This window comes from Ambystoma mexicanum, chromosome 12, assembly GCF_040938575.1.
Source record: "Ambystoma mexicanum isolate Mex_15411 chromosome 12, UKY_AmexF1_1, whole genome shotgun sequence".
Taxonomy (NCBI): Eukaryota; Metazoa; Chordata; class Amphibia; order Caudata; family Ambystomatidae; genus Ambystoma; species Ambystoma mexicanum.
In genome coordinates, this window is record NC_090936.1 from 287,450,324 (window position 1) to 287,522,412 (window position 72,089).

Below are 72,089 nucleotides of genomic sequence, written 5' to 3' on the forward strand. Positions count from 1 at the left end.
AGGCCTTCTGGTTCGATCCAAGGAGGAAAGGGTTTCACAGGACGACAGCAGTGCAAAGGAGGATTCCTTCAGCGGGTCATCAGCGATTCCTCGGTCCAGCCTCTTGGTTGCAGGATACTTGGCTCCTGTATTCCTTCGTTCGTGAGAACTCAGGAGATCGACCTGGCAGTGGTGTTTCCAGCTCCCTCTTATCCACGGTTCCCTTCGCGCCAAAACGGAGGGGAGCCAATGGGAGATCCGCTCATCAACACACATACCATACGTGGACCAATCACGGACCACGGTGGTCCCAGGCATTCACACCACCCCAGACTCTCTGGCACCCAGGATGTGTATTGGGACCAGACATCCCAGCCCACACCCTGGAGGCACACAAACGACATGTAGAAGCCCGCGAAAGCAACTAAGTTTCGCGGGAAAGTACATGCCCAAATAAGGAAGGCCCCGGGTCGCCCGACCTGGGGAAGGTGAAGGGAGCAAGACGGTCAGTGGACAAGACAAAGGAGCCTCGTGGTCTGGCCATTTTGGAGAGCCAGGCCACCATTTTGGGTTCAGGGCAAAAACGTGCTCAGAACGCCAAAAGGAGCTCAAAATAAACAAAGCGATCGCTGCCACCATTCGAGTCCCTGAATGACTTGCACCGATCAAATACCATCCTAAAAGAGTATCTAGGGTCTGTAGAAGGCTAGAGACCCAAGAGAGCTGTAACTTAGCTTACAGTGCCCTCTTGTGTCGTGTTGCACTAAAATGGCGACACGATTAAAGAAACTACGGGAAACCACGTTCCCCGGTACTGACTGTCTTAAGGGCATGTCAGTTTCCCCATAAGAAAAGGAGCGAAAGCCCAGAGAAGTGCGGCAGAAGGCTGTACTTCTCTGGCAAAGTCAAGAACAAGGTTAAAAACAATAGCAAAAAGTTTAGGGGTTGCCACATGGAAGGAAAATTCCCTACAATTACGAAATCTTTCCTAACACTCGCCCCTCCCAGACTATGGACAGGGGGAACTAATCCACCCCTGGATGAGTCTCTTGTTCAGGTCGGTAAAACATTCTGGACAACCCATCAGCATTGCTATGTTGGACACCTGGCCTATGCTCAATAGTGAAGTCGAAGCCTTGTAGACTTATGGACCACCTAAGCAACTTTGGATTCTCCCCCTTCATGTTCATTAGCCACTTTAACGGCTTATGGTCAGTCTGCACAGTGAAGTGGGTCCCATAGAGGTAGGGCCTCAGCTTCCTTAGGGCCCACACAACAGAGAAACATTCTTTCTCTACCGTGGACCATCTGAGCTCTCTGTCCTTAAGCTGGCGACTAATAAAACCGATAGGGTGTTCCTTACCCTTCTCATCTACTTGTGATAGTACAGCTCCTATCCCAGTGTCAGAGGCATCCGTCTGCACGATAAAAGGTCTTTGATAATCAGGGGCCCTGAGCACAGGGGCCTGGCACAAGGAGTCTTTTAAGCCATTGAAGGCCTTCTCACACTCGTCGGTCCAAGTTACCTTCTTGGGTTTCTTCGGAGTTGTGAGGGCAGTCAGAGGAGCAGCTATGGTGCCATAGTCTGCCACAAAATTGCGATAATACCCCGTGAGTCCTAAGAAGGCTCTCACTTGGGTTTGCGTAGTGGGGGTAGGCCAGTCTTGTACTGCTTGTACTTTACTGGGTAGAGGCTGTATCCTCCCTCCACCTACTTCATGTCCAAGGTAAACCACTGAGCCTTGACCAATCTGGCATTTACTAGCCTTTATGGTCAAGTGGGCTTTCTGAAGAGCCTGGAGCACAATCCTGAGGTGTTTCACATGGTCTTCCCAGGTGGCACTGAAAACTGCTATATCGTCCAGATATGCAAGACAGAATTCGTCCAACCCATTCAACACATGATTCACAAGCCTCTGGAAAGTGGCAGGTGCATTCTTCAACCCGAACGGCATTACCCGGAATTGGTAAAGGCCGTCTGGAGTAGAAAATGCTGTCTTCTCCTTGGCATGTTCTGCTAAAGCTATTTGCCAATAGCCAGCAGTGAGGTCAAATGTGCTGAGGTACTTGGAGGCACCCAAAGTATCCACCAGCTCATCTGTTCGAGGCAAGGGGTGTGCATCTGTCTTGGTGACAGCATTCAGAGCCCTGTAATCCACGCAGAACCTCAATTCAGAAGTGCCTGCCTTTGGAACCAACACCACAGGACTGGACCAAGGACTACTAGAGGGTTCAATCACCCCAAGGTCTAACATCTTGTTGACCTCGGTCTTAATATAAGACCGTACTTTATCTGACATCCTGTATCCCCTACTTTTGGTAGGTACACTGTCTCCTGTGTCAATGTTATGTTTGCACCAAGGTGTCAAACCAGGGGACTGTGAAAACAGGGGGGAAAACTGCCTAAGCAAACTTTTCACCTCAGCCTGCTGATCAGAAGTCAGGTGAGGGGCCACTCGGACACCCTCAACGGAGCTATCTGAAGGACCGCTTTGGAACAGGTCGGGGAGAGGTTCTGACTCCTCTTCCTCAACATCTGAAGCCAGTAGCAGTGCTGCGATTTCGACTCTTGGGACGAAAGCCTTCAGCCTATTCACGTGGAACACTTTTGGAGCCTGTCCAGGCCTTCCAAGGTCCACTAAATAGTTCACCTCACCCAGGGGCTCCACCACTGTGTAAGGGCCTGACCATTTGTCCTGTAAAGCTCGAGGCCTTATTGGATTCATGATCAGGACTTGCTGACCAGGTGTAAAGTTGATGAGGGAAGCTTTCTGGTCGTACCAATGTTTCACCAGCGCTTGCCCTGCCTTCAATTTATCACTAGCCAAGCCCATCAGAAGTACCATCCGTTTTCTGAGCCCTAGCACATAGTCAACTACATTGGTAGTAACAGGGGGAGTGGGCATCTCCCATCCCTCTTTGACGATGGCTAAGGGTCCCCGTACGGGATGACCGAACAGAAGTTCGAAGGGGCTGAAGCCAACACCCTCCTGTGGTACCTCTCGGTAGGCAAACAGTAGGCATGGTAAAAGAAGATCCCATTTTCTTCTCTGAGGCTCCTCCAGAGCCCCAATCATGCTCTTTAACGTTCTGTTGAAACGTTCCACCAGACCATTGGTCTGGGGGTGATATGCAGAAGAGAACTTGTAGGTGACCCCACATTCTTTCCACATAGCCTGCATATACTTCGACATAAAGTTGCTGCCACGATCTGACACAACTTCTTTAGGGAAGCCAACCCTAGTAAATATGCCGAGTAAAGCTTTTGCAACTGACTTGGCAGTTACAGTTTTCAATGGGATGGCCTCAGGGTACCTGGTTGCATGGTCGACCAGCACCAGGATAAACCTATTGCCCGAGGATGTTTGCGGGTCAAGGGGACCAACGATGTCGATCCCTACCCTTTCAAATGGTACCCCCACAACTGGGAGCGGTACCAACGGAGCTTGGATTGTCGCGCCAACCTTACCAGACAACTGGCAGGAGGCACAACTCCTGCAGTGACTTTCTACTTGCACCCCCATCTTGGGCCAGTAGAAGTGCATGGATAACCTTTGCTTGGTCCTCTTAATACCAAGGTGACCAGCAAGGGGAACTTCATGTGCCAACTGCAGGAGGAAGGGCCTAACAGCAAGGGGAACCACCAACCTCCTATGGTCTCCTTCTGTAGACTCTGTGGGCTCACTATACAGGAGTCCACCTTCCCAATAAATCCTATGCTTCCCAGGAGGCTCACCCTCAAGCTGGGAGCAGGCCTGTCTCCTTAGGCCTTCCAGAGATGGGCACTCACGTTGGCCTTTACTGAATTCGTCCCTATCAGGACCTCCTTCAACTAACAAGTCTTTTAGTTCAGGATGATCGTTGGGGTCGAATACTTCAGGCATCGCCACCTCCTCGTCAGGCCCGGGCGATTGACCAACTTCCTCCACCGCAGTGGTAGGCGAGCTCGGGGGAATATTCTCTTTCCCTCGTCTTGACTTGTAGACTCCTTTCGCCTTGGGTTTCCCCTTCGGCTGGGGCGGCGTATTGGACTTGGCCAATGCTGCCCGTGCTTGAGACCGTGTGTAGGGTCTTTCGGCAGTGTCTCCTACGAGCCCTAAAGCTCTGAGATCATTGCCCAACAAGACCTTTCCCGGGACGTTTCTCTGAATGCTCACTGGAATCCTGACTGCTGTACCATTTAAAGTAAGATTTACAGGGATCACGGGAAACATACGGAGGGGGCCGTCAGCCAACTTAGTGGGCATCAGAGTAGCTCTGGCAACTTCCTCTGAGTCTACCAAGGTAGAATCCACTACAGTTCGACTGCACCCACTATCCCTAAGAGCTGGAGTATCCACTCCATTGATCAGCACACTGTCTTTAAAGTAGTGCTTGGTATTATCCGGAATCCTAGCATAAGCCTCTGCGACTTTAGGCTCCCAGGAACCCAGGGACACTAAAACTACCTCAGCCTCTATTCCGCTGGGAAATGAGTCTGAGGAGAAGGATGCTCCTGTAATCTCTTCTTCCTCGTAGGAGGAGAAGGCCAGATTAGCGGAGTGGACCCCCAAAGGTCTAACCTTACAACGGGGATCCCCCTTCACATGGTCAGTTGCTCCACAAGAAAAACAAGCCCCATTGGGTCTGTTTATGTAGGGAGGCTTATTGTAACCAGAGTTCTGTTTTGGAGGCTGACCTCCACTACCCTGTGAGTTCTCTTGTGTCTTACCCTTGTTTTTCTTTTTGTGGCCCTTATGGGAAGAAGATTTAGCAGATTCCCCACCCTCCATATCTTTGGACTTTTTCCCTTCCTCCTGCTTACCAGGATGAGTTTTGTCCTTATGGGACACTCGATGTGACACCCATAAGTCTGCTGCAATGGCCAGCTTCTTAGGATCTATCTCCTTCGAATCGGCCAAATGCTGCTTAAGCTCCGGGGAAGAAGAAGCAAAAATGTGTTCCAGCATGACCAGATTGATCATGCCTTCGAAGGTAGAAACCTTATAACCTTCAACCCAGCCAGTTAAGTTTTTCAAAGATTCAGCGACATAAGATACCCAAGTACCACCTTCCTTTTTCTTATACTCTCGAAAACGCTTTAAATATTGGGCCGGAGTCTTCCCAAACTTTAAAATGAGAGTTTGCTTTAACATTGCGAAATCAGCCCGCTCAGCCTTCGACATTTCCATAATGGCACTGCAGCCAGAATGGGGCAGTCTACTGAGCAACCACGCAATCTTATCAGCATTGTCAACTTCCTGGACCTCGCATGCATACTCAAACGCATTCAACCAGTCCATAATGTCATTCCTTTCTTCATACACACTGAGCAGATCTTTTGGAAACCGTGGATGAGAGGAAGCCCCAGACCCATGTCTAGGACCCTTGGATCCATTTGCAACCTGAAGCTTGGCCAGTTCCAACTGGTGATCCCTGTCTTTCTGTTTTTCTGCCTGTTCGATTTTTAGTTTGGCTATGCTGAATTCAAGCTCCTGCTGCCTAAACCGCAGCTCTTGCTTCTTGAATTCAAGCATAGCCTCCCCATCAACACTGGCAGAGGAAACATTAGACATTACATCCTCCCTGTCCTCGTGGTCGCGATGGATCAGTGCAGCGGCAGAACCGTCGGTTCTACCAGTGAGAGCAGCCCCACCACCTTCTGCACTGTCCTCGGAAGTTATAGCGTCAAGCTGCGCTTCTTGCCACGCCACGATTCTCTGGATCATTTCCAATTTTGTGCCTTGAGAGGAAACACCTCTCTCCGCACACATCTTTTTCAGCGTTTCTGATTTGGAAGCATTTAAAGTTAACAAGGTATTTGCTTCCATACTGTTTGATAGGACTATGGCCTTTTTAAAGTTATATTACAACAATTCACTACGTGCACTGTTTGGAATAACCTGAAATGCCTTAGTTCGAGCGCAACACTGGATACCTTCAGTCGTATCCCACCGCTGTACACCAATTTGTTAAGACGGATTTCTGAACTCTGTCCTGGTGGCGCAGAAGTTCAGAAGGCCAACCTAATTACTTGGAACAGGGTAACCTCTGGACAAGCCAGACCAATCAAGGTAGCGATCGCGGCGGTCAAGACTAGGTCTCAAGAGGGGTGAGGGTGACTGGAAGCCCGCAGTGAGCACACAAAGCAAGAGCGCTTACAAACTACTCCAAACAGGTGTTATATCAAAAACATAAACACATTTATTTTAAGGCCTTTAAAACAACGACCGTAGCGAGAAAATCACAATATCACAATATTAAACCAACACATACCATATCAACACAATATATATACAAATACACAGTCGCAAGCGTTTAAAGCACGAAATATGTAGTCCACCTGAAAGGAAAGGAAAACAGGCAGTGCGATAACGCTTTAGACTCAGTTCGCCTTCAGAGGCACCTAACTAGATGGAAGTCCGAGCCCTGCGAAGAGTGGAGCCTTGTGCTCAAAGTACCTGCCACGCCGGTGCCAATGGGCAAAAGGGGAAGCTCTTCGGAGGAAGTCAGGCAGTTCGGGTTAGTGCACAGCAGAAGGAGAACAGGTTCCGCAACTCAAGCGCAGCCTCCACAGCGAGCAGAAGCAGAGCGCGAGTACGGCCAAAAGGGTGCTGTTTTTACACAGCAGGGAAAAGCAATGGGATACTGCAGGAGGGCGACCAGATCCTAGCTAAACTACTCACCGGTCCCCGAAGCAAGCAGGCCCAGGCTTCTCCACGTTAGTTTCAGCAGCTGGCAGGTTCAGAAGTGCAGGGAACGCCTCGTAGTCGTGTAGAGCAAAAAGACGTCCCAATCGACGAAACCAGCACAGTTTTGTTGCCGCAGCAGGACAACAGAGCGGCCGTGTGTATTCAAGCCAAATGTACACTCCTCCCTTCAGACTTGGGAACGCCAAGTGTACGAAGCGTGGGAGAGTGACAAGGACTCGAAATACAACACAACCTGGCGGCAGTTACAGAGCAGGACTCCCTTGTAAGCTGGTCAGTCAACTGGATGGCCCAGAGACACTTCCGAAGGTTTACTTGGCAGGAGATGATGAAGTCGCCGGGAATAGCTGTTCCTGCTATTCCAAAGGTCGAAGCACCAGTACAGGCCTTCTGGTTCGATCCAAGGAGGAAAGGGTTTCACAGGACGACAGCAGTGCAAAGGAGGATTCCTTCAGCGGGTCATCAGCGATTCCTCGGTCCAGCCTCTTGGTTGCAGGATACTTGGCTCCTGTATTCCTTCGTTCGTGAGAACTCAGGAGATCGACCTGGCAGTGGTGTTTCCAGCTCCCTCTTATCCACGGTTCCCTTCGCGCCAAAACGGAGGGGAGCCAATGGGAGATCCGCTCATCAACACACATACCATACGTGGACCAATCACGGACCACGGTGGTCCCAGGCATTCACACCACCCCAGACTCTCTGGCACCCAGGATGTGTATTGGGACCAGACATCCCAGCCCACACCCTGGAGGCACACAAACGACATGTAGAAGCCCGCGAAAGCAACTAAGTTTCGCGGGAAAGTACATGCCCAAATAAGGAAGGCCCCGGGTCGCCCGACCTGGGGAAGGTGAAGGGAGCAAGACGGTCAGTGGACAAGACAAAGGAGCCTCGTGGTCTGGCCATTTTGGAGAGCCAGGCCACCATTTTGGGTTCAGGGCAAAAACGTGCTCAGAACGCCAAAAGGAGCTCAAAATAAACAAAGCGATCGCTGCCACCATTCGAGTCCCTGAATGACTTGCACCGATCAAATACCATCCTAAAAGAGTATCTAGGGTCTGTAGAAGGCTAGAGACCCAAGAGAGCTGTAACTTAGCTTACAGTGCCCTCTTGTGTCGTGTTGCACTAAAATGGCGACACGATTAAAGAAACTACGGGAAACCACGTTCCCCGGTACTGACTGTCTTAAGGGCATGTCAGTTTCCCCATAAGAAAAGGAGCGAAAGCCCAGAGAAGTGCGGCAGAAGGCTGTACTTCTCTGGCAAAGTCAAGAACAAGGTTAAAAACAATAGCAAAAAGTTTAGGGGTTGCCACATGGAAGGAAAATTCCCTACAATTACGAAATCTTTCCTAACACTCGCCCCTCCCAGACTATGGACAGGGGGAACTAATCCACCCCTGGATGAGTCTCTTGTTCAGGTCGGTAAAACATTCTGGACAACCCATCAGCATTGCTATGTTGGACACCTGGCCTATGCTCAATAGTGAAGTCGAAGCCTTGTAGACTTATGGACCACCTAAGCAACTTTGGATTCTCCCCCTTCATGTTCATTAGCCACTTTAACGGCTTATGGTCAGTCTGCACAGTGAAGTGGGTCCCATAGAGGTAGGGCCTCAGCTTCCTTAGGGCCCACACAACAGAGAAACATTCTTTCTCTACCGTGGACCATCTGAGCTCTCTGTCCTTAAGCTGGCGACTAATAAAACCGATAGGGTGTTCCTTACCCTTCTCATCTACTTGTGATAGTACAGCTCCTATCCCAGTGTCAGAGGCATCCGTCTGCACGATAAAAGGTCTTTGATAATCAGGGGCCCTGAGCACAGGGGCCTGGCACAAGGAGTCTTTTAAGCCATTGAAGGCCTTCTCACACTCGTCGGTCCAAGTTACCTTCTTGGGTTTCTTCGGAGTTGTGAGGGCAGTCAGAGGAGCAGCTATGGTGCCATAGTCTGCCACAAAATTGCGATAATACCCCGTGAGTCCTAAGAAGGCTCTCACTTGGGTTTGCGTAGTGGGGGTAGGCCAGTCTTGTACTGCTTGTACTTTACTGGGTAGAGGCTGTATCCTCCCTCCACCTACTTCATGTCCAAGGTAAACCACTGAGCCTTGACCAATCTGGCATTTACTAGCCTTTATGGTCAAGTGGGCTTTCTGAAGAGCCTGGAGCACAATCCTGAGGTGTTTCACATGGTCTTCCCAGGTGGCACTGAAAACTGCTATATCGTCCAGATATGCAAGACAGAATTCGTCCAACCCATTCAACACATGATTCACAAGCCTCTGGAAAGTGGCAGGTGCATTCTTCAACCCGAACGGCATTACCCGGAATTGGTAAAGGCCGTCTGGAGTAGAAAATGCTGTCTTCTCCTTGGCATGTTCTGCTAAAGCTATTTGCCAATAGCCAGCAGTGAGGTCAAATGTGCTGAGGTACTTGGAGGCACCCAAAGTATCCACCAGCTCATCTGTTCGAGGCAAGGGGTGTGCATCTGTCTTGGTGACAGCATTCAGAGCCCTGTAATCCACGCAGAACCTCAATTCAGAAGTGCCTGCCTTTGGAACCAACACCACAGGACTGGACCAAGGACTACTAGAGGGTTCAATCACCCCAAGGTCTAACATCTTGTTGACCTCGGTCTTAATATAAGACCGTACTTTATCTGACATCCTGTATCCCCTACTTTTGGTAGGTACACTGTCTCCTGTGTCAATGTTATGTTTGCACCAAGGTGTCAAACCAGGGGACTGTGAAAACAGGGGGGAAAACTGCCTAAGCAAACTTTTCACCTCAGCCTGCTGATCAGAAGTCAGGTGAGGGGCCACTCGGACACCCTCAACGGAGCTATCTGAAGGACCGCTTTGGAACAGGTCGGGGAGAGGTTCTGACTCCTCTTCCTCAACATCTGAAGCCAGTAGCAGTGCTGCGATTTCGACTCTTGGGACGAAAGCCTTCAGCCTATTCACGTGGAACACTTTTGGAGCCTGTCCAGGCCTTCCAAGGTCCACTAAATAGTTCACCTCACCCAGGGGCTCCACCACTGTGTAAGGGCCTGACCATTTGTCCTGTAAAGCTCGAGGCCTTATTGGATTCATGATCAGGACTTGCTGACCAGGTGTAAAGTTGATGAGGGAAGCTTTCTGGTCGTACCAATGTTTCACCAGCGCTTGCCCTGCCTTCAATTTATCACTAGCCAAGCCCATCAGAAGTACCATCCGTTTTCTGAGCCCTAGCACATAGTCAACTACATTGGTAGTAACAGGGGGAGTGGGCATCTCCCATCCCTCTTTGACGATGGCTAAGGGTCCCCGTACGGGATGACCGAACAGAAGTTCGAAGGGGCTGAAGCCAACACCCTCCTGTGGTACCTCTCGGTAGGCAAACAGTAGGCATGGTAAAAGAAGATCCCATTTTCTTCTCTGAGGCTCCTCCAGAGCCCCAATCATGCTCTTTAACGTTCTGTTGAAACGTTCCACCAGACCATTGGTCTGGGGGTGATATGCAGAAGAGAACTTGTAGGTGACCCCACATTCTTTCCACATAGCCTGCATATACTTCGACATAAAGTTGCTGCCACGATCTGACACAACTTCTTTAGGGAAGCCAACCCTAGTAAATATGCCGAGTAAAGCTTTTGCAACTGACTTGGCAGTTACAGTTTTCAATGGGATGGCCTCAGGGTACCTGGTTGCATGGTCGACCAGCACCAGGATAAACCTATTGCCCGAGGATGTTTGCGGGTCAAGGGGACCAACGATGTCGATCCCTACCCTTTCAAATGGTACCCCCACAACTGGGAGCGGTACCAACGGAGCTTGGATTGTCGCGCCAACCTTACCAGACAACTGGCAGGAGGCACAACTCCTGCAGTGACTTTCTACTTGCACCCCCATCTTGGGCCAGTAGAAGTGCATGGATAACCTTTGCTTGGTCCTCTTAATACCAAGGTGACCAGCAAGGGGAACTTCATGTGCCAACTGCAGGAGGAAGGGCCTAACAGCAAGGGGAACCACCAACCTCCTATGGTCTCCTTCTGTAGACTCTGTGGGCTCACTATACAGGAGTCCACCTTCCCAATAAATCCTATGCTTCCCAGGAGGCTCACCCTCAAGCTGGGAGCAGGCCTGTCTCCTTAGGCCTTCCAGAGATGGGCACTCACGTTGGCCTTTACTGAATTCGTCCCTATCAGGACCTCCTTCAACTAACAAGTCTTTTAGTTCAGGATGATCGTTGGGGTCGAATACTTCAGGCATCGCCACCTCCTCGTCAGGCCCGGGCGATTGACCAACTTCCTCCACCGCAGTGGTAGGCGAGCTCGGGGGAATATTCTCTTTCCCTCGTCTTGACTTGTAGACTCCTTTCGCCTTGGGTTTCCCCTTCGGCTGGGGCGGCGTATTGGACTTGGCCAATGCTGCCCGTGCTTGAGACCGTGTGTAGGGTCTTTCGGCAGTGTCTCCTACGAGCCCTAAAGCTCTGAGATCATTGCCCAACAAGACCTTTCCCGGGACGTTTCTCTGAATGCTCACTGGAATCCTGACTGCTGTACCATTTAAAGTAAGATTTACAGGGATCACGGGAAACATACGGAGGGGGCCGTCAGCCAACTTAGTGGGCATCAGAGTAGCTCTGGCAACTTCCTCTGAGTCTACCAAGGTAGAATCCACTACAGTTCGACTGCACCCACTATCCCTAAGAGCTGGAGTATCCACTCCATTGATCAGCACACTGTCTTTAAAGTAGTGCTTGGTATTATCCGGAATCCTAGCATAAGCCTCTGCGACTTTAGGCTCCCAGGAACCCAGGGACACTAAAACTACCTCAGCCTCTATTCCGCTGGGAAATGAGTCTGAGGAGAAGGATGCTCCTGTAATCTCTTCTTCCTCGTAGGAGGAGAAGGCCAGATTAGCGGAGTGGACCCCCAAAGGTCTAACCTTACAACGGGGATCCCCCTTCACATGGTCAGTTGCTCCACAAGAAAAACAAGCCCCATTGGGTCTGTTTATGTAGGGAGGCTTATTGTAACCAGAGTTCTGTTTTGGAGGCTGACCTCCACTACCCTGTGAGTTCTCTTGTGTCTTACCCTTGTTTTTCTTTTTGTGGCCCTTATGGGAAGAAGATTTAGCAGATTCCCCACCCTCCATATCTTTGGACTTTTTCCCTTCCTCCTGCTTACCAGGATGAGTTTTGTCCTTATGGGACACTCGATGTGACACCCATAAGTCTGCTGCAATGGCCAGCTTCTTAGGATCTATCTCCTTCGAATCGGCCAAATGCTGCTTAAGCTCCGGGGAAGAAGAAGCAAAAATGTGTTCCAGCATGACCAGATTGATCATGCCTTCGAAGGTAGAAACCTTATAACCTTCAACCCAGCCAGTTAAGTTTTTCAAAGATTCAGCGACATAAGATACCCAAGTACCACCTTCCTTTTTCTTATACTCTCGAAAACGCTTTAAATATTGGGCCGGAGTCTTCCCAAACTTTAAAATGAGAGTTTGCTTTAACATTGCGAAATCAGCCCGCTCAGCCTTCGACATTTCCATAATGGCACTGCAGCCAGAATGGGGCAGTCTACTGAGCAACCACGCAATCTTATCAGCATTGTCAACTTCCTGGACCTCGCATGCATACTCAAACGCATTCAACCAGTCCATAATGTCATTCCTTTCTTCATACACACTGAGCAGATCTTTTGGAAACCGTGGATGAGAGGAAGCCCCAGACCCATGTCTAGGACCCTTGGATCCATTTGCAACCTGAAGCTTGGCCAGTTCCAACTGGTGATCCCTGTCTTTCTGTTTTTCTGCCTGTTCGATTTTTAGTTTGGCTATGCTGAATTCAAGCTCCTGCTGCCTAAACCGCAGCTCTTGCTTCTTGAATTCAAGCATAGCCTCCCCATCAACACTGGCAGAGGAAACATTAGACATTACATCCTCCCTGTCCTCGTGGTCGCGATGGATCAGTGCAGCGGCAGAACCGTCGGTTCTACCAGTGAGAGCAGCCCCACCACCTTCTGCACTGTCCTCGGAAGTTATAGCGTCAAGCTGCGCTTCTTGCCACGCCACGATTCTCTGGATCATTTCCAATTTTGTGCCTTGAGAGGAAACACCTCTCTCCGCACACATCTTTTTCAGCGTTTCTGATTTGGAAGCATTTAAAGTTAACAAGGTATTTGCTTCCATACTGTTTGATAGGACTATGGCCTTTTTAAAGTTATATTACAACAATTCACTACGTGCACTGTTTGGAATAACCTGAAATGCCTTAGTTCGAGCGCAACACTGGATACCTTCAGTCGTATCCCACCGCTGTACACCAATTTGTTAAGACGGATTTCTGAACTCTGTCCTGGTGGCGCAGAAGTTCAGAAGGCCAACCTAATTACTTGGAACAGGGTAACCTCTGGACAAGCCAGACCAATCAAGGTAGCGATCGCGGCGGTCAAGACTAGGTCTCAAGAGGGGTGAGGGTGACTGGAAGCCCGCAGTGAGCACACAAAGCAAGAGCGCTTACAAACTACTCCAAACAGGTGTTATATCAAAAACATAAACACATTTATTTTAAGGCCTTTAAAACAACGACCGTAGCGAGAAAATCACAATATCACAATATTAAACCAACACATACCATATCAACACAATATATATACAAATACACAGTCGCAAGCGTTTAAAGCACGAAATATGTAGTCCACCTGAAAGGAAAGGAAAACAGGCAGTGCGATAACGCTTTAGACTCAGTTCGCCTTCAGAGGCACCTAACTAGATGGAAGTCCGAGCCCTGCGAAGAGTGGAGCCTTGTGCTCAAAGTACCTGCCACGCCGGTGCCAATGGGCAAAAGGGGAAGCTCTTCGGAGGAAGTCAGGCAGTTCGGGTTAGTGCACAGCAGAAGGAGAACAGGTTCCGCAACTCAAGCGCAGCCTCCACAGCGAGCAGAAGCGAGTACGGCCAAAAGGGTGCTGTTTTTACACAGCAGGGAAAAGCAATGGGATACTGCAGGAGGGCGACCAGATCCTAGCTAAACTACTCACCGGTCCCCGAAGCAAGCAGGCCCAGGCTTCTCCACGTTAGTTTCAGCAGCTGGCAGGTTCAGAAGTGCAGGGAACGCCTCGTAGTCGTGTAGAGCAAAAAGACGTCCCAATCGACGAAACCAGCACAGTTTTGTTGCCGCAGCAGGACAGCAGGACAACAGAGCGGCCGTGTGTATTCAAGCCAAATGTACACTCCTCCCTTCAGACTTGGGAACGCCAAGTGTACGAAGCGTGGGAGAGTGACAAGGACTCGAAATACAACACAACCTGGCGGCAGTTACAGAGCAGGACTCCCTTGTAAGCTGGTCAGTCAACTGGATGGCCCAGAGACACTTCCGAAGGCTTACTTGGCAGGAGATGATGAAGTCGCCGGGAATAGCTGTTCCTGCTATTCCAAAGGTCGAAGCACCAGTACAGGCCTTCTGGTTCGATCCAAGGAGGAAAGGGTTTCACAGGACGACAGCAGTGCAAAGGAGGATTCCTTCAGCGGGTCACCAGCGATTCCTCGGTCCAGCCTCTTGGTTGCAGGATACTTGGCTCCTGTATTCCTTCGTTCGTGAGAACTCAGGAGATCGACCTGGCAGTGGTGTTTCCAGCTCCCTCTTATCCACGGTTCCCTTCACGCCAAAACGGAGGGGAGCCAATGGGAGATCCGCTCATCAACACACATACCATACGTGGACCAATCACGGACCACGGTGGTCCCAGGCATTCACACCACCCCAGACTCTCTGGCACCCAGGATGTGTATTGGGACCAGACATCCCAGCCCACACCCTGGAGGCACACAAACGACATGTAGAAGCCCGCGAAAGCAACTAAGTTTCGCGGGAAAGTACATGCCCAAATAAGGAAGGCCCCGGGTCGCCCGACCTGGGGAAGGTGAAGGGAGCAAGACGGTCAGTGGACAAGACAAAGGAGCCTCGTGGTCTGGCCATTTTGGAGAGCCAGGCCACCATTTTGGGTTCAGGGCAAAAACGTGCTCAGAACGCCAAAAGGAGCTCAAAATAAACAAAGCGATCGCTGCCACCATTCGAGTCCCTGAATGACTTGCACCGATCAAATACCATCCTAAAAGAGTATCTAGGGTCTGTAGAAGGCTAGAGACCCAAGAGAGCTGTAACTTAGCTTACAGTGCCCTCTTGTGTCGTGTTGCACTAAAATGGCGACACGATTAAAGAAACTACGGGAAACCACGTTCCCCGGTACTGACTGTCTTAAGGGCATGTCAGTTTCCCCATAAGAAAAGGAGTGAAAGCCCAGAGAAGTGCGGCAGAAGGCTGTACTTCTCTGGCAAAGTCAAGAACAAGGTTAAAAACAATAGCAAAAAGTTTAGGGGTTGCCACATGGAAGGAAAATTCCCTACAATTACGAAATCTTTCCTAACAGTGCTGTCCTGATGCCTACCCCCGGGGACCCAACCAAGTCCAGCAACCCCGGAAGCAGGCATCAAGTTATTCCAAACAAGCCCAACAACCCCTGCTAGGGGCTATTTGGGTGCAGTCCTGGCGTCTATGGTGCCAGGCTCATATGGAGAGGCAGTCCTGACGCCATAGGCGCCAGGCTCATGGATTAAAACTTACCTGATGCAGACCATGCTGCAAACTTACCGGATGCAGACCATGCTGCAAGAGCTCCAAGCCAAAAGAGGCTTGGAAGGGACTACTTTACCTAGGGACTATTTTTTACTCGAGTGGGGCTGGGGAGGAATACTTACCTGGGACTACTTTGGAGGCTATTTAAACCACGCCCGAAAAGCAGCACACGCTTCGCGTTATTCTGCATCCAGCAGCGTAACGCTCACCGTGCCTGCAAGTCTGCATCCAGTCTTCTGCCACGCCCGCCTCGAGTCTGGAGCTCCTAGAAAAAGGGAGAAAGAAGGAGAAAAGGTTAGAACAAGAGCAATACCTTTGATCCTTACCTGAATTCCTGATCCACCACGCCTTCGAGCTGGAAGAAAGAAGTTATTTTATGCGCATCGCCTCGCCTGCTGCAGCGCCGCGCTGAACTCACCGGCCTTCACATTCCACCGCATCCTTCTGCATGTTCCCGCCGCACTCCGGCACCTAAGGGGAACACAAGAACAGCAAGGTGAGCCAAGGGAATAAACAGAGGCAATATTAGTTACCCCTCATAGACTTACCTGATTTTACCACCAGGGGTACTATTCCTCTTCACGGGTCGGCGCAGCTTCCACAGCATCGCATCCTCGCCGAACCCCGGCCCCTAAGGGGAAGCAAAAGGACAGCAAGGTGAAACAAAGGGACAAACAAGGGGAAACCTCCTCACTACAATAGACTTACCTGATTTTACCAGCGGAGGCATTATTCCCCGAGATTTCATACTTTCTCTCAGCACCTGAATAAGGCAGAAAGCAACAGGTTACATACTGACATTATTTTATCGAACTGTGTTGGATAATACAAATCCTTACCTGAATATTACCGGTTGCCACGAGGAACTCTTCGCTAGGGTCAAGCCGGACAAGAGTGAAAGTCAGACATTTGAACTCTTACGAACTACATACTTATCGCGTTTTACCGGAAATCTCAGAGTCAATATTGTTCTGGAACTCACCAATTCCTTCGAGCCAGTGACGCAACTGGTTATCTACGCGCCCCTGCACTCAATGCAGGATGGAGAGCTCATCTTTCCAAACCATCAGGTGAGACTATAAGAAGGGACATCAAAGGTGATCAGTGGGGAGAACAGCGGGAGTGGGTGAGGGTTAACGCTCAATTCCACAGGTGGTTAATTCCCTTTCTCCATTTGCAGAAGAATATTTCTACGGGCCAAGCAAACGAAGCTAGGTGGGCCAGTCCACTCCGTCAACTCAGCACTACGCATCTATTAGGCAGAAACCTGTGCAGTTCCCTTAGGGACCACTGCAAAATGTTTAGGACTACAGGAGTTAGCAGTAAACCCAATTGGTAGCAGTCTGCACCACCCAGATTTACCTGGTAGCTGTGGCTGAGCAGTCAGACTTCTCTCAAGAAGAGTTAGGCAGTATACATAGCATACACAATAGGGCAGGTAAACACAGTAGAAAAAGCAAACACTGGCCAGAGCTTTGGTGTAAAAGATATATAATTATTTATTTAAAAACAAATCTATGAAAACACACTGGCACTAATATCAAGCAAGTTCAAAAACACAGTCACTAAAGTATATACACTCCCTTAAAAGAATATTAGACAAGTCTTACGTAAAGCACCACTTATTTTCAGACAGCGGTAAGCGCTTAACGCAGATGGCACTCTAATAATTTGGTTTAAAAGGGAGAGAAAGGCAGAGCATAACTAGAAACAGTTCCCAACACTTTCGAAAGAACACAGCAAGAGAGAAAGGCAGAATAAAACCGTGAAGTTAGAATTCAGAAAGCCGGATCCACTTTAAGAAGATCAGAACGAAATGTGTCCAAGGTCACACGGTTGAAAAGTGCACAAAAGTCTCGAAAAGGTTCAGAAAGAAGTTGGACCAAAGGAAAGGGACCAGTTAGATGGTCAAGAGGCCAGCCCAGTGTAGAAGGTTAAGGATTTACTGTCACCTTGTAGCAATCTATAGAAAGGGAGGCCAGGTGGACACAGTACCTTGAAATGGTGAGAGCACTCCAGCGGGGGCGGTTGTTCCTGGCAGCCATTGCGAGTCGGTGCTTCGTCCGGCAGAAGAGAAGGTCTCGTCGGGGAGGAAAGCAGGAGGTCATTGTGCTGCCAGGGAAGAAACCAGCCACGGAGTTTCTCGATTCAAAGGAGCGGTCCTTTCTTTCGTGGTTCAGTGGTAAGTGGCTATCCGGTTGCCGGAGTGCTTGGCACGGGCAATTCGACCACTAGACGTCCAGGTAGGCGAAAAGGAAAGCGAACTGGTTGTCCCCACCAGCAAAGGGGAAGAGACTCTCCGGCAAGATCTCCTCTGTCGTCGGGAAGTGGTGAGACGGTTCAGCAGGGCTCCACCGGTGGTCGGCTCAGCTTCTCCCTCTTTGGATTCTCAGGTCCTGTGGCGACTTCTGAAGTTCCAGTCCCAAAAGCCCTACTTTTATGCAAGAAACCCCCATTCATTCAGCCTAGCTGTCAATCAAACATGGGCCAATCACACAAGAGTGCAACTTGAGTTGCCACGGCAACTCAGTCCAGGGTGCCTAAACCCCCTCCAACACCCCCTGTGGTACCCAGACAGAGTGGCACCACTTTTGGAGGCTTCTGTGGAGAAGCCTGCCAAAAAGTGGAACAAAGGGCTCGACTTGGGTTGGAGTCACAGAAGTGAACACAAACGCCATTTTAGAATCGAGTTCTGGCAAAAAATACCAACCAGTGAATTAATATTAAATAAATAACCAGCGGTATGTTCGAGGCTATAGGAATTAATGAATTAAAGTTGGTAGCCTCGAACAATGGGAAAATCCCATAGAGATATATTTGCGGTCGAATATAAAAAGTAGTATCCACTTTCACCAGCCAAAACTCGATCAGGGGGGACGGAGACGTGCCCCCTCGAATAACAGACCCCGGGGCAATCGAATTGCCCCGACCAGTACGTCCACAATATGATGGTTTGTACGGGTTTCTGTTCATAATTTGGGACTAGTAAAGCCAATGGTGACTTTATAGGCCCTGGGAGACAGTAGTCAGTCCCAGGGTATGGAGTCTATGATGGGGTGTCACTATGACACCCCTGTGTCACTGCACTGAGGGTGCTGTGTAACACACATAGGAAAAAACGCATGAGACCCTATGGAGTAAAAGACCCCATAGCCCATAAAACACATCAACAGTCAAAGGAACCCCTCAAATCATGTCCAAGAGTGTGAGGAAAAGTCTCACTCTTGGCAGGAGAAAAAAACAAACTCCAGAAATCCAGCAAAGCTGCTGGGGGACTCACGAGGTTAGGAAATTCAGCCTAAATAGAGAATTCTCCCTAACAGCGTCACCTTGGTGGAGGCCGCAGCTGTCCAGTTCAGATCGACGCCCCTGTGGGAGCCAGCTGAGCGTAACAAAAGGAGCGCTCTCCAACCCCTCCTTAATCAGGGCCAATGGACCTCTGACTGGATGGTCATAAAGAAGTTTGAAGGGACTGTAACCTACTCCCTCCTGAGGGACTTCTCTATATGCAAAGAGAAGGCATGGCAGTAGACGGTCCCACTTTCTTTTAAGGGGTTCTTCTAAGCACCTATCATGCTCTTCATAGTTCTGTTAAACCTCTCCACCAACCTATTGGTTTGGGGATGGTAGGCAGTTGAGAACTTGTAGGTGACTCCACAGGTTTTCCACATGGCTTGCGTGTAGTGGGACATAAAATTTGATCCCCTGTCAGATATCACCTCCTTAGGAAAACCTACTCTGGTAAATATACCAAGTAGGGCCTTAGCCGTAACAGTCTTCATAGGTATGGCTTCAGGATATCTAGTTGCACGATCCACTACAACCAGGATAAACCTGTTGCCTGAAGATGTGGGAGGGTCAAGAGGACCAACAATGTCAATCCAGACCCTCTCAAAAGGAACTCCCACCACTGGGAGAGGCACCAAGGGTGCCACATTCTTGGATCCACTCTTGCCAGAGGTTTGCCAAGTGTTGCAGCTCCTGCAGAATTTGTCTACTTCTGAACCCATTTTAGGCCAGTAGAAGTAAAGAGAGAGCCCTTCCTTGGTCTTCTTAAAACTTAGGTGACCAACCAAAGGTATCTCGTGGGCTAACTGCAGACACTGGAGTCAGTTCACTAGAGGTACTACAAGTCTTTTGTAGTCTCCAGGGGTTGACTCAGTCAGTTCACTGTAGAAGAGGCCATCTTCCCAGTGCAACCTATACTTCCCAGGCTCAGTCCCATTGAGCTTAGATGTTGTCTGTAGGCAAAGACCTTCAAGGGTAGGACACTCTCTTTGTCCTTTGCTGAAATCTGCCCTGTTGGGTCCACCTTCTGCCAGGAAAGACTACAGCACAGGATGGTCAACAGGGTCAAGATCTCCTATCAGAGTAAGATCTTCTTCTAGATCTGATTCCTCAGTATCTAGCCGAACCATACAGGGTTGAACCTCACACTCAGTCTCAGCTGGTGGAGGAGTCACAGATGTGACTTTGGACAGTCTTGGAGATGTCCTTCTGGGCACAGGAGTGCTTGCTGGCTACTTGCTTGCAGACTTGGGTTTTCCCTTTGTCTCTTTCTGACCTGCAATAGCAGTAAGTAAGTCCTGTGGACTTGGGGTGATAGTTTTCTCTATCATGTCCCCAGGAGAGCCTCTCAAGGTTCTCAACCTTGCAGACCTTGTGAGCTTCTACTTCCTTCTGATGGGGGACTGGGGGTACTAGACACAACTCCAAGAGTTTTAAGGTCATTACCCAGCAGGACCCTCCCAGGTACGTTATTTTGCACACTAACAGGTATTCTGACAGTCATGTCATTACACTGGATGAGAGCTGGTAACTGAGGAACCATTTGCACAGGGCCTCCAGCTAACTTGGTTAGGTGTTTGGGTGCCTTAGCAACATCCTTCACCTTGAGAAAACATTAATCAACCCAGGTTATGCTGGCTCCAGTGTCTCTGATGGCAGGGGTTTCATGACCATTCACAAGAACACTATCTTTGTAATACTCTTTAGTATTATCTGGGATTGAGTTATAGACATCTAAGTTCTGTTGTTCCCAAAGACCCAAGGACACTAAAGAAACACTAGCTGAGACTCTCATGGGCTCATCAGCTAGTAACTGAAAGTTTCCACTGGCTATAGGTACTTCATCCACCTGGGAGAAGGCTAAGGAGACAGTGTGGACCCCTGAAGGTTTACCCTTACATCTGGGATCCCCTTTCACATGGTCAGTTAACCCACAAAGCATTTTCCAAATGCTCTCTGAAATGGGGGCTTGTTCTGACCTCCATCTGCTTTGGGACCAGATGGTACACTAACCTGATTCGGTTTCCCTTGTGGCTTACCCTGGTTATGTTTGGGGCTCTCCTTTGGATTGGAATCATTGGAATTCTCTTTGTTGTTTTTCTTTGGCTGCTTTCCCTCATCCTTTTTCTGAGTTACCCCAGAAACCTTGTGAGTAGCCATGTTGGCAACCCACAAGTCAGCAGCCTTAGCTAACTTCTTAAGATATATCTCCTTTGAATCAGTGTAACGCTCACCTGAATCCCTCGGAGGCGCAGGTCCGGGCTGGGAGATTTCACTGTCTTCTAGGGTCACGCGCAGGCCTCTGATAACACCCTGGATGGGCCCTCTCCTCACCGTAATTTTGACCCGGAGGGTGAGGTGTCTGCAAGTAGGAGAACAAAGGGTTAATGTACGTCTGGTTGGCCAATCCGACTTTCCCCTTTCTGGCCTCCCCACGTTTCTCGTAGGCTGAATGTGCTCACCTTAGATAGGTGAAAGCGGAGCTCTCCATCCTGCGTCTGTGCAGGGGCGCTAATGCCAGTTGCTTCACTGGTTCATAACCCAGCCTCTTGATTGCAGAGGATGGAATCGGGGAGCAAGGCCGTCGTTAACCGCACGAACGGTAAATGCTTGAATATGGAGTCTTATTTATATGTCCCCTTAAATGTCTCTTGCCTTTGCAGGTCCAGTATGCAGATACGGTAAGCGAGAAGAATGCCGGAGCTCGTGGAGGCACGTAAGTAAAAGAATGTTATTCAAAGTTAAATGCACTTCTTAATGTCTCTTTTCCCTTTTTCAGGTAACCGTAGCAGCCGGCGTTGGAGATGGACGCCGAGGTACGTGCCGGAATAGAAGACACGTGAGTAGTGATGGCATACTGTGCCCCTAATGATGTCCTTCTTGTTTTTGCAGGTGCGGTTGAACAGCGCTTGGCGGAGATTGAGGCGTAAGTAGCACAGGTAAGCAAAATATCACGGAGGTTCACTAACCAATGTCCTTTGTTTCCGCAGGGTTGTCGGAGTATGAAGAGTGCGGCACGCGGCCACGGGATGCACCGATGGACGAGGTAAGTGCAGCGCTGGTTTTGGCTTGTCCTAACCTGGTGTCCTTGTTCTCTTTCAGACGCTGCTGAAGACTGAAGACTGGTTTTCCGGGAGGTAAGATAAAGAATTCTTGTTCACAGATGCTGATGCTGAAGATTCTCTGGAGCTGACACGGTGAGCGTCCTGCTGCTAGTGCAGAGTAACGCGAAGCACGTTGCACTGATCGGGTGTGGTTTAAATAAGCCACTGGAGTGCTTAGGTGTCTCCTTCCACAGCCTTGCCCAGGCAAGAAAGAAGTTCCAGCTCTCAGGATAGTTCCAGTATCCAGTCCCAGGGAGTGGTGCTGGCCACACCCAGAAGGTAAAGTAGTTCCAGCCAGGAATGGATGAGGATCTCATCCTACAGGTAAGTTAGCAGCATGGTCTGCAGCAGGTAGGTCCACCCAAGCACCATTCCTCTCAATATGAGCCCGGCGCTTCCTGTGCCGGGACTGGGTTCCCTTATGAGCCTGGCGCCACTGGCGCCAGGACAAGGTCCAAAAGGCCCCTGTGGGGACCGGCTGGTGCCTGGAATGGAAGTTGTGACCCTGCTTCCCAGGATGTTGGGCTGGATCTGACTCCTTGGAGGCAGCGGTCATGACAGCACCCCCCCTCAAGGCCCCTCCCAAGCTTGTCTTCTCTGGAGGCTTTGGCTTATTGGGAAAAGTTCGATGAAACTTCCTGACTAGACGAGGTGCATGGACATATTCTGAAGGCTCCCAAGATCTCTCCTGGGGGCCGAATCCCTTCCAATCAATCAGGTAGTATAGTTTCGATTTGGAAATTTTGGAATCCAAGATGTTTCGAATTTCAAATTCGAGTTCTCCATCAACCTGGATTGGCTCTGGAGGTTTAGTCAAACGGGTTCCGGGTTGCATAGGTTTTAGGAGAGAAAACGGGATGCATCTTCATCCGAGTAGGTAACTCCAATTTCACAGCCACCAGATTTATCACAGCCGTGATCGTGTAGGGTCCTAAATACCTTGGGTTGAAGGTGCGTGGTCCTTTTAGGGATAAATGTTTAGTGGACAGCCAGACTTGATCTCCTACTTGATATTGAGGGGCCTCTTTTCGATGTCGATGCACTCCTTTCTTATACATTTCCTTGGCTCGTTGAAGGTGGGCTGTGGCTTCCTTAAATGCTTGAGTTATTGTCGCATGCAGATGGTCTACAGCGGGCGTTCCGAGAGCTTGAGGTGGATCCAAATTAGAGGTTCGAGGATGAATTCCATACAGCAGAAAAAAAGGGGTTTTTCCAGTTCCTGAATGGATTGAATTGTTGTAGGCGTATTCAGCAATCCAAAGGACATCCTTCCAAGTGCCCTCCGATTGTTGCAACATGCAGCGTAGATATTGTTCCAGAGTTTGGTTAGTCCTCTCAGTCTGCCTGTCAGTTTGGGGGTGATGGCTGGTGGAAAGTCGTACATCAATTTGCGCTAAACGACAACAATTTCGCCAAAAATGGGAAATAAATTGGCTCCCTCGATCGGAGATTAACACTGAAGGGAATCCGTGCAACCGGACGATGTTTTCAAGGAATTCCCGGGCCAAAATGGGAGCTGTGGGTAAACCTTTCAGTGGAATGAAATGAGCCAATTTTGAAAAAAGGTCCACGATTACTAGAATTGTGTTGTATCCGGAGCAGGGGGGTAAATCCGTGATAAAATCCATTGAGAGAGTATGCCAAGGGCAAGGTGGAATGTCTATTGGGTGTAGCAGACCTGCTGGTCTTTCCTTCTGACTCTTGTTTTGTGCGAGATGCCGCAAGAAGCCACAAAATCTTTAATATCTTTCCTCCAAAATGGCCACCAAAAATGTCTTTTGATTTTCTCTAAGGTTTTGGCAACTCCAGGATGTCGTTCTATTAGTGAATCATGGTAGCAGGTGATGACCTGCTTCTGTAAGTCAACACATGGCAAATATAGTCTCCCTTGGAAATACAATAGATTCTGATCTATCGTAAAATCTTTTCCTTTCAGTTGCCAGTTCAATGCATCTTCAGGAGTTATTAGTTGACTGACTTTCGCTTCGATATCTTCAAGGGATAGCGTGTTGATTACTCCCAGTATCTTTTGTTCGGGGATTATTGGTACCGGCTCTGGATTAGCTGTGTGTTCGTCTACCCCTATTCGAGAAAGGGCATCTGCTTTTCCGTTCTTATTGCCTGGTCGATACGTGATCACAAAATCAAATTCTGCGAAGAATAATGCCCAGCGGAGTTGTCTCGAAGATTGGGCCTTGGCTGACTTCAGATACTGGAGGTTACGATGATCAGTGATTACAGTGACAGTGTGCCGGGCTCCCAGGAGATAATGCCACCAGGCCTTAAAGGCGGACTTAATTGCCAGAAGTTCTTTGTCCGTAATTGTATAGTTGATTTCGGGGGCCGTAAATTTGCGGGACCAAAATGCCACAGGGTATAATTGGTGTGTTTCGGGATCTCTTTGTGATAGCACAGCCCCCATTGCGAGGCTGGATGCGTCTGTCTCGACGATATAAGGAAGTTCTGGACGAGGATGCTTCAAGACTGGAGCAGAGATAAATTTGGCTTTCAATTCTTGGAAGGCTTGTTCGGCCTCTGGAGTCCACTCGAATTTTTTATTCTTTTTCAGGAGTGCCGTGATGGGTTGAACTACTCGAGAGAATTCTGGAATGAATCTCCGGTAAAAATTAGCGAAGCCCAACATGCTCTGTACTCCTTTCACGGAAGTCGGGGATGGCCATTTGGTGATAGCGTCCACCTTTCTTGAGTCCATGTGAACTCCATTGGGTGACAAGATGAACCCCAAGAATTCGACTTCCTTTACATGAAAAGTACACTTCTCCAATTTAGCAAACAAGCGGTGTTGACGAAGTCTCTGTAGAACCGCTGTGACGTCTTCGGTGTTCAGCTTCTGAGGATGAGTATACCAGGATGTCATCGATATAAACAGTTACGCACACATCAATAAGTTCTCGGAAAACGTCATTCATAAAGAACTGGAAGGCGGCCGGTGCGTTGCATAGTCCAAAGGGCATTACTTGATACTCAAACAATCCGAATTTAGTGCGAAAGGCCGTCTTCCATTCGTCACCCTCCTTAATGCGTACCAAGTGGTAAGCTCCTCTGAGATCTAGCTTTGTGTATATGCAGGCACCTTTAACTTGGTCCAATAATTCGGGAATCAGAGGTAAAGGATATCTGTTTTTGACTGTAATCTGGTTCAGGGCGCGGTAGTCGATACATGTTCTCAGGTCACCTTCTTTTTTCGGAACGAAGAACAAAGCTGAAGAAACTGGAGATTTCGAGGGACGAATAAATCCGTTAGCCAGATACTGGTCCAAGTATTGCCTGAGATGGAGATTTTCTGGCTCAGTGAGAGCATATATTCTACTGCACGGAGGAGTAGATCCAGGTATTAGGTCTATCTGGCAGTCGTATGACCGATGCGGGGGCAAAGTGTTGGCCTGATCTTTCTGGAAGACGTCGCGGAATTCTTGGTATTCTGGAGGCAATTGGGGACTCTCGGAAGCGATGGCTGCTAGCCTGATATCGGGTCGAGGATAGCAAGTTGGGGCGCATTCTGGAAACCGGATTACCTTGGCTCGCCAGTCTATCTGAGGATTGTGCTTTTCCAACCAAGGAATTCCCAGGATTACTTGAAACTGCGGGGCCTTGATTACATCAAACACGATCTTCTCCCGATGTCCATCTTGGCATAGCAACGACACTTCCATGGTGGTGTGAGAAACCGGTCCGGAAGCTATTTCTGTACCATCCACTGTAGTGATTACGTCTTTAACCATCTTAGAACATAGAGGAAGATTCATCCTGGTTGCCATATCTTGATCTACATAGTTACCGATCGCTCCGCTATCAATGTATGCTTTAATAGCATGCATGCAATCTGGCCGATCTGGACTTATGAGGACCATAGGCATTACCAAATGCGAGGTCAAGGAACTGGTTTTAACGCTCGGCAAGCGGACCTCTACACTTGTCGGGCGAGGTCGTTTCCCGATTCTAGTTTTTCAGCATTCTTATCGGAAGCTCCTACAGTCTTCTTGACCGGTTTCACTGGACAATCACGAAGGAAATGTCCGGAATTCCCACAGTAGAGGCACAGCTGTAATTGTCTTCTCCTTTCCCGCTCCTTTTGGGTTAATGGTCCTTTAACAACCCCTATCTGCATGGGCTCCACAGAATCCTTTCCTTTAGCGGAGCTCTGAGGTCTTGAAAATATTTGGGTTTCAAATCTGGAACGATCGGTCTTCCTGTTCTGTAGCCGGTGATCTAATTGGGCTACTAGGTCGATATAATCGGAACAATCTTGCGGAGGATTCACCACCTGTGCTAAGACATCTTTAAGTTCTCCACGCAGCCCTCTGTAGAAAAGTGTGATTCTCTTTTCCTCAGGCCACCTAGTCTCAACCACTAGTTTGTTAAAAGATGCTATGTATGCCAGGAGATCCTGATTCCCTTGTCTTAGTGATAGGAGTTCATTGTCCAAGGCCTGCCCCTGTGAGTGTCTTGCGAACAACTTTTCCATACTGGTCTGGAAATCTTGGAAGTTATGGAGGATCGGATCATCCTGTGTCACAAGAGGAATGGACCAATCTGCAGCACTACCGCTAAGATAGGAAAGTACGAACGCTACTTTGGTTTGGTCTGTTGGGAATGCGGCGGGTCTACACAGAAAGTGCAAGCGGCATTGATTAAGAAATACTGCAAACCGATTTGGATCACCAGAAAAACGTTCGGGCGGGGCCAAAGGCACATTCCCTTGCAGATTAATTTGCACCGGATTATTTGAGGTTGTAGGAGTGTAGCTCCCTCCCGAGTCAGGCAGAGACGTCTGTCCCGCTTGTGTTTGTAACAACTGTCTGGCCAGCTCATCCGTTCGCTCTTTGGAAACGATCAACTCCCTTCGTAAAGCATTTGTCTCTTGGCGGGATGCCTGTACTTCAGCTCTCAGTGCCCCAAGCAATTGGGCCAATTGATCTGTGTCCGAGGTATCCATTGCGCCTGGGTGGGAAATTTGCGGTAGGCTTCGCGTTCTGTAACGCTCACCTGAATCCCTCGGAGGCGCAGGTCCGGGCTGGGAGATTTCACTGTCTTCTAGGGTCACGCGCAGGCCTCTGATAACACCCTGGATGGGCCCTCTCCTCACCGTAATTTTGACCCGGAGGGTGAGGTGTCTGCAAGTAGGAGAACAAAGGGTTAATGTACGTCTGGTTGGCCAATCCGACTTTCCCCTTTCTGGCCTCCCTACGTTTCTCGTAGGCTGAATGTGCTCACCTTAGATAGGTGAAAGCAGAGCTCTCCATCCTGCGTCTGTGCAGGGGCGCTAATGCTAGTTGCTTCACTGGTTCATAACCCAGCCTCTTGATTGCAGAGGATGGAATCGGGGAGCAAGGCCGTCGTTAACCGCACGAACGGTAAATGCTTGAATATGGAGTCTTATTTATATGTCCCCTTAAATGTCTCTTGCCTTTGCAGGTGCGGTATGCAGATACGGTAAGCGAGAAGAATGCCGGAGCTCGTGGAGGCACGTAAGTAAAAGAATGTTATTCGAAGTTAAATGCACTTCTTAATGTCTCTTTTCCCTTTTTCAGGTAGCCGTAGCAGCCGGCGTTGGAGATGGACGCCGAGGTACGTGCCGGAATAGAAGACACGTGAGTAGTGATGGGTACTGTGCCCCTAATGATGTCCTTCTTGTTTTTGCAGGTGCGGTTGAACAGCGCTTGGCGGAGATCGAGGCGTAAGTAGCACAGGTAAGCAAAATATCACGGAGGTTCACTAACCAATGTCCTTTGTTTCCGCAGGGTTGTCGGAGTATGAAGAGTGCGGCACGCGGCCTCGGGATGCACCGATGGACGAGGTAAGTGCAGCGCTGGTTTCGCCTTGTCCTAACCTGGTGTCCTTGTTCTCTTTCAGACGCTGCTGAAGACTGAAGACTGGTTTTCCGGGAGGTAAGATAAAGAATTCTTGTTCACAGATGCTGAAGCTGAAGATTCTCTGGAGCTGACACGGTGAGCGTCCTGCTGCTAGTGCAGAATAACGCGAAGCACGTTGCACTGATCGGGTGTGGTTTAAATAAGCCACTGGAGTGCTTAGGTGTCTCCTTCCACAGCCTTTCCCAGGCAAGAAAGAAGTTCCAGCTCTCAGGATAATTCCAGTATCCAGTCCCAGGGAGTGGTGCTGGCCACACCCAGAAGGTAAAGTAGTTCCAGCCAGGAATGGATGAGGATCTCATCCTACAGGTAAGTTAGCAGCATGGTCTGCAGCAGGTAGGTCCACCCAAGCACCATTCCTCTCAATATGAGCCCGGCGCTTCCTGTGCCGGGACTGGGTTCCCTTATGAGCCTGGCGCCACTGGCGCCAGGACAAGGTCCAAAAGGCCCCTGTGGGGACCGGCTGGTGCCTGGAATGGAAGTTGTGACCCTGCTTCCCAGGATGTTGGGCTGGATCTGACTCCTTGGAGGCAGCGGTCATGACAATCAGCCGAGTGCTGTCTAAGCTCAGGGGAGCAGACATCAAAAATAGACTCCAACATTACAAGATTCCTCAAACCTTCATAAGTGTTCACTGTGTAACCCTTAACCCAACCATTTAAGTTTTTCAAACATTCGGACACCCAGGTAGCCTGAGGGGTACCATCATGCCTTTTGAGGGTTCTAAACCTCTTAAGATACTGGGAAGGGGTCTTCCCAAATCTAGCTATTACTGCTAGCTTCACACACTCATAATCCTGTTTATCCTCCTCCCCCAACTCCATTACAGCATCACTTGCAACAGGGGGAAGCCCAGAGAAAAGCCAAGGAATCAGCTGATTTCTTGAGATAACTTGAATCCCATGATTGTACTCAAATATTGCTAACCAATATAGGGCTGGAGGACCTAGAAGACTCTGGGAGAGAAGCATTTTCTAAAGACAATTTCTTCATTTCTAGTTCATGATTCAGCTCCATTTCTCTGAACCTTAATTCTTGATGTTTCAGGGCAGTTTGTGCATCAATATGTTTCACTTCTAATTCAAGTCTCATTTTTTCAAGTGCAATAAACTCAGGAGTTAGTGTAGGACCTGTGGGGGTCCCTGTGGGCAGAGGTTGTGCTTTCTGAACAAGCAAAGGAGTTGTAGGGTTTCCTAACAAGGACTCATCTACTTCTTCTAAATCAATACTCTCAGAATCAGAAACATCAGTCCCCACATTTGCTGGAGGGGTAGGCCCTTCTGACCCACTCTCCAGACTTTGTTTTCCCATTAAATTCGCAATCAATTCAGATTTGTTTTTCTTTACCAGAGAGACTCCTCTCCCTACACATGGTTCTCCAAACCTCAGCAGTATAGTTTAAGAGGCCCTCTTCAGTGTAGCTTTCCATATTTTACATGATTTAGCAGTTAAATAGAATTAGTGGTGTTTTAGCTTTGTGGTTAGTTGAACCCAAGCAATAGCAGCACTCTAAATGTAATCACTCTACTTCCAAATCCTCACCGCTGTACACCAGTGTTAGGCAGAGACCTGTGCAGTGCTCTTAGGGACCATTACACACAATTAAGACTACAAGTGGTAATACAAGTTCACCTTTGGTACAAGCCTGTACTACTATGTTAAAGTGGTAGCAGTAGTGGAGCAGCCAGGCCTATCTCAAGAGTATATGTGCAGTAGCAGAGATTACACAAAGGGACCACAATTACTGTGACTCAAGCAAACACTGACTCAAAGTTTCAGGTAAAAAACATAAGTACATTTATTTTTAAACCATCTGTTATAAAACACAACACTTCTATAAATTCAAAACCACACGTATAATACACTACACACAACCAATTCACTTGGTACAGTATAACTCAAGGTAAGTACCCTATGTTTTAACGGACCGGTGTTGTGAAACAAAAGACGTTACCGGGAATACATGTGTGATCACTTTTTGACAGTAATGACAGTTCTGTCTTACTAAAGATACACGTATCCGCGGAAAGAAATGTTACCAGGGCAAAACACACTTAGCACCTGAGTTAACCAGCGAGAGTTTGGGGCAAAAAATCATAGGAAATACTTTTGTCAGGGCAGACAGAATCAGAGAACACTCGTTGACAGAAATACAAGAGTCAATAGGACGGAGCCAGTGTCAAGTGGAACCGGGTTGCTGTTGTCAAGGATCACACAGTCGGACAGTTCAAGATTCAACGTTGCCAGCAGTACTTAGATATTGTCAATCCACGGTCCCTGGAGTTTCGGTCGTGGAGACGAGAAGGAGGACATCTGGAGAGGTCTGCACCACACTGGGATGAGGCCAGCAGCAGCGAAGGTGAATAAAAGGTGCGCTCCTTTAAAACAGGAGAGGCTCTTCAGGTGGCTATCAACACCAACACCACTACAGCAGTGTGCAGGGATTTCGACCACGAAGAGGATCCTCTGGCTGTGGAAGATGAGCTGGTTGACCCCACCAGGCTCAAGGAAAGAAGACTCCGAACTATATCTTATCTGGTCGTCGAAGGGTAGATAGCTCAGGACTGCAGCAGTGCTTCACCGGGACGGGGTAGTTGCAGCAGCCGTCTTCATCTCCGCTTCTCTTCGGTTCCTTGTAGTTCCAGTGGCGACTCTGACTTCCAGCCCAAGAGTCCTGCCTTTTATGCGAAAATCCCGCATTCACACAGCCTGGCTGTCAAGCACGCAGCAGGGGGGTTGTCCAGCCCGGACAACCACCTCAGCCAACTATAGCAAAGTGCGACTTGGGTTTCCTAGGATACCCTGTTCAGGGGGTGACTACACCCCTCCCTCATATTCAGCCCACCTAGACACCCAGGCGCCAAGAGGAGGGCTTCTTGGCAGAAGCCCACCAAAGACAGTGAACAAAGGAGGCAAGCTTGGTTTGCCGCGCAAAGTAAAACACAAGAAGGATTTTAAAAAAAGAAATGGCGACTAAACCCGACCGGAGCCAAAAGTAAGTATTTGGTCAAGCGGATTTATGTTTGAGGCTAATATAATAGCCTAAAACAGTACCACGTTTATATAGTATAAACGCGGTAGAAAAGTTAGGGTAGATACCACTGCCACCAACCAAGTCTAAATGTTAAAAGAGCAAAACAAGGCTCTAGGAGGTACAGATAAAAAGGGCTAAGGAGTAACCCTTTCCAGTACTCTGTGTAAGATGAGGTGTACTGGATCTGTGGTTAAGTGACTAGGTAAAGTTAATGGCAACTTTACCCTTTTCTGGGGGACAGTAGTCAGCCCCAGAAATGGAGTTGGTGGGAAGTCTAAAAGACAACCCTGTATCACTGCACAGAAGGTGCTGTGTAACACACAAAATAAGGGGGCTGCAATCACAAAAACAGATGAAATACACATGGCAAAACATGGGTATGAGGGTGGGGGGGAAGCTCACACTCTTACCAAGAGGAAAAAAATAACTCCAGAAATACAGCAAAGCTGCTGGGGGACTCACTAGGTAAGGGAAATTAGCCATTGAATGAGAATTCTCCTTAACAGTGGGTGGGGGGCACTTTGTAGAACAACAAATGGAATTGGTGCACATTTATACCTGTTTTTGTACATAGTTTGCATTTCCTTAATACAACTGGTGTGCACATGAAGAACACATGACTGGACATTGAGTGTGTGTCAATTTATTTGTCAACAGTGCCCAGTGTTCAACATTCTAAGTGCCATGTGTTACCCAATACCTTAGGAATATTTTTCGATCAAAGATTGCTGTACAGCACGTCCTTCAGACACATTCTGCTGTGGCCGATATGCAGCATATTCCCCATCATCCTCCTCATCTTCCGGTGGATTTTCGGCCATGTCAGGTGGCAGGGGCACATTGTGCCAGATATACATGTTGTGCAGCATGGCACATACCAATACTATCTTCCCTGCCTTTTCAGGGCCGTATATGAGTGCAACACCAGACCTGCTGAAGCAGCGAAACCGTGCCTTCAACAGCTCAAAGGTCTGCTCAATCATCACACGAGTGCGTGCATGCGCACAATTGTAGTCCTCTTCATACCTCGTGACTGGATGCCTGAAAGGGGTGAGGAGCCACAGCTTCAGGGGATAACCAGCATCACCTGAATGGCAGCAATTGAGAATTTCATTGTGAGGGTTATTGCCATTCCTTGTGTACACTGGCTGTACATTGTTCCTGGTCAGATGCAAGAGGTCTTCACTGCCAGCTATTGCCATTTCATTAGAACAATACTCAGGTCGGTGTACTCAATGTTGATCCACGGTGGGGGAGCATGGGTAACGTACAGGTTGTAGGGACCTTAACACCCGATACAGCACTCACACAGATGATGTCAGTAGGCCAATGATGTGCTCACATGTGATGGCTGTGTTGCAGTGGTAGATCAGGTATGCATGTAGGCGGTGTCCAGTCATAATATCGAAAAAAAAATTTCGAATGTCAAAAAAGTCGAATCAAAAATGTCGAAAAAAAAATGTCGAATTATTTTTTTTTTCGATATTTTTGTTTGGGCTCTAGTTTATATTAAAAAAAAAGGTAAAAACAAAAAAAAAAAAAAAAAACAGGGGTTGGGGGGAACCCCCCCATTTCGAAAAAAAAACGTCATAAAAAATAAATTCGACATTATTTTTTTCGACATTTTTTTTTCGACTTTTTGACTTTCGAAATTTTTGATTTCGAAATTATGTCTATAAACCCATGTAGGCCACTGGATGATGGATTTCCTTGATGTGCAAAATGATACACGTTGTCTTGCCAATCATGCTTCCATATACATGACGACCATGTGCATGTCCGTCAACACCTTTGCCCATGTGGCCATGGCACAATGGAAATGGTGGTATGGTCCACCAGTGTAGGGAGGCAATTCTGTGATGGTGCTGGGTGTCAGATCCACAACCGGCATGGTGGAAGTAGTGTATTGGTCCTGCAGCAGTCGCACATGTGTCAGTGGTGTTCACCACTTGCTGAAACCTATTTTGTACATCCATGTCCCATTGGTTTATTGGTTGTCCCTTCAGGTGCTATGAATGGCATGGTGGTGTGCGGTGTACCTGTCGGGCAGGGGCAGTGGCAGGGGATTCCCTGAGAGGCAGTTTGATTTGGCTCAGTCATGTCTGCATGATCTGTGATGTACTTTGCTGTGCTCATGTGATTCATGCATTGTGACTGCAGAGTTGGTGCATTGTGATGCCCGTGGCTCAGGTCTGAAGGTGTAACTTGTGCATGTGCAGGGGTGGGTTCTGTGTTCATAGCTACCATTTACAAATGGTTGTGCAGTCATGGCATGTCTGCATCCATTGTCAGTCTCATGCATCCCGTCCTGATAATTGGGTCACAGTGTTTGGCACCCAGGATGGTGTCCCCCCCAACGACAACCCCTATGGCCCAGCCAGCAGACAGGTAACGTATGCTTGTGTTCCCCCCCAAGGACAACCCCATGGCCCTGTGGTTGGACTTACCCAGCAGCCAGCACATAATGCAGCGTGTCGTTCCATGTAGCGGGGAAGCATGGAGTTGTGCAGCACCATTGCATCACCGGAAATCTGGCACTGCAATGTGTTATTAGCTTGCCTGCATCACACACCATCTGGACATTCAGGGAGTGGTATAGCTTCCGGTTGTGGTACATTGCCTCCACGGCATGCCAGACTACCAGATCCACATGGGTGCAGTTGATGGCACCAATGATGTTTGGCATGCCTGCCAGTGCATAGAATGCAATTTTGGTGGCATTCACCTACTCCGCAGTCTGTGGTAGTGATATGTGGGGCCTTGCGTGTTTCAAGTGTGCATCCAGCACCTGGTTGAGCACACAGGAGAAACATGGTTGTGAGATGCCATGCAGCTGCCCCACTGTGTGCTGGTAGGTGCTTGTGGCAAGGAAGTAGAGCACAGACACTACCTTCAGCAGAAGGGGGATGGCGGTACGGATGTTGATCAGGCTGGCCAGGTCATCGTGAATGAGATCCACAATTGTGCATATTGTGTCCCTGTCCAGGCGGTACAGGGTGTGGATCTGTGCAGGGGTTAAGTCAAATGGACGGGCCTTATGCGAGGGATTGGTGGCTGCCTGTGGCGCACTACTGTCTGCACTGGAGGTATGTGCTGGCCCAGTCTCACCCTCCTTCTCCTCCTGCGCCTCCTCTGCATCCCCTGGTTTAGTGCCTGCTGGAGTAGTACCAATGCAGGTATGTCCTCCAGCCCCTGTATTGCAACTGCTACTGGTATAATTTTGGACTTGAAAGGGGTATGGTGTGTGTTTGTGCTCATTTTGTGCTGTGCCTGACTCCATTGTCTCCACCTGTGCTGATTGTGTGCACCTGTGGCAGTTTGGTACACAGCAGATTGCTATTTACGCCTGTCCCGCAATGCCGGAATCGCCGGCATCATGGTGACCATTCATACCGGCATCTGGATGCCGGTAGGTGCATGTCCGTACAGCTCGTAATGATCGCTTCCTTGCGGCATGCCGGTGTTACTGGCATGGTTGCCGCGTGCCCGCGCCCATACTGGCAAGGTCTGCGATGTGAGGAGGGAAGGAGAGAGAGGTGTCAAATATGACACCAATGATTTTTGCCCTACAGCAGGGTGAGCCGGGCATGGAGGGCAGCCAGAGAGTATGAAGGAAAGAGGGAGCAAGGGTCCCAAAGAGAAGGATCTCAGTCTTACTGACATTAAGGCAGAGAACGTTAGCAGCACACCATGCCTGAATAGCAGTCAGATAGTTGGGAATGAGAGAGGAAGGAGAGTTGAATATTGAATTTCAATTGAATGTACCTGCTTTAAAATCAGATAAAAGCATGTGGATTCCATGAAAAACTATTGTAAATGCTGCTTGCCATTCATAAAAATCAGGAGGAATGTATGCAGTTTTTAGTGAAAAATAAGTGTGTGAAAGCGATTTTGCCTACTTTTTCACATTTCTTGCACTATTTTATGCAAGTGACTAGAATTGAAGGAAGGGTACCGGTTTGCATATAAGTGCAAAGCTAACCTGTCCCCCCCGTGTCATTTATGATTTAAAGAAAATAAACTATATTCACTTTAAGCATTTAGAAGCTCATGTTCATGAAAAGCGTAATTTGGCCGAGGGGCGCTGTTACTTGTTGACATACAAGGCAGTGTGCAAAGGTGCAGCGCAAATGCAACAGTGCTAATGCAACATTTTACCATGCATTTTTGCACCCGGCCGTGCAAAGTAAGTACATGCTATCTGCCCTGTTTGCATGGCAAGCAGTGCTCACAATTACAATGAAACCCTGCCCGACATGCTTGTATGTCAGACAGCGTTGCGAGCATGGCCAGCAGTGTTTAATTGTACACGCTGCCTGCAATGCAAGCATGATAGGCAGCTTGTACAAAGGATCCCTATGAGGTCCGCCTGCTTTATGTTGGTGCATAATGTCAGCAGACCCCATAGGGATCTACAGAATTTGTGCCGGCTTGAAAATCCATACCTGCAAAAATGCTATTCGTATGGCAGAGAGGAAGGGAGATGGCGGAAATGCAAGTTGCATCCCGCCCCTTCTCTCTGTCATACAAGTGATTGTAATGGCCCATTATGTGAATGAATGGCATAAAAGCTTTTACATCATTCATTTATATTACATGCTCATTGAACTCCTAAGGAGGTCCTTTTCTACTGCAGTGGAGTGTAAAAGGAAAGCGTAAAAGCAGTTTTGCACTCACCTTAATTTTACAGCTCTCCTGAGCTGTAGGAAGGCAAGAAAGTAAAGCTAGCAACTCCGGTTTGCTTTCATCCTCCATCTCAGGAGAGTACATCGTTTTACGCCGGATGACTTTTACATGCAAGTGGCAAACATGGGGCCTCATTACGACTTTGGAAGCAGCCATGGCGCTGTTAGCACCATGGCTGCCTCCAAAATCGTGTCCGGTTCCGGGTTCCCTGAATGAGGAAATACCGGGCCATTCCGACATCGGAGGGCCCGGTATTTCCTCCTTCAGGGAACCTGGGCCCAGTCGTTCCCCATTCCCATTCGAGCCCCCATAGGGCTCAATGGGAATGGGGAGGGAGCTAACAACAGGCCCGTTAATTACGGGCCCGTTGTTAGCTCCCTGGTCCCCTCGCGGGACCCACTATGGACGTCTGGAAAAACCAGATGTCCAGAGCGGCTCCCGCAAGGGGACCTCGTAATAGTGCGGAGTGGGTTTAATGGCGCCAGCACCATTACCGGTGCCGTTAAACCCATTCCGTACTAGTCGTAATGAGGCCGATTCCAATGGAATTTGTCTCACATTTGCACCTGCTAATGAGTAGGCCGGTTCTATTAGAATCCATTATAAAACACTGGGCCTCATTATAACCCAGGTGGGCCGGGGTTAACGGCGCCAGTAAAGGTGCCGGCGCGTCAACCCCGTCCCGCCTGATTACGAGGTCTCCTCGCAGGAGTCTGCACGTCTTGTGTCACCAGACGTGCAGAGCGGGTCCCGTGAGGGGAGGAGGGAGCAAACAACGGGCCGCTCGTAATCGGCCCATTGTTTGCTCCCTCGCCCATTCCCATTCAGCCCTATGGGGGCTGAAATGGGAGTGGGGAAGGTCCGGGTTCCTAGAAGGAGGAATTACCGGGCCCTCTGAACTCAGAATGGCCCGGTAATTCCTCATTCTGGGAACCCGGATCGGGACGCGATTTCGGCAGCAGCCGTGCCGCCAATAGCAGCATGGCTGCGGCGCAGTCGTAGTGAGGCCCACTGTCTGAAAAGAGCATTTGCAGGCGATGCGTTATTTCTCTCAAAACGCAGAGTAAAAGTAAGGAGTAAAATCCTTCTCAGCTGGCTTTACGCTTTACTTTTACACTCTGCTTTGATAGTTCAAAATTGCGAGCAAAGGACCAGCAAAAGTTAAGTGCAGGTGTCGGTAATCCCCTGAATGAAATTAGCATTCAATTGAAAATGACCCCTTACCTTATTACCAGATACATTTAATTCGTGTAAACTCGAAAATGCCTTAAAACAATGTTTCTTTTTGAAAATTCTCAAAAAGACAACAGCACTAGCATGAACATATTAAGAACAGAGGGATTCTAAAAACTGGAATGCATTGACCTGCAGGTACACACGCACCCTAACGGCTGTGTAAGAATGAAATGTGTGTGACTTTCACAAAAGAAACCACTCAACGTGAAACAGGGACTTTGTGCCCTGGTAGTTACTCGACTTTGGCAAAAGCTTAGAAGACATGGTTAATAGCATGCAGTACAAAAGGACTGCACAGAGAGCGTTCTAAATGATGGTGGGCGTCTACAACCAAGGCACAAGAGACTGTGGGGGTCATTAGTAGAGTACAGCTAACTGTAACCAATGGTGGCATTTGAAAACACACTTCCTGTATTTACTGCTCACCTGATTGTGGGACACGTTGTATCTAGCACATGCAGCATTCATGCTATTTTCTGGAAGAAAAAAATAAGGATGGTATTAGGAGCATTTTTGTTCTCCAAAACCTCACAAATCGATTACGAAGAAAATGTTCAGAATGCTTATCTTGGATGGGGGTCTAGCCCATTTACAGCCTGGTTATTTAGTGTGTTCCTTAGCTCACTAAGTCACTGGGCCTCATTACAAGTTTGTGGTCCGGGAATTACAGTACCGGTAAGCTTGCCAGTACCGTAGTTCCAGGACCGGCAAACTACGAGTTGTGCTCGCGGGTGCCTTTCTGCTCGCCAGGTGGGACCTGGCGGGCAGAAAGGCACCCACGCACAGCATGTCGGATGCACTGGCGCCGTTAGAAAAGGTGCAGGTACATCCGACGTCCCAATTCCCATTCAGCCCTATGGGGCTGAATGGGAATGGGAAGCATTTTTTTTTCCGGCGCCCGCAAATGGGCAATTACCGGTCCGGCAGTGCTGTAATGACGCGGTAATTGCCCATTCGTGGGCACTGGACAAAAAATGACACCGCCGTGCCTGTACTACAAGCACGGCTACCACTGATGTCATGAGGCCCACTGACTTCCATTTTCTGATTCATTGCAGCCATTGCCAGTTTCTCATATGAGTCTCGGGAGGATAGCTCAGGGGCAATGTGCTCACCTTGGAAGGAATACGACACAGAGCACCTCAGGTTCGATCCCCGGGTCCGCGCTTAAAAACTTCTGGGTATTAAGCACCTTATAAATAACCTATCATATCATGTCATGTTTCTGGTAGGAGAGGAACACTAAGGTACCTCTTTTCGGACTGTAATCTACTCCAAGAGTGTCCACCATGCACATGGCTCTGTGTCTACCCCTACTTGGACAACTGGATGTTCAAGGCTAAAAAAGGGACGACAGGTAGAATGGGAGGTCCATGGTCTCTATTGTTGTTTTTACATCTCAAGTTGATGGTGAACCATAAAAGATCATTGGTGAATAAAGCCAGTTGAATTCAATTCCTCAAAGCAGACATACATGCACTGTCGTTTACAACCAGCCCAGTAGCCCCAGAATATTAGGGGCCGCAGTTAAGTGTGGCAGTAAAGGTAAAATAATTGACATTTCTCTATAGCGCCTGTTTTATTCCAACACCTGCATATGGGTCCACTCAGCTATATACCAACAAAACATTGGCTTGTGAGTGGAGGTACATCTTGCAGTGGCACCACCAGATGCAGTTATAATGCTACTCCCCAGTGGAGTCTTATGAGACTTCAGGATGGGGCGTAAGTAAAACCTTAAATTAGGGAGTACATTACCCTTACCACTAGCAGTGATAGTAATTCAGTTTGGCGATACTGCCAGAGCTAAGGACACCAAACTTGTTATGAGCCGCCAAGTCTTTATGGGATAGCCAGGCTGTTACAATCAAGATGTCACTTGCAGTCAGTAAGTTCAACATTGAAGGCTAGCATCCTCCTAAATACTGTTAATTTCTTTGTCAAGATTAAGAATGTGGGTCTTCTAAAAGGAATTCTTTTTTGCCATCTGTTGAGATTATAGGATCTTGGATGAATGTTGATATAACCAACAATATGAAACAAGACTTGCTATGATGGATAAAAGAAGCAAACTTGACGAAAGGAATGTTGTTACAATGCTATCACAAAGACCACAACCGCAATCCAATCATGGAGACATCATTGTAGGATGGGGCGTATAAATACTGTCCGCTGTCCAACAGACCTCTTTGGTATGTGGCCACAGGAAAGCACACAAATGTGTTGGAGAAGTGGGCAGTGAGATTAGTCTCTGAGATGATTTGGAGCAAGTGGACAAGAACGAACTCGGATCCAAACCAACAGGGCCATGCAGCAGCAGCGGGGCGGGCAGTTCCACAGAGCAGCTTTGGTGTCAGGGGTGAGGAGGATACATGCTGATGATCCAGCACTCTAGCATACTGAATGCCTACCTTCACAAGCATTAGTGGAGCGGCGACAGGTAGCAGAGTGGGAAGTTCCCGCACAGCATGAGAAGCTTTAGTGGCAGGTGTGAGGAGAAAACCTGCTGGTGCTCCAACACTGTGGCTCACTTAACACCTACGTTCATCAGTGTCAGTGGAGCGGACAGTTTCCACAGTTCATCACCATGTCCAGCTGAGTCTTGCAGCCTCACCTTGCAGAGTCTAATGAAATAAGTTGTATGATTCCCTCTTTGCCCGCTTATATCATGATAAACCGCAAGTGATATCCTGACACCAACTCATCCCACCTTTGGATAGACCCTGCACCAACTGGGACTGATCCACATCGTGTTTTTTGTGTGTTAGGTATGCAAGCACAATAGTACCCTGGATACTGGGCATTGGACCCCTGGCACTGGCCTGAAACAATTAAAATGAGTACGTAACGAGTAGGTCACGTGACAAGAAGTCTTGTTAAGTGGACGAGGTGGAGTGAGTCGGAAAGGCAAGCAGCAGCTGAGCGGAAGGTCAACCCAGAAAGAAAAATAGTGGCTACACAAGTGGAGCAGACTGCTGCTGTCCACATTCTATTCTTGGCAGTGAATATTGCAAAGGATACTTTGTGAACCCTGCATAGCATTTCTTTGGCTGTAAAGGTACTGTGCCTTTAATTATAGAGGGGACGCTGTGTTGAGTGAGACATGCTCCACCCCCCTACTGAACAACAACAAAACCATGCGGACCACGAAGCAACCGCGAAGTGGCTCAACAAGTGAAGCAGTCTGCAGTCCGCAGGCGGCAGGTGAGCAGTGGGAGAGAACATTACTGATTAACTTTGCTGCCGGGAGCCGTAGTAGCCTTGGATTCCCACTAATTTTAACACATATCTGACATGGCATAGTGGGCTTTAGTCATGCTGACTGCCTGATCACTCGAACATTTGTGAATTACCATATGTTAAGACGGATTTCTGAACTCTGTCCTGGAAGGGCAGAGGTTCAGAAGGCCAGCCTAGTTTCTTGGAACAGGGTAACCTCTGGACAAGCCAGACCAATCAGGGTAGCGATCGCGGCGGTCAAGACTAGGTCTCAAGAGGAGTGAGGGTGACTGAAAGCCCGCAATGAGCACACAAAGCAAGGACACTTACAAATTACTCCAAGCAAGTGTTAAATTAAAAATATATACACATTTATTACAAGGCCTTTGTAACATTGACCGTAGCGAGAAATCACAATAAAACTCGAGTAAACCAACACAAAATCTAATACAATATATATACAAATACAAACGAGTCTAACGAGTTAGACGCGCGAAATGTGTAGACCACCTAGAAGGGGAGGAAAACAGGCAGTGCGAATAATAATTAGACCCAGTCCGCCTTCAGAGGCACCTAACTAAAAGGAAGTCCAAGCCCTACGAAGAGGGAAGCCTTGTGCTCAAAAGTACCTGCACACGATGGTGCCAACGGGCAAAAAGGGGAGTCTCTTCGAGGGAATCAGGCAGCTTAGTTGGTGAACAAATGAAGATGAACAGAGCTCCGCGACTCAAGCGCAGCCTCCACTATGGGCAGAAGCAGAGCGCGAGTACGGAAAGGCGTGCTGTTAGACACAGCGGGGAAAAGCTATGGGCTCCTGCAGGAGGGTGACCAGTTCCTAGCGATGCTACTCACCGGTCCCCGATGCAAGCAGACCCAGGCTTCTCCGCATCAGTTTCAGTGCTGGCAGGATCAGATACGAGCAGGGGACGTCTCGTCGTCGTGTAGATTCCGCAGCAGCAGAAGTTGAGTTGAGGACGTCCCAACCGCAGTGAACCCGCACAGTTTGTTACCACAGCAGGGCAACGGAGCGGCCGTGTGTATTTCAGCCAAATGTACACTACTCACTTCTGACCTGGGAATGCCAAGTGTACGAATCGTGTGAGAGTGACAAGGACTCGTAATACAACACAACCTGACGGTGGTTACAGAGTCGGGTTGTGTTGGGTAGGCTGGTCAGTCTGCTGGATGGCCCAGAGACACTTCCGAAGGCTTACGTGCAGGAGATGGTGAAGATGCCGAGAATAGTTGTTCCCACTATTCCAAGGGTCGAAGTACCAGTACAGGCCTTCTCGTTCGATCAGAGGTAGAAAGGGTTTCGCCAAGCGACAGCAGTGCAGAGGAGCAGTCCTTCAGCGGGTCACCAGCGATTCCTCGGTTCAACCTCGTGGTTGTAGGACACTTGGCTCCTGTATTCCTTTGTTCGTGAGAACTCAGGAGATCGCCATGGTAGTGGTGTTTCCAGCCCCCTCTTATCCACGGTTCCCTTCGCGCCAAAACCGAGGGGGCCCAATGGGAGATCTGCTCACAAAACACTCACACCATACGTGGACCTATCACGGACCACGGCGGTCCCAGGCATTCACACCACCCTAGACTCTCTGGCACCCATGATGTGTATTGGGACCAGACATCCCAGCCCCCATCCTAGAGGCACACACAAGGCCTGTAGAAGCCCGCAAAAGCATCTGTGTTTCGCGGGAAAGTACATGCCCAAATAAGGAAGGCCCTGGGTCGGCTCGACCTGGGAAAGGTGAAGGGGGCAAGATGGTCAGCGGACAGGACAACGAGCCTCGTGGTCTGGACATTTTGGGAGCCAGGCCACCATTTTGGGCTAAGCGTGAAAAACGCGCTTAAACGCCAAAAGGAGCTCAAAAACACAAAGAAACGATCGCTGCCACCAGTCCCGTCCGTGATTCACTTGCACCGTTCGTTAACAATCCCAAGAGTGTATCTAGGGCCTGTAGTAGACTAGAGACCCAAGAGAGCAGTAACTTAGCTTACAGTGCCCTCTTGTGCCATGTTGCACGAAAGCTGCAACATGATAAAGAAACTACGAAAAACAACGTTTCCCGGTACTGACTGTCTTAAGGGCATGTCAGTTTCCCCGTAAGAATGGAACGAAAGGCCAGAGGAGTGCGGCAGAAGGCTGCACTTCTCTGGCAAAGTCTAGATCCTGGTGAAAACAACAGCAAAAAGTTTAGGGGTTGCCACGTGGAAGGAAAATTACCCACAATTAAGAAATCTTTCCTAACACTCGCCGTTCCCAGACTATGGACAGGGGGAACTAGTCCACCCCTGGATGAGTCTCTTGTTCAGGTCGGTTAAACATTCTGGACAACCCATCAGCATTGCTATGTTGGACACCTGGCCTATGCTCAATAGTGAAGTCGAAGCCTTGTAGACTTATGGACCACCTAACCAACTTTGGATTCTCTCCCTTCATGTTCATTAGCCACTTTAAGGGCTTATGGTCAGTTTGCACAGTGTAGTGGGTCCCATGGAGGTAGGGCCTCAGCTTCCGAAGCGTCCAAACACAACAGAGAAACATTCTTTCTCCACTGTGGACCATCTGAGCTCTCTGTCCTTAAGCTGGCGACTAATAAAACCAATAGGGTGTTCCTTACCCTTCTCATCTACTTGCGATAGTACAGCTCCTATCCCAGTGTCAGAGGCATCCGTCTGCACAATAAAAGGTCTTTGATAATCAGGGGCCCTGAGGACTGGGGCCTGGCACAAGGAGTCTTTTAAGCCATTGAAGGCCTTCTCACACTCGTCGGTCCAAGTTACCTTCTTGGGTTTCTTCGGAGTAGTGAGGGCAGTCAGAGGGGCAGCTATGGTGCCATAGTCTGCCATGAAGTTGCGGTAATACCCCATGAGTCCTAAGAAGGCTCTCACTTGGGTCTGTGTAGTGGGGGTAGGACAGTCTTGTACTGCTTGTACTTTACTGGGAAGAGGCTGTATTCTCCGTCCACCTAATTCATGTCCAAGGTAAACCACTGAGCCTTGTCCAATCTGGCATTTACTAGCCTTTATGGTCAAGTGAGCTTTCTGAAGAGCCTGGAATCCGAGGTGTTTCACATGGTCTTCCCAGGTGGCACTGAAAACTGCTATATCATCCAGATATGCAAGACAGAGTTCGTCCAACCCATTCAACACATGATTCACAAGCCTCTGAAAAGTGGCAGGTGCATTCTTCAACCCGAACGGCATTACCCTGAACTGGTAAAGGCCGTCTGGAGTAGAAAACGCTGTCTTCTCCTTGGCATGTTCTGCTAAAGCTATTTGCCAATAGCCCGCAGTGAGGTCAAACGTGCTGAGGTACTTGGAGGCACCCAAAGTATCCACCAGCTCATCTGTTCGAGGCAAGGGGTGTGCATCTGTCTTGGTGACAGCATTCAGAGCCCTGTAATCCACGCAGAACCTCAATTCAGATGTTCCTGCCTTTGGAACCAAAACCACAGGGCTGGACCAAGGACTACTAGAGGGTTCAATCACCCCAAGGTCTAACATCTTGTTGACCTCGGTCTTAATGTAAGACCGTACTTTGTCTGACATCCTGTATCCCCTACTTTTGGTAGGTACACTGTCTCCTGTGTCTATGTTATTTTTGCACCAAGGTGTCAAACCAGGCGACTGTGAAAACAGGGGGGAAAACTGCCTAAGCAAACTTTTCACCTCAGCCTGCTGATTAGAAGTCAGGTGAGGGGCCACTCGGGCACCCTCAAAGGAGATATGTGAAGGACCGCTTTGGAACAGGTCAGGGAGAGGTTCAGACTCCTCTTCCTCAACATCTGAAGCCAGTAGCAGTGCTGCGATTTCGACTCTTGGGACGAAAGCCTTCAGCCTATTTACGTGGAACACTTTTGGAGCCTGTCCAGGCCTTCCAAGGTCCACTAAATAGTTAACGTCACCCAGGGGCTCCACCACTGTGTAAGGGCCTGACCATTTGTCCTGTAAAGCTCGAGGCCTTATGGGATTCATGATCAGGACTTGCTGACCAGGTGTAAAGTTGATGAGGGAAGCTTTCTGGTCGTACCAATGTTTCACCAGCGCTTGTCATGCCTTCAATTTATCACTAGCCAAGCCCATCAGAAGTACCATCCGTTTTCTGAGCCCCAGCACATAATCTACTACATTGGTAGTAACAGGGGGAGTGGGTATCTCCCATCCCTCTTTGACTATGGCTAAGGGTCCCCGTACAGGATGACCGAACAGAAGTTCGAAGGGGCTGAAGCCAACACCCTCCTGTGATACCTCTCGGTAGGCAAACAGTAAGCATGGTAAAAGAAGATCCCATTTTCTTCTCTGAGGTTCTTCCAGAGCCCCAATCATGCTCTTTAACGTTCTTTTGAAACGTTCCACCAGACCATTGGTCTGGGGGTGGTATGCAGAAGAGAACTTGTAGGTGACCCCACATTCTTTCCACATAGCCTGCATATACCTTGACATAAAGTTGCTGCCTCTGTCAGACACAACTTCTTTAGGGAAGCCAACCCTAGTAAAGATGCCAAGTAACGCTTTTGCAACTGACTTGGCAGTTACAGTTTTCAATGGGATGGCCTCAGGATATCTGGTAGCATAGTCGACTAGCACCAAGATAAACCTATTGCCTGAGGATGTCTGCGGGTCAGGGGGACCAACGATGTCGATCCCTACCCTTCCGAATGGTATTCCCACAACTGGGAGTGGTACCAATGGAGCTTGGATTGTTGAGCCACTCTTACCAGATAACTGGCAGGAGGCACAACTCCTGCAGTGACTTTCTACTTGCACCCCCATCTTGGGCCAGTAGAAGTGCATGGATAACCTTTGCTTGGTCCTCTTAATACTAAGGTGACCAGCGAGGGGACCTTCATGCGCCAACTGCAGGAGGAAGGGTCTTACAGCAAGGGGAACCACCAACCTCCTATGGTCTCCTTCTGTAGACTCTGTGGGCTCACTATACAGGAGTCCACCTTCCCAATAAATCCGATGCGTCCCAGGAAGTTCACCCTCAAGCTGGGAGCAGGCCTGTCTCCTTAGGCCTTCCAGAGATGGGCACTCACGTTGGCCTTTACGGAATTCTTCCCTGTCAGGACCACCTTCTACTAACAAGTCTTTTAGTTCAGGATGGTCGTTGGGGTCAAATACTTCAGGCATCGCCACCTCCTTGTCAGGCCCGGGCGATTGACCAACTTCCTCCACCGCAGTGGTAGGCGAGCTCGGGGGAATGTTCTCTTTCCCTCATCTTGACTTGCTTACTCCTTTCGCCTTGGGTTTCCCCTTCGGCTGGGGCGGCGTATTGGTCTTGGCCAATGCTGCCCGTGTTTGAGACTGTGTGCAGGGTCTGTCGGCCATGTCTCCTACGAGCCCTAAAGCTCTGAGATCATTGCCTAACAAGACCTTTCCTGGGACGTTTCTCTGAATGCTCACTGGAATCCTGACTGCTGTACCATTTAAAGTAAGATTTACAGGTATTACTGGAAACATGCGAGGTGGGCCGTCAGCCAACTTAGTGGGCGTCAGAGTAGCTCTGGCAACTTCTTCTGAGTCTACCAAGGTAGAATCCACTACAGTTCGACTGCACCCACTATCCCTAAGAGCTGGAGTATCCACTCCATTGATCAGCACACTGTCTTTAAAGTAGTGCTTGGTATTATCTGGAATCCTAGCATAAGCCTCTGCGACTTTAGGCTTCCAGGAACCCAGGGAAACTAAAACTACCTCAGCTTCTATCCCGCTGGGGAAAGAGTCTGAGGAGAAGGATGCTCCTGTAATCTCTTCTTCCTCGTAGGAGGAGAAGGCCAGATTAGCGGAGTGGACCCTCAAAAGTTTAACCTTACACCCGGGATCCCCCTTCACTTGGTCAGTTGCTCCACAAGCAAAACAAGATCCATTGGGTCTGTTTACATAGGGAGGCTTATTGTATCCAGAGTTCTGTTTCGGAGGCTGACCTCCACTACCCTGTGAGTTCTCTTTTGTCTTACCCTTATTTTTCTTTTTGTGGCCCTTTTGAGAAGAAGATTTATCAGATTCTCCACCCTCCTTATCTTTGGACTTTTTCCCTTCCTCCTGCTTACCAGGATGAGTTTTGTCTTTATGGGAAACTCGATGTGACACCCATAAATCTGCGGCAATGGCCAGCTTCTTAGGATCTATCTCCTTCGAATCGGCCAAATGCTGCTTAAGCTCCGGGGAAGAAGATGCAAAAATATGTTCCAGCATGACAAGACTTATCATGCCTTCAAAGGTAGAAACCTTATAACCTTCGACCCAGCCAGTCAAGTTTTTTAAGGATTCGGTTACATAAGATACCCAAGTACCACCTTCTTTCTTCTTATACTCTCGGAATCGTTTTAAATATTGGGATGGAGTCTTTCCAAACTTTAAAATGAGAGTTTGCTTTAACATTGCGAAATCCGCTCGCTCAGCCTCAGCCCTCAGCCGCTCGCTCAGAGACGCATCCAATACGCGCAACACTCAAAAAGGAGAGAATACAACCAGAATGCGCTTGTAAAGGATACTACGCATAAATGAGATCTTATCCTCAATCGAGCAAATGTACTTTGAATCCTTCACTGCCTCCCAACTTTAAGCACAATTCGCTCCAAAGATCTCCATCTTATCGAATTCCCGGATAGGTTTAGACAAGACAAAGTGGTGATCTACTTCAAGCGCCTCTTATTGAGGGAAGCTTTGAAATGATCTACTATGGGCTTCCTACTAAAGGAACTAGATTCACAGGAGGTAGGATTTAATGAATCCCTGAAGGAGGAAAGAAAAAGGTCTTCAGCTATACAACCACAATGGAATAGTAGCTCCAATAACCACTTGTGCAGTGGAAGGAATCTGAAGGTAGCTGCTACAAAATCGTCTAAAAAAACAGGGATAAATAGGCCACCTAACCATCAAATTGTGTTGGAAAATAATGGTCCCCCATGGGAAAAGAGGGATACTTCTGAAGTACGACTGAATGACCTAGCGGAAGAAAGTTGGAACTGGCTAGCAGGCACCCTGGCGACACACTCATAACGCCTAAAGTGTAGGGAACATGAGGAGCAACGAGGTTTCATATTCAGATGCTGGAACACCAGAGGGTTCACGCACCTGCTTGGTAAAGGTGACCTTTCATTTAAGGAGTAAGACGTGATCTGCCTCCAAGAAACCTGCATAAGGGAAGATCCTATTCTTGAGGGGTTTACTATACATATAAACCCGTCAGTTAAAGGACCAAAGGAACACCCAAAGGTGGGGCTCCTTACCGTAATAACGAACACTAGCGGCCCAAGGGTAAGTTCCATGAAAATTGTAACACCACTAATAAAGGTTGTATTATTTAAAAAAGAAAAAGTGGGAATGCTATGGAATTCGAGGCCGCCCGCTCTTAGTGATTCTAGTCCCACAGAGGAAAGGAGCCCGCTCGGGCACCCCTTGACACCAGCATTGCATTTCGGACTTGGTCACACACGGGAAACATTAACCAGAGGACGGGATGTTGGGCTCGCTCGTACCCTCAAATCATTCACATGCTGCGCGGTCTAATGAGGACAGGAGCCATTCAATGTGTCTACCGTTCTTTATTCTCACATCGTCCAACTGCCTAACTTCCCCCTTTTATCCCTCCCTTTCCGCCCGCCTCCTGCCCTGGTGTGCTTCCGTCCATTTGCTCGATGAGCCTCGCAGGTCTCCGCACTGTTCTGTGGGGTCTACCTGGGGACTCTCTGGTTTCACCAGTTGCTTCAATCGAAGGGCTTACATTTTCTTCGGGCCCTGAGTCCTCTGTTGCACTCTCTGATGCTTCTGGATCTTTGAAGTACAGTCCTTTGAAGAATGATGCATTCCGTGTTATCTCATCTGGTTCTCCGGTTGCGGTTATCATGGGTCCTTTTACAGCTGTGATGACTCTGCGTGCTGGGCTGTAGCGCGTGTCTGTTTTCCTCAGCTGTTTTTGTCAGACTAAGACTGTTTGTCCTACTTCAAGCTATGACTCTTTAGCGTTTCTTTTCTTGTCGGCCCATTCTTTGGCCTTTGCTTTCTTTTCAGCATCTCGTTTCCTTATGGCTGCATCTTCTTCCAGTATATATTCCTCCCATTGAGGGCTGCGTGTTCGGGGTTTGTATTTCACCATTAGTTCTGCTGGTGTTTGTCCTGTCGCATCATGTGGTGTATTTCTGTAGCTTCTAAGCATGCAGCAAATTGCCTGTGTGTGTGGTACTTGATCTGCATGGGCCTTCTGCCTGGTTAGCTTTATGGTTGCCATGAATCGTTCCACCATTCCATTGGCCTGAGGCGAGAGTTGTGTGATTTTTTGGTGATGGAAGCCAAGGTGGTCTGCTAGTTTGGCAAATTCTCGTCCCTGGAACGGGGGACCATTTTCCTTTTTGACAATGTTAGGCATGCCCCATTCACTGAAGAGTTAATCTATGATGGGTGTTGTATCGTAGAACGATGTTGATGGCGTCTGTTAGATGAATGGAAATCTTGAGTACTCATCAATGGTTATGAGCAGACAGCCTCCTTCTTCCAGAGGTCCGTAAAAGTCCATTGCGACCCTTTGCCAGGGTCTCTCTGGAAGTGTTGTTGGTTGCATGGGGTTTGGATCTGTTTTCTTTGCTGCTAGCTGGCAGGGTCTGCAGTGTGCTAGCATATCTTCTACTATGATATCCATTTAGGGGAACCATGTATGATTCCTTGAGATCTTTTTCTTGTTTTCGATCCTCCTATGACCTTCATGGGCTATCACTACTAGTGTTTTCCGCAGGTCTTTTGGGGCTACTAGTCGATTGCCTCGTAGCAGTATGCCTTGATCGGTGGCCACTAGCTCTGAATGTATCTTGGCTAAGCGGCTTAGGTCTTTCTTGTCCTTCCCCTCCCCTCCGTTTCCTCTTTCGTGCACATTCTTCAATTTGTTCGTGCGGGTGAGGTGTATGGAAGTCTTGATGGTGGGGTCGGCCTTGCTTCTGGCTGCGAAGACTGCTGTCGAGATAGTAGGAGGCATGGCATTGGAGGACAGGTATGCAATGTATTCTTCCGCCTCGCAAACCAGAGAATTGTCGTTTTCTGCCATTGGGTGTCTTGACAAGTAGTCGGCTGGGTTGGCTTCTCCTGCTGGTTTGTGGACAATGTCGTAATCGTATTCTTGGAGTCTTATCCCCCATTGTTCTATCCGGCGGGGCATTTTTGTTCTGGGATTTCCAAATAGAGATGCCTGGTGGTCTGTGACCAGTGTGAATCCTCGGCCAACTATGAAGTGGTGGAATTTTGTGAGTAGGCCTTTTCGCTGTGGGATAGGGCACGGCTGCCGTAGGCTACTACCACATGTTGTGCATTGTCCTGGGTGTTGGTTTGGGCCAGAATGGCCCCATGGCCGACAGGGCTAGCGTCAACTGTAATGATGGTGTTCCACTCAGGGTGGAAGTACGCTAGTTGGTGGTGGTTGACAAGGTTTTCTTTGATGGTCAGAAAGGCTGCCTGGCACCGTGGGTCCCAGTCGAAGAGGCTGTCCTTCTTGAGGAGGGCTCGGTGTGGGTCGGGGATGGTGGCATAGTTTTTGAGGTATCTTGCACAGTGTCCTGCCATTCCTAGGAATAACCGTAGTTCCGCTGTTGTTGTGAGGGCATGAAGATCGGTGATGGCTTTTATTTTGTCCGGGTCGGCCATTATGGCTTTGTCAGAAAATATGTGACCAAAAAATTTGAGGCTGGTTTTGTTAATGTCACATTTGGGGCCGTTAAGTGTTAGGCCAGCTTCTTGTAGGATCTTGCATACTGCTATGAGTGCCCTGTCATGTTGTTCCTGATTCTTCCCAAATATAAGGATGTCATCACTATAATTTAGGGCATTGACCTCAAAGGATATCAGTCGCCTGATTGTCTCTTGGAAGATTTCCACAGCCGAGGATATGCCGAAGTTGAGGCGTTTATATCTGAATAGTCCCTCATGTGTGGCAACGGTGGTGATTGGTCTGGAGGCCGGGTCTATGACAAGTTGGTGGTAACCCTGGTTGAGGTCCAATTTGGAAAAGTTTGTTGCTTGATTCAGCCAGATGAGCAACCCAGGCTCGGTCCGGGGTGCCTCTCCCTTTGAATGGCAGTGTTGGGGATGCGCATGTCGATGCATATACGTAGTCGTCCATTGTCTTTGGGGACAATTACAATGGGGGATACCCATGGTGTTGGACCTTTGGCTTTTTCAATGATGTCATTCAGTAATAGGAGTTGCAGTTCTTTGGATACTTGGGCCTGGAGGTGAAAGCCCACTTTGCGGGGATGCTGTGGAACTGGTGTCACCCTGGGGTCAATGTGCAATTTGATGACAGAGTCCTTCAGCATCCCTACCCCTTCAAATAGTTTGAGGAATTGGGCTTTGAGGGCATCCTTGGTGAGGGGCTGGCAGGTTATTGTCATCACTTCACCCCTGTCTGATGGGTGCCCTCTTCTTACCTCAGTCGGTTCGTATTGTAAGTCTATGAGTGCCAGAGCCCTGGCTGTCCTGTAGCTGAGGAGGCATCGCCCTATTGAGGGATTCTGGATGACATGTATTGTTGTAGTTGTTGTGAGGTCTCTGTGTGTTAGGTCACACCAGAATTGTCCTCTGGATGTCAGGGGTAGTGCTGCTCCTCACTGGAAGATGTGGGTCTTCGATTGACATAGGGGGTAGAGATCTGCTATTGCATGGTATAGTTCCTCATTCATGAGATTAACGGTCGCTCCAGTGTTGACAACAAATTGGTTTCTGGTGTTCCCCATTTGTATTGTCACTTTGGGGGGGCGGTGTTTCTTCGGCGTTGATGCTGAGGAGCCTGACGTATTCCCTGTTGTACCCATATTGCAGGTATAGGGGTTGTTGTATCTCTGCTTGGAGAGACCTTGGTGGAGAGTTGCTGTATGGGTCATAGTCTGATGTCGTGGGGTTTATGTAATTTTCTTGTTCCTGGGGTGTTGATTGTTCCCTCGTATAGGCCCTATCGAGGGTGGTCACTTGGTTTGGTTGTAGCAGTGATAGTCATATAGTTTGTGAGGTTTCATGTCAGGTTTTATTTGTAGTCCTTCTAGGGCCCTCACAGTGTTTGGGCATTGTTGAGCTCCTGTGGGGTATGTCATCCCCCTCTTGACAGGGCGTTGGTCGTGCTGTTCTCTTTGTAGTTCCGGAAGGCGACTGGCGTTCTGTGGACGGTTCGATCCTGTGTCAGGGCGTTGTTCTTTGCACATGGCTTGGAAGTGGTTTTCTTGGCCACATCGCATGCATCGTTGACCAATTGCAGGGCATGGTCCTCTGTGGGGGTATTCCAATCCACATTGATAGCATTGTCTGTCACTCTGGGGGTGCTGTGTGGCGTTCCTGAAGGGTTGTGGGTTTTGTGGGTTTTGGTACCTGGTGTATGGTGTCATGGCCGCGATGATGTCTCCTTTTTTGGATTTTCTATGGCTGCGGCTTGGACGTCTATTCTTTCATAGACTCTGGCCAGGTCGAGTATTTCTTTGAGGGATAGGGGTTTCTTCAGAAGGTGTTTTCTGAACATTGATGAGATGCATCCTTCAATTATTCATAGTCTGATGGCCTCATCGTCGTTGAAATTGGCGAAGTAGCACTTTATGATTTTCCTCTGGAGGCGGATGACAAATTCACCTATGGATTTGTGGGCTAGTTGGGCGCATTGGTTGAAAGTGTAGCATTCGTAATCTCTGTTGGGTGTTATTACTAGTTTCTCATTGATGGCTTCTAGAAGGCGTTGATATGTAGCACGTTCTTGTGGAGGAATTGTACGTATTATGTTTCTTATTTCTCTTCCTGCAACATTTGTGAAGATACTAATCTTGTTGGGAGGATCCTGTGTGCCAATAGCACCTACGAAGTCTTCATATTCTTCTACCCATTCTTCCCATCGTTGACCCTGGTCATGGTGTATTTCTTTGAGGGATAGGGGTTTCTTCAGAAGGTGTTTTCTGAACATTGATGAGATGCATCCTTCAATTATTCGTAGTCTGATGGCCTCATCGTCGTTGAAATTGGCGAAGTAGCACTTTATGATTTTCCTCTGGAGGCGGATGACAAATTCACCTATGGATTTGTGGGCTAGTTGGGCGCATTGGTTGAAAGTGTAGCATTCGTAATCTCTGTCGGGTGTTATTACTAGTTTCTCATTGATGGCTTCTGGAAGGCGTTGATATGTAGCACGTTCTTGCAGAGGAATCGTACGTATTATGTTTTTTATTCCTCTTCCTGCAACATTCGTGAAGATACTAATCTTGTTGGGAGGATCCTGTGTGCCAATGGCACCTACAAAGTCTTCAAATTCTTCTACCTATTCTTCCCATCGTTGACCCTGGTCATGGTGTGGATTGAGGGTGAATGGGTTTGGTCTTCTCATGAGGCTGGTGTGAGATGTGGGGCTAGCAGTGGTAGTTGGGGGTGTCCTCCCATCCGTGGCTACTTGCGCTTGGTCAGTCATGGTTGTACTCTGGTTAGCGTGGCAGAGTGTCGGGATGGCCCTGTGGTCAGTTGGGGCTGGTAGCAGTATTCAAATGAGGGTTTGGTTGTTTAATAGTCCTTATTTATGAGGTACTTGCTTGTTCCTCAGATGTTCTATGTCTGTATTTATGTAGGCTCTGGTCGCTTGGTGTGGCTTGGTGGTAGGCTGTATATTGGGAGCCTTGTTGGTTATAGGGGTTTGTCCTCCTGACGTACTTGAGGATCTTCCAGCACTCGCACATTCTTTCTCTTTTTTTTTTTCCTTTGTTCTCCTGGTGAGGGCCGTGTGGGCGTATTGGCACGTGTCCCTTTGTTTACCGTAGTTTTGCTGGGACTGTGTTATCATACGCGCACATGTCCCTTTTTTTCCGTAGTCTTGCTGGGACGTGTTATCATACGCGCACGTGTCCCTTTGTTTTCTGTAGCCTTGCTGGGACTGTGATTTATTTATTTTTGGTAGTGACTAGGGGGGGAACAGACTCCTTACCTGTGCTTCGCTTTTCCCCTTTTGGCTATTGCAGTTTTCCGTCGTAGAAGTACGTGCCCGTCCCGTGTTGTACTTCACCCTGGTTACTGTTGGGTTTGACGCTGCCACGACGGCTTCTCTTTGCAGCAGCTGGGTCTGACGCTGCTCTGGCGGTGTTCCTCTGTTGCGGTCGGGCTCCTGCTCTGGCGTCGCTCTTCTGCTGCTGCTGGGCTCTTGCTCCGGCGGCGTTCCGCTGCTGTGGCTGGATGTTTCCACACTGCTGGGCCTTGCGCTGTCGCGGCGGTCTACCTCTGCTGTGGCTGGGTGACCATGTCACTGCTGGGCTTGGCTTTCTTTGTTTAACAATACGCCGTGGCCATGGCGGCTACTTCGTTGTCCTGCTGAGCATGTGTGCCCTCCTGCTGCACGCCTGGGACGGCGGCTTCATCGCCAGTTTTTGGGCTCGCTCGTACCCTTAAATCATTCACATGCTGCGCGGTCTAATGAGGACAGGAGCCATTCGATGTGTCAACCGTTCTTTATTCTCACATCGTCCAACTGCCTAACTTCCCCCCTTTGTCCCTCCCTTTCTGCCCACCTCCTGCCCTGGTGTGATTCCTTCCTTAAAGGAGCCACGTCCATGTATTCAGTCACAACACGGGGAAGATGCCACTGCCGCTCCCGAGCTCCGTCTGAGCCGTGATACCAGCCTCTACCCGTGCAGAGGTATTGGGACCCCGCAGGGTAGCTAATTCCATTACCTGGACTTGCCTTAGCTCCACTGAAACTTTAGTTTGAAACAGGGGCTGGAATTTCCTTTTCTGACGTCCATCTCTGTGTTCGTGGAAGTTCTGCACTCAAACATAGTCACTGGGGCCGGGACTTACGGCACAGCCTCCATGCACTAAGCCGCCACCGGCAAACCAGGGCCCAGACTCTCTTCTGTGCATCAAAGAAGATGTCTACTACCTGCACCACAGAAGTGCCCTGCAGGGAGTCACTTCCACACAGACTTTTAGTGGGGGCTTACAGAACCTGACCGGAGACAAATAAAGGAGTCAGCCGGCCCTGCTGCCAATGGGGCCACCTGGTACGACTGCCCGGCCCCTCGACCAGATGGCCAGTTGGGCCTTCAACCAGATGGCCCAGAGGCCATCAAGCCGTGCCCACCCTGACACCACCGTACAGGGGCCAGGGCTTAAAGCACTACCCCCTCTGCGTACTGGAGCTTAAGCTGCCACATCTCTTCCCCACCTGCCTCCCATGGGCTGGGTCGAGCCACTCTGCTTGCCGCCAGCTGGGCCGGGGCCATCTGGTCTGCCAGGCTGACTGGGAAGAGAGGCGAGTGCCCCCACCCAGCCTGCACACCCCCCATGGGTGTGCTCCCAGGGTGGGTGGGAATTGCCTGAGTGCCCCGCGGCTCAGCAGGAGGAAGGATGGAGGTCCCTGCGGCACCACCGTGGCACCTTTTGACAAAAGCTTGGCTCAGAGCACTACTCAATAGATAACAGCAGGGTAGCTGCTCTGTGCTACTTACGAGAGCCAGAATCAGGTTGTCTACGAATGATTTAGCACCAGGTTCCCTGCGAACATTCGGTGCACTACGGGCGAAAGAGGTGGCCCCCTTCTGTTCACATTCGAGTCCCAAGGCGAGCGGCTCTACGCACCGGCCCAGAGGCCGGCTATCCTAGGCCAACCGAGGCTCCATAGCGATGCAGTATTTTTACGGTTAGGGGGATTCTGACTTAGAGGTGTTCAGTCATAATCCCACACATGGTAGCTTCACCCATTGGCTCCTCAGCCAAGCATATACACCAATTGTCTGAACCTGTGATTCCTCTCGTACTGAGCAGGATTACTATTGCAACAACACATCATCACTAAGGTAAAACTAACCTGTCTCACAAGGGTCTAAACCCAGCTCATGTTTCCCATTAGTGGATGAACAATCCAACACTTGGTTAATTCTGCTTCAGAATGATAGGAAGAGCCAACATTGAAGGATCAAAAAGCAACGTTGCAATGAAAGCCAGATATCCCTGTGCTAACTTTTCTGACACCTCCTGCTTGAAACCCAAAAAGTCAGAAGGATCCTGAGACCCCGCTTTCACAGTCTGTAGTCATACTGAAAATCGAGATCAAGCAAGCTTTTGCCCTTCTGTTCCGTGGGAGGTTTCTGTCCTCCCTGAGCTTGCCTTAGGACACCTGCATTATGGTTTGCCAGGTGTACCGCCCCAGTCAAACTCCCCACCTGCCACTGTTTCTGGAGCAGGTTATGCCCGGCGCCAGAAGCGAGAATCGCATGGGGCTCGCCCCCAACCTCACCGGGTAAGTGAAAAAACGATAAGAGTAGTGGTATTTCACCGGCGGCCCAAGGGCCTCCCACTTATCCTACACCTCCCATGTCTCTTCACAGTGCCAGACTAGAGTGAATCTCAAAGGGATCTTCTGTCGCCCCAGATTCTGCCAAGCCCGTTCCCTTGGCTGTGGTTTTGCTAGATAGTAGGTATGGACAGTGGGAATCTCATTCATCCATCAATGCTCGTCACTAATTAGATGACAAAGCATTTGTCTACCTTCAAAGAATCGTAGTTATGCTTGCCGTTTACCAATGCTTCATTGAATTTCTTCACTTTGACATTCAGAGCACTAGGCAGAAATCACATTGCGTCAAAACCCACCGTGGGCCTTACACGATGCTTTGTTTTAATTTAACAGTCGGATTCCCCATGTCCACACCCATTCTAAGTCAGCTGCTAGGTATCAGCCGAGGCAGAATGCCGGCCACGAACCCCAGGAGGGGAACGGAGAGAGGCGACCACCGCAGCTGGGCAGATCCACAGGAAAGGCCCGGCTCACATCCAGAGCGACTTGCCTACTTCCCTTACCTACATTGTTGCAACATGACAGAGGCTGTTCACCTTGGATAACTGCTGCGGATATGCGTAAGGCCCAGGACAAGATTTACACCATCGCCCCTGGATTTTCAAGGACCATGGAGAGCTCACCGGACGCCACCGGAAAGTCAATGCTTTCCAAGGCTTGTGCCCTTTCTCGGGGCAAACCCATTCCAGGGTGCCCTGCCCTTCACAAAGAAAACAGAACTCGCCCCGGGGAACCCACCAGCTTCTCTGGGATTGTTTGCGTTATCGCACTGAACCCCGTGAGGGTGCCTGTCTCTCTTTCGATCATCTGAGGGCATCAGAGCCATCGCCCGTCCCTTCCGAACGGTGATTGACCATTTCGTAGGACCGAATGACCCATGTTCAACTGCTGTATACATGGAACCCTTCTCCACTTCAGGCTTCAAAGTTTTGGTTTAAATATTTGCCACTACCATCAAGATCTGCACCTGCGGTGGCTCAACCCGGGCCCTAGCCTGGGCTTTCTGCGCGCACTGCAGTGCCCTCCCACTCATCGCTGTTTAGCCCCGCGGCTCTCAGCGCCGGCCGGGTATGGGGCGGGTATGGGGCAGACACTCCGGCGCCATCCATTTTCAGGGCTAGTTGATTCGGCAGGTGAGTTGTTAAAACTCCTTAGCGGATTCCAACTTCCATGGCCACCGCCCTGCTGTCAGTATCAACCAACACCTTTTCTGGGGTCTGATGAGCGTCGGCATTGGGTGCCTTAACCTGGCATTCGGTTCATCCCACAGCGTCAGTTCAGCTTACCAAAAGTGGCCCACTGGGCATTTGCATTCGATGCCATGCTCCACGGCAGCGAGCTAGGCTTCTTACCCATTTAAAGTTTGAGAATAGGTTGAGATAATGTATGCCCCAAGACCTCTAATCATTTGCTTTACCAGATAAAACTAGGGTTTCCGTGCGCCAGCTATCCTGAGGGAATGCCGGCCACGAACCCCAGGAGGGGAACGGAGAGAGGCGACCACCGCAGCTGGGCAGATCCACAGGAAAGGCCCGGCTCACATCCAGAGCGACTTGCCTACTTCCCTTACCTACATTGTTGCAACATGACAGAGGCTGTTCACCTTGGATAACTGCTGCGGATATGCGTAAGGCCCAGGACAAGATTTACACCATCGCCCCTGGATTTTCAAGGACCATGGAGAGCTCACCGGACGCCACCGGAAAGTCAATGCTTTCCAAGGCTTGTGCCCTTTCTCGGGGCAAACCCATTCCAGGGTGCCCTGCCCTTCACAAAGAAAACAGAACTCGCCCCGGGGAACCCACCAGCTTCTCTGGGATTGTTTGCATTATCGCACTGAACCCCGTGAGGGTGCCTGTCTCTCTTTCGATCATCTGAGGGCATCAGAGCCATCGCCCGTCCCTTCCGAACGGTGATTGACCATTTCGTAGGACCGAATGACCCATGTTCAACTGCTGTATACATGGAACCCTTCTCCACTTCAGGCTTCAAAGTTTTGGTTTAAATATTTGCCACTACCATCAAGATCTGCACCTGCGGTGGCTCAACCCGGGCCCTAGCCTGGGCTTTCTGCGCGCACTGCAGTGCCCTCCCACTCATCGCTGTTTAGCCCCGCGGCTCTCAGCGCCGGCCGGGTATGGGGCGGGTATGGGGCAGACACTCCGGCGCCATCCATTTTCAGGGCTAGTTGATTCGGCAGGTGAGTTGTTAAAACTCCTTAGCGGATTCCAACTTCCATGGCCACCGCCCTGCTGTCAGTATCAACCAACACCTTTTCTGGGGTCTGATGAGCGTCGGCATTGGGTGCCTTAACCTGGCATTCGGTTCATCCCACAGCGTCAGTTCAGCTTACCAAAAGTGGCCCACTGGGCATTTGCATTCGATGCCATGCTCCACGGCAGCGAGCTAGGCTTCTTACCCATTTAAAGTTTGAGAATAGGTTGAGATAATGTATGCCCCAAGACCTCTAATCATTTGCTTTACCAGATAAAACTAGGGTTTCCGTGCGCCAGCTATCCTGAGGGAATGCCGGCCACGAACCCCAGGAGGGGAACGGAGAGAGGCGACCACCGCAGCTGGGCAGATCCACAGGAAAGGCCCGGCTCACATCCAGAGCGACTTGCCTACTTCCCTTACCTACATTGTTGCAACATGACAGAGGCTGTTCACCTTGGATAACTGCTGCGGATATGCGTAAGGCCCAGGACAAGATTTACACCATCGCCCCTGGATTTTCAAGGACCATGGAGAGCTCACCGGACGCCACCGGAAAGTCAATGCTTTCCAAGGCTTGTGCCCTTTCTCGGGGCAAACCCATTCCAGGGTGCCCTGCCCTTCACAAAGAAAACAGAACTCGCCCCGGGGATCCCACCAGCTTCTCTGGGATTGTTTGCGTTATCGCACTGAACCCCGTGAGGGTGCCTGTCTCTCTTTCGATCATCTGAGGGCATCAGAGCCATCGCCCGTCCCTTCCGAACGGTGATTGACCATTTCGTAGGACCGAATGACCCATGTTCAACTGCTGTATACATGGAACCCTTCTCCACTTCAGGCTTCAAAGTTTTGGTTTAAATATTTGCCACTACCATCAAGATCTGCACCTGCGGTGGCTCAACCCGGGCCCTAGCCTGGGCTTTCTGCGCGCACTGCAGTGCCCTCCCACTCATCGCTGTTTAGCCCCGCGGCTCTCAGCGCCGGCCGGGTATGGGGCGGGTATGGGGCAGACACTCCGGCGCCATCCATTTTCAGGGCTAGTTGATTCGGCAGGTGAGTTGTTAAAACTCCTTAGCGGATTCCAACTTCCATGGCCGCCGCCCTGCTGTCAGTATCAACCAACACCTTTTCTGGGGTCTGATGAGCGTCGGCATTGGGTGCCTTAACCTGGCATTCGGTTCATCCCACAGCGTCAGTTCAGCTTACCAAAAGTGGCCCACTGGGCATTTGCATTCGATGCCATGCTCCACGGCAGCGAGCTAGGCTTCTTACCCATTTAAAGTTTGAGAATAGTTTGAGATAATGTATGCCCCAAGACGTCTAATCATTTGCTTTACCAGATAAAACTAGGGTTTCCGTGCGCCAGCTATCCTGAGGGAAACTTCGGAAGGAACCAGCTACTAGATGGTTCGATTAGTCTTTCACCCCTATACCCAGGTCGGATGACCGACTTGTACATCAGGACCGCTACAGACCTCCACCAGAGTTTCCTTTAGCTTTGCCCCGCCGAGGCCTAGTTCACCATCTTTTGTGTCCTATCAGACACGCTCATACTCCACCTCCCTGACAGAGCAGGTCGAGATGGAGCAGTGGTGCGCCCACCGCGGCGGGATCTCACCCCAGCAAACGTGCGGCGGCCCTTACCTTCAATGCGCCACATGGTTTTGTTCAGTCCTCTGATTCACACACGTTTTAGACTCCTTGGTCCATGTTTCAAGACGGGTCAGGTGGGGTGGGTAACTGACATCACCTCAGACTCCTGGCATCCTTCGTGGCCCTCCCCGCCTGGGGGCACAACATGTTCGGGGCACACTGAGGGCAGTCCATCATAGTTGACAGTCGCATCAGGAGCCCCAGCGACCACCAAGAGGGGCCAGGACGGTTGCCGGAGAAGGGTGCAGTAGCAGTCAATCTCCCTCAGCCCAGTGGACACAGCAAAGCTGCTGTCAGGTGGATGTAACACTCTTTGCCAGGGCGGAGACCCACCTGCCAACTGCTCCCTGCCCCTGGGGCCTTTCCAGCAGACCCAGAGACAGTTGCGGAGCACCGTCACAAATGAAATGTGCCCTGTGGGGGCCGGGTGTGCCCAGGCAGCAGCCCCGCGAGGGCATCCACCGATCCAGGACACCGACCTTCCTGCCATGTTGAATCCTGCAGGCGGACTGCACAGACCCCACCCGTTCACCTCTCAATGGTTTCATGCCCTCTTGAATTCTCTTCAAAGTTCATTTCAACTTAACCTTCCGGTACTTTTTGGCCATCGGTCTGGTGCCCGTATTTAGCCTTAGATGGAGTAACCACCCGCTTTGGGCTGCATTCCCAAGCAAGATCCGATCTTGGCGTGCCAGAGGCTGCTACCACCTAAAATGGCCTGTATGCACTTTGAGCCTGATTGGCTGCCTGCCTGCATGAATGCCCTTCTGAATGATTGGTTGCCTGAGTGACCGAGCAGAGTGAATGAGAGACCAAACAGTATATCTGGGGACCTCTCACTGATGGAAATCGTTCAGAAGTTGAAGTCGGAACTTGATGCTTAATCACGAAGCCGAGTCGGAAGAAGAAGATGAACCGCAGTTCCCTTCGACGCAATCTGAAAGCTGTTGCGTCTTCAAGAAACTGATCCAAGAGAGGACCTGGCTAGGAGACCTCTTCCAGAGCTACGAGGGACCACTGTGCACCAGCTGATCTTTGCCAAAGCTCCCTGAAAGTCAGACCTTAGAAAGGCTGCCAACCCGAGAAGTGGACTGCTGCGGAATCCGAAGTGAAGCACCCGGACATCCAAGTCCATCGTCGTTGACCAGGGTTTGCAGGTTTGCCATAACCGCTGGAAGCCCGTTGAAGTGTGTTGCCCAGACGTGGGGACAATTTGACGTCCTGCTGCTCAACGACCGGAGCTGCTACGCTCCACCTTTGCCTAAGACATTTGATTCAAGGACTCCCTTGCTCAGCATCGTAGACTGCTTTGTCCAGCTGGATAAAGTCAAGGTTGTCAACGACCGAGGAGAGTCTGCTGGTGAGCTTCCCGCCACCCAAAGTCCTATCGTTGTCAAGGTATACCGCACGCCCCCTCTTCACAGGACATTCACGAGCTTTCGTCAAAGAGTACCGAGAGGATCGAAGCTGCTTCCCGGACAACAGTGTTGACCTTTTCTTCACTTGGAATCTCGATGACCCGTGGCTCGTGCCTTAAAGGTAGTTTACTCAAGAAGGGCCCATCGACGACTAGTCGAAGCACTCTACGAAACCAGGTACATTGGGGTCATAGAACCTTTAGAAGGAATCAAGACTATATTTAGCATATCGGGACTGGGCTTGTCAATACGCTTTATTTACAGGTTGCCCAGGTGGGGGGATCCTCACATAGAACGGTCTCATGGTAGTCGGATAGACTGTTCTGCCATTGCTTGATTTAACTTGCTTTCTTTCTGTGGTCTATCATTGATTCATCTTGCAATCTGATTATTATGCCATGTGGACTGTTAGCAGTTAATGCATTTCAAAGGAATCGATAGTTAAGAGGGATACCATGTAAACCTCTATATATTTGCCATTATAGTATTGCCAGAGTACGAAGTGTGCTACTGTGATTGAGTATATAGTCTTGAACATTATTTAAAGACTGTGTTTTCACTAACATAGCGTGTGGACATTCCTTTGCAGGTGCTTGGGGACTACACCGTTCTTCAGAACCAACCCGTATAATAGAATATTTTGAAAATAACACCGGAAGTGTAACATCAGAGAGCACCCTGTGGGAGGCATTCAAAGTGGTGGTGAGAGGCGCAGCAATATCGAAATCTAAAGGGTTCCAAGGTGAAATAATGAAAGAATTGCAAACTACGGAAATTAAACTAGAAGGAATTATGAATAATGGGGACTCGTCATGGGAAGGGGCCAAAACCATGAGCCAATTACAGCAGGAATATGTAGGATATTGGGAGAGACTATGGGCCTCATTACACGGTACGCGGTAAAATCCGGCCATTACCGGCATGGTGCTATTAACTTGTCCGGCTTGGCATGATGCCGCTAATTGCATGGCATTACGAGTACGCGGACACGAGCACAGCACCATGCCGGTAATGCCCATACCGCCATGCCGCTAAAGACCCCTAAAAGACCCTTTGTGTCATGATCACTGCTTCCAAGGAGCTAGGACCAGCCCAACGTTCTTGGAAGCAGGCCCCTAACCTTCATCCTAGGCACCAGCCGGTCCCTACTGGGACCTTTTGGACCTTGTCCTGGCGCCGGTGGCACCAGGCTCATCAAAGTCACTTGTCCCGGCACTGGAAGCGCCGGGCTCATAATTTGTATGAAGATGCTTGGGTGGACTTACCTGCAGCAGACCATGCTGCTTACTTACCAGCCACATAGGAATCCTCTGTGAGCCGGGACTACTTTCTTACCTGGGTGGGGCAAGCTCCACTCCCTGGATACAACACTGGAACTCTTCTGGAACAGGAACTCTTTTCTTACCTAGGCGAGGCCGTGGAGGAAGACGCCTCATCACTCCAAGGCTATTTAAACCACACCCGATTGATGAAACGTGCTTCCCGTTATTCTGCATCTGCAGCAGAACGCTCACCGTGTCTGTTCCAGTTTTCTTCTTTCCGATCCTGAACCTGCAAGAACAAACGCTTACCATTCCTGTATCCAGCCTTCAGTAGCACCTGCAAAGACAAGAAACAACAGGTTAGCACGGCAACCTTCACGTGCAGCGCTTTCCTCACCTGATCCATCGGCAGCTACCATCTCTTCACGCTGCTCCTCCGCCTGTGAAGACAAAAGCATAGTTATTCCTGTGTGGAATTACTTACCGGCACTCCGCGAATTCCGGTTTTCTTCAACGCTGCAATCCTGCACCTGAAAGACAAAAGAAGAGACATTAGACAGGTATTTTACTTACGCGCCATCGCGCCCGCCACAATAGGGCGCCTGCAAATACTCTGTCGTTTCCAGCGTCTCTTCAACACCCGAACTCACAACTGCAAGGGAAAAGAGACAGTTAGAGAGCTTTTGAAAAGCAGGCAACCGGCATTTACTTACGCATTTCCAAGCGCTTCATTCCAAGACTCTGGCTCGAACTTCGGCTTTCTTCACACCATCTTCTACCTCAAGAGCCCTGCAAGACAAATAGAAAAAGCATTATACAGAGCCCTGTTCCACATTAACGTGCCCACGCACCTAAAGACTGAAGGACTTAAAAGGTGTCCGGAAACTCACCGTTCGTGCAGTTAACGACGGTAGCAATCCTCTGATGTCAAGAGGCCTACGTTTCACCCAGTGAAGGAACTGGCAACGGCACCCTGCACCAGACGCAGATGGAGAGTCCAGCATTCACCTATCTAAGATATCTCACTCGTAGACACACAGTGCGAAGAGGCTCAGCCCTGGAAGCCAATCGAGTCCTGCACTTCACTTTTCGAGTCACAGACAGCATCCTGCCAAGACCGGCGCCTCCGTGGGAATCAGGTGAGCGTTACAGAACGCGAAGCCCACCGCAAAACTCCTACCCAGGCGCAATGGAAACCTCGGATACTGATCAATTGGCCCAGTTGCTTGGGGAACTAAGAGCAGAAGTACATGCAGCTCGTCAGGAAACAAACGCTCTAAGAAGAGAGCTGATAATATCCAAGAAGCGAACAGAGGACCTCTCTAGGCAATTGCTACAAACGCAGGCAGGACAAACACCTTTGCCCGCTCCAGGTGGAAATTATCCTTCAGCATCCTCCTCAAATCCAGTGCAAATCAATCTTCCCGGTAATGTGCCTTTGGCCCTGCCACAGATTACAGAACAGAAAGGCTGATCGTTCCAAATTTGATACCCAAGTGTTTTCTAAACCGCAGACCTCTACTAGGGGAGCTGACACCGTGGAACTCATGCAAATAGGGGGCATGAAAGGACCTTTAACCCAAAAAGAGCGAGAAAGGAGAAGACAGCTGCAATTATGCCTCTATTGCGGAAACTCGGGGCACTTTCTTCGAGACTGTCCAGTGAAACCAGCTAAGAAGGCTGTAGGAGCCGCAGATACCTGTACCACAAATTCTGAGCAGGGAAACGACCTAGCCCGACAAGTGTAGAGGTCCTCTTGCCGAGCGTTAAAATCTGTTCCATGACCTCGCATTTCGTGGTGCCTATGGTCCTCATTAGCCCTGAACGTCCGGATCGTTTGCATGCAATTGAAGCTTACATCGACAGCGGAGCAATCGGTAATTATGTGGACCGTGAAATGGTATCAAGGATGAATCTACCTCTTGTCCCTAAGGCAGTAAAAGACGTCATTACTACAGTGGATGGCACGGAGATAGCCTCCGGACCAGTAACTCACGCCACCCAAGAAGTGACGTTAGTGAGCCAAGAGGGACACCGGGAGAAAATCGTGTTCGATGTGATCAAGGCCCCTCAGTTCCAGATCATTCTGGAAATTCCTTGGTTAGAGAAGCACAATCCTCAGATCGATTGGCGGGCAAAGACGGTTCAGTTTCCAGAATGTATCTCCACTTGTTATCCTCGGCCTGATGTTTCACTGGCGGCAATCTCTTTTGAGGTTCCCAAACTACCTCCCGAATACCAGGAATTCCAAGACGTCTTTCGGAAGGACCAAGCTAACACCCTGCCTCCTCATAGGTCTTATGACTGTCAAATAGATCTGATACCCGGAACAACTCCTCCTTGCAGTAGGATTTATGCCCTCACCGAGCAAGAGAATCTTCACCTCAGACAATATCTGGACCAATACCTAGCTAACGGATTTATCCGTCCTTCAAAATCTCCAGCTTCCTCGGCTTTGTTCTTCGTTCCGAAAAAGGAAGGAGACCTTAGGACTTGTATAGATTACCGCGCCCTGAATCAAATCACTGTTAAAAACAGATACCCGTTACCTTTGATCCCTGAACTTCTGGACCAAGTCAAAGACGCATGTATATATACAAAGTTGGATCTCAGAGGAGCCTACCACTTGGTACGAATAAAAGAGGGCGATGAATGGAAGACGGCCTTCGCACCAAATATGGGCTGTTTGAATATCAAGTTATGCCCTTTGGACTATGCAATGCTCCTGCCGCCTTCCAGTATTCTATGAATGATGTCCTTAGAGAACTCATAGATGTGTGTGTTGTTGTCTACATTGATGACATCCTCGTCTATTCATCATCTGAAGAGGAACATCAGAAACACGTTAAAGAGGTCCTCGAGAGATTACGTCAACATAACCTTTTTGCTAAGCTTGAAAAATGCGTTTTCAACGTAACTGAAGTTGAGTTCCTGGGATTCATATTGTCACCAAACAGAGTCCATATGGATTCAAAGAAAGTCGATGCAATCAACAAGTGGCCTTCACCAACCTCTGTAAAAGGAGTTTAAAGCATGTTAGGCTTCGCTAACTTTTACCGCAGGTTCATTCCTGAATTCTCTCGAATAGTCCAGCCCATCACCGCTCTATTAAAGAAAAACAAACGTTTTGAGTGGTCTACCGAGGCGGAACAAGCTTTTCAGGACTTAAAAGCTAAATTCATCTCTGCACCTGTTCTAAAACACCCTCGCCCAGAACTCCCCTACATCGTAGAAACAGATGCTTCTGGTCTTGCTATGGGGGCAGTTTTATCACAAAGAGATCCGGTCACACACCAATTACATCCTGTAGCCTTTTGGTCCCGCAAATTCTCGGCTCCCGAGATCAACTATTCAATTACAGACAAGGAACTTTTAGCTATCAGATCAGCCTTTAAAGCCTGGCGGCATTATCTTTTGGGAGCCAGACACACAGTCACTGTAATGACAGATCACCGCAACTTACAATATCTGAAGACGGCCAAAGCTCAGTCTTCCAGGCAGCTCCGCTGGGCTCTGTTTTTGGCTGAGTTTGACTTTATAATTACTTATCGACCAGGCAGTAAAAACGGAAAAGCAGATGCCCTCTCCCGGATGGGAATAGATGAACACTTGACCAATCCTGAACCAATACCCATAATCCCAGAACAAAGGATTTTGGGCTTGGTCAGCGCTCAATCCTTTGAAGACATCGAGACTACAGTCAAATCACTCCTAACTCCGGCAGAATTACAGGACTGGCAATTCAAGGGGAAGGATTTCTCAGTAGACCAAGACCTACCATATTTCCGAGGACGATTGTACTTGCCCTGTGAGAAAATACAAAAACAGGTAATCTCCTGTTATCACGACTCATTAATGGAGGGTCACCCTGGCATTACCAAAACCATGGAAAAGGTCAAAAGACATTTCTGGTGGCCATCATGGAAGAAGGATATTAGAGACTTTGTAATCTCCTGCGGTGTGTGTGCTCAGAATAAATGTCAGAAGGAGAAACCAGCCGGCCTCTTACACCCACTGGACATCCCTCCCTGTCCATGGCATACCCTGTCCATGGATTTCATCACGGACTAACCTCCATGCTCAGGGTATAATACCATTTTAGTAGTCGTGGATCTATTCTCCAAGATGGCTCACTTCATTCCCCTGAAGGGCCTACCTTCAGCTTCAGTATTAGCCCGAGAATTCTTAGAAAACATCGTTCGGTTACACGGTTTTCCCTCGGTTTTGGTCTCCGATAGGGGAAGTCAATTCATCTCCCACTTTTGGCGAAGTTGCTGTCGCTTAGCCCAAATTGATGTGAGACTTTCAACCAGTCACCATCCCCAAACTGACGGACAAACCGAGAGGACAAATCAAACTCTGGAGCAATATTTACGTTGCATGCTCCAACAAACTGAAAACCCTTGGAAGGATATCCTTTGGATCGCTGAATACGCTTATAACAATTCGACCCATTCTGGAAACGGGAAGACTCCCTTCTTCCTATTATACGGAAACCATCCTACGACCTCTAACCTGGATCCTCCCCAAGAATTCGAAACACCTGCTGTGGGTCACTTGCACTCGGTGATCACTCGTACTTTTAAAGAAGCCACTGCCCATCTGCAAAGAGCTAAAGCTCTATACAAGAAAGGAGCGGATCAACACCGTAAAGAGGCCCCTCACTACGCAGTGGGAGATCAGGTCTGGTTATCCACTAAGCACCTGCCTCTAAAAGGACCCTGCACCTTCATCCCGAGATACTTAGGACCCTATCTCATCTCTGCCATAATTAATCCGGTGGCTGTCAAATTGGAATTGCCTTCGCATATGAAAATACATCCAGTATTCCATGTCTCCTTACTAAAACCAGTACAACCAGAAACCCGATTGACCGAACTCCCAGAACCTGTTCTAGTGGATGGAGAACTTGAGTTCGAAGTAAAGAACATCCTAGACTCCAAAATCTCCAAATCTAAATTATATTACCTGGTTGATTGGAAAGGATACGGCCCCCAGGAAAGGTCTTGGGAACCCTCAGAACATGTCCACGCACCTCGTCTAGTCAAGAAATTCCATCTGAATCACCCCAACAACCCCAGGAAAGGTCTTGGGAACCCTCAGAACATGTCCACGCACCTCGTCTGGTCAAGAAATTCCATCTGAATCACCCCGACAAGCCAAAACCCCCGGAGAAGACACGCTTAGGAAGGGCCTTGAGGGGGGGTGCTGTCATGATCACTGCTTCCAAGGAGCTAGGACCAGCCCAACGTCCTTGGAAGCAGGCCCCTAACCTTCATCCTAGGCACCAGCCGGTCCCCACTGGGACCTTTTGGACCTTGTCCTGGCGCCGGTGGCACCAGGCTCATCAAAGTCACTGGTCCCGGCACTGGAAGCGCCGGGCTCATAATTTGTATGAAGATGCTTGGGTGGACTTACCTGCAGCAGACCATGCTGCTTACTTACCAGCCACATAGGAATCCTCTGTGAGCCGGGACTACTTTCTTACCTGGGTGGGGCAAGCTCCACTCCCTGGATACAACACTGGAACTCTTCTGGAACAGGAACTCTTTTCTTACCTAGGCGAGGCCGTGGAAGAAGACGCCTCATCACTCCAAGGCTATTCAAACCACACCCGATTGATGAAACGTGCTTCGCATTATTCTGCATCTGCAGCAGAACGCTCACCGTGTCTGTTCCAGTTTTCTTCTTTCCGATCCTGAACCTGCAAGAACAAACGCTTACCATTCCTGTATCCAGCCTTCAGTAGCACCTGCAAAGACAAGAAACAACAGGTTAGCACGGCAACCTTCACGCGCAGCGCTTTCCTCACCTGATCCATCGGCAGCTACCATCTCTTCACGCTGCTCCTCCGCCTGTGAAGACAAAAGCATAGTTATTCCTGTGTGGAATTACTTACCGGCACTCCGCGAATTCCGGTTTTCTTCAACGCTGCAATCCTGCACCTGAAAGACAAAAGAAGAGACATTAGACAGGTATTTTACTTACGCGCCATCGCGCCCGCCACAATAGGGCGCCTGCAAATACTCCGGCGTTTCCAGCGTCTCTTCAACACCCGAACTCACAACTGCAAGGGAAAAGAGACAGTTAGAGAGCTTTTGAAAAGCAGGCAACCGGCATTTACTTACGCATTTCCAAGCGCTTCATTCCAAGACTCTGGCTCGAACTTCGGCTTTCTTCACACCATCTTCTACCTCAAGAGCCCTGCAAGACAAATAGAAAAAGCATTATACAGAGCCCTGTTCCACATTAACGTGCCCACGCACCTAAAGACTGAAGGACTTAAAAGGTGTCCGGAAACTCACCGTTCGTGCAGTTAACGACGGTAGCAATCCTCTGATGTCAAGAGGCCTACGTTTCACCCAGTGAAGGAACTGGCAACGGCACCCTGCACCAGACGCAGATGGAGAGTCCAGCATTCACCTATCTAAGATATCTCACTCGTAGACACACAGTGCGAAGAGGCTCAGCCCCAGAAGCCAATCGAGTCCTGCACTTCACTTTTCGAGTCACAGACACCATCCTGCCAAGACCGGCGCCTCTGTGGGAATCAGGTGAGCGTTACACTTTGCGGCATCGACGAAAGCGCTGATAGCACTTTCGACATCCTGCAACATGCAAATAGCGGTCACCGCCAATAGCATTCACCGCTATTAGCGGTGACCGTAAAATTGCGGAACCGGAAATAGCGTCATCACACAGGAACGGGAAAGAGCACGGCGGCCATCTTTAAAAACACAATCCATTGCCATCCTCGTCCCCCAGGACCTGTTTCCACACCACTCCAACACCAAAGCATCCCGGATACTCTGACGATGCCAAAGGCCATCAAGAAAGGCGCGGATCTGCAGCGCAAAGAAAAATTCACCAGCGAAGAGCTGATCTTGTTAACTGAGACCCTTGCCGCAAATGCTAATGTCGTATTTGCGAATGACATGCGGCGTGAGACACTCGTGAAGAAAAAGGCCATCTAGGCAGAGGTGGCCCGTAAAGTCAGTGCGGTGGGCACCACCACCCGCACTGTCAGGGACTGCAGGAAGCGGTGGGACGATCTAGGGCTCCGGGTCCGCAGCATTCTGGCTGCAAATCGCAACCTGGCCATGGCCACGGGAGGTGGTGCTGATTCCCCAATCAAACTCCGTGAGTGGGAGGAGACCTGCGCCAGCACAATTGGCATTGAATCCATCGAGGGAGTCGGGGACATGGAGCGCACTGCGCCCATTTCATCAGTTGGAGGTGAGTGTGAAGGGTGAGCCCCCCCCCCCAAATGTGAATCCAGAATCAGCCCATGGATGAAGCCACAAACATACATGCACACAACCCTGCCCATGTGAGTGTCACACCCCAACACACACACATGCACGCATCACCACATACACATGCAACACAGATCCATGCATGCATGACCCACCCGACATCCCCATTACCGGATTCCCAACTAAAGAGGTCCCAATGCATAGAGCGGCATGACGTAATTATTCGGCATGAAGCACGTTGAACCATCACCGATGCTATTCCCTATTTTTGTCCCCCACAGGCTCACAGACAGACAGTGATGAGCAGGGCACTGTGTGACAGGCTCCCCCAGCCAAGAAAAAGGCCAGGGCACAGGAGACAGGGGACACTGCCACCACATCAAGGGGCACTGGGAGGAGTGAGCACCAGCAGAGGGGTAAACGCAGCAAGAGCGCCAGTTCACCAAGGCCTGAAGCCACGGCTGACAAAATTGCTGCACCCACGGCAGTGTTCCCCCCCATCATTGGAAACAACCACGGTGAGGCGGCAGCCACCGCACCGCTGTCAGACGTGGAGGAGACCATTGACCTGGAAACGCAAAGGCAGTCCCACAGCCCCCCGCAATCCATTGAGGCAAGCCCACGGCCACCATCTCGATCAAGTAGCCATGGACAATCTGGCAACAAGACCATGGAAGGGTGCCGGAGCCCTCAGGTGTCCTCACCTGAGGGCCGAGCCATGGACCAGGGCGCAGCAGCCACCCCAAGAGGTGGACGCAGTCGCCATGACCTGTCAGCCATCAGCCAGAGGCAGGTGCAAATAACAGCGCTGGTTGGCCAGCATGTGGAAGAGGCAGCCCGTCTGAGGGAGGAGGTTAGGGCCAATGCAAGCCAGACAAGAGAGGGCATGGAGGCCTGCACAAACAGGCTCTGCGAGGAGATGGCCCAACTGAGGCAGGTCCTCGCGCCGCATAGCGGACGCTAGGGACCGGCAATATCCCCCCACCACAGGATCAACCGGGCACATCCTCCTCCGCAAGTTCATGTCAGACAAGCCCCCGCCGCCGCTCCTTGCGCACCAAGAGGCGCACGCCATCCCAACCACCCAATGGCGGTGCTGGCCATGAGAAGTAGGGCCAGCAAGAACTAGCTGGCACATGTGCAGCAGGACACCTACGTACTACAAGCCACACATGGGAGTGTTGTGGGGGGAGGGGTGAAAGGGTGTTTTTGGGAGTGTTGTTGGGGGACGGGGAAAGGGTGTTTTTGGGAGTGTTGTGGGGGGAGGGTGGAAAGGGTGTTTTTGGGAGTGTTGTGGGGGGACGGGGAAAGGGTGTTTTTGGGAGTGTTGTGGGGGGAGGGAGGAAAGGGTGTTTGCGCAGTTGGGGCCATGCACTTTTTGTTCACAAATTCATCATAATATACTGTTGACAAGTTGAAACACAGGCTTGGTCTTCATCATTGTGCATGTGTACTTCATTGGGTACAGGGCCCATTGTGCGCTTCACCACATACACCAGGGCAACAATACCCATATCCATCCAAAAGAGTTGAACCATGTCTCTCAGAATATTTGATAGATCAGATGCTGATGCACATTGTGTCCCTCCAGGCCATCGCCTCTTGCATGACCTGCCGGCCCGTTTGCCCCATCCTCATCCCCATCATCATCATCCTCATCAGGTGGTTGCATTTCAACGTCAGGGGAAGTGGCACATTCCATCTGATACACATATTGTGCAGCATGACACATGCCATGGTTATCTTCGGCACCTTGTCATGGCCGTACAGGAGAGCCCCACCCGACCATCTTAGGCACCGGAACCGTGTCTTCAGAAGGCCAAATGCCTGCTTAAGCACGACGCGGTTACGGTTATGTGCAAGGTAGTATTCCTCTTCGTGCCTGTTCTGTGGGTTCCGTATAGGGGTAAGGAACCACCTCTTCAGGGGATAGCCAGCATCTTCTGCATGGGTGGAACAATGGGGCCTTGTTACTGGTCAACTCAATTGCAACCTGGACATTTCACACTAATTCTGTTTGCATTCTGATTGGCATCCACGATTCCCAGCATGCATGGAGACGATCAGTGTAACTGCAATGTGAGAAGGTAAGCTAGTCCCTGCAAGTGGACATGCACCATGCATGCCTCCGGCAGTATTTCCCATGTCCTGGGTGTGGACAGATCCTAGGTGTTCCTGGGGCCTGACAACCTTTGTACGACACTGCTAGTGTACTGCCATTATGATTCCAATGTCCCCATGCTGTGAAGCGGCACATGAGTAGTGGTGTATGGGTGTGGTTCTGTACAATGGCTACAGGTGATCCCTTTGCATGCACTCAAGGGCGCATATCTGTTGTGATGTTGTTCGACGCACATTTACGTTATGCATATTGGCTGCATGTAGCAGTTTTGTGTTCTATAGGGTATGGTATGATTTGCAATGTGCATGTGGATAGATGTATCATGTTTTGCGTTATGGATTGATGTCTTTGTTGTGCAGCTTACTACTTGCATGTGGTTTCGTGTCCGCTCCATTGTGGGCTGCCTTGGTGGACATTGGCGTACATCTGTATGCCCCTTTATTGTATGGACGACAGTCCACAACCAGTTGGAGTATGCATCTCTCCCCCCCAAACACACCCCACATCACACTGCCATGTGCTTGCCCTGCTACTCACCAAGTACCCACGAACGTTGTCCAGCATGTCGCTCCATGTTGCGTGGTATCGTTGAGTTCCGCAGGACCATTGAATCATGGGTTGATCAGGGGTATCGGGCACAAATGTGTTGTTATCTTGTTTGAGTCACATACCATTTGGAAATTGATGGAGTGGTAATGCTTTCTGTTTCGGTAGACTGCCTCATTGTGAAGTGGGTGCACCATTTCCACATGGGTACTGTCGATGGCCCCGATGCTACTTGGGATGCCTGCCAGTGAATAGATGCCAACTTTGTTGTTGGAGATCTCCTGGGCTGTCCGTGGCTGGGATATGTGTTCACTTGTGTGCTTCGGGGGGCATCGAGCACCGGGGTCAGCGTGTGTGAGAATACTGGTTGTGAAATGCCAAGCATCTGCCCTAACGTATGCTGGTAGGTGCCTGTGGCCAGGTAGTGGAGCACAGTTACCACCTTCAGTAGAGGGGGGATGGCAGTACGGATGTCTATGAGGCTCACTATGTTATTGTGAATCATGTCCGCAATGGTGGTGATGGTGTCCCGGTCCAGGCGGCACAGGGTGTGTGTTTGCTCAGGGTTAGGTTGAA